Raw genomic sequence first — 58,256 nt, forward strand, 5'->3', positions numbered from 1 at the left:
CAAAATAAATGAAAATAAATCCAGTCATATAACTTTCACGTTGCGAAAACAATCCTGCCCACAGGTGACCATAAATGATATTCCAATTCCAAACAAAGATACAATCAGATATCTGGGCATGATTCTAGACAGAAGAATGACATGGAAACATAGGAAGAATGACATAGATAAATCCAAAGAACTGGAAACAAAACTAAAAAAGTTCTACTGGCTCATGGGCAGACGCTCCAACTTAAACATGCAGAGTGAAATAATGCTATATAAAGCCATATTAAAACCTGTTTGGACCTATGGGATCCAACTATGGGGAACAGCGAGTAATTCCAACATAGAAATTTTCCAACGATTCTAATTAAAAACTGTAAGATCCTTAATAGATGCACCTTGGTATGTTACCAACGAAACAATACATCGCGACCTTAAGATACCCACGGTTAAAAAAGAAATATCCATGTTCAGAAACAGATATAATATAGGAGTTAACAACCACCAAAACCCATTAGTTAACCAATTACTTGATACGACGGATCAAATCCGCAGATTAAAAAGACAATACCCTTTAGATTGAAGCATTAGATTCAACTAGAATAAAAAAAACTATAATCGAAGTTATAGTACCACGCCAAAATAATTTACTTATAATTCTCAAAGAGAATTGATTGTAAATAGTTTACCAAATATGAAAAAAAATGTCATGGTTTACTGCGCTTTACACAATTCATCACGACGTGAATTACTTTCAATCAGAATCTGTACCAACTTATCGTAATTGTTACGTACAAATTTAGAAACCCATATGATTTTATTTTAAATTGAACAAAAGCTTTTTGTACGTATCTCGGAAATTAAAGCCACGTGGCGATAGCACGTACAAGAAGAAGTTGCTTGGAATAATGACACGGGCAACATGTTCTAAGCTTGTTGAGATGAACGAGAAGGCCGAACTACCTCATCCTATTCCTGTCGTGCATCTGCGTTTTATTTTCGATGATTTATTATTTATTATCACTACGTTTTAACAAGTATACTAATAAACTTACGTAGTATCGTAAATAATTATGATTTATTTACAATGAATGGATTGTATAGATATTGATTTAACAGAAAACGATGGTTGTTTAACATGAACTAATCACAATGACGTACTATAATTCAGACAACTCAATAGTTAATCTCGTCACCACGGATCCAACCCTCTCTCTCTCTCTCTCTCTCTCTCACGCGGACCACACTATCTCGACAACGCAACTCGCACTTTCTGACTTCTCGATTCACACCCTCTGGCTTCTCTACTGACTCTGATTGTTAAATCGTCTTTCTGCCTTAGCGTTCCTTTTGTCTCTTTCTCTTAGCACCACCACGCACGTGTTCCGCAACCGTTCGTGGCCAGGATCACGTAGACTTTCTCTACGAAATTATTGAATTGAACTATTCAAACTATACATTTGTCGCGTAAAATTAAGGCTTAAGTTTTAAAGACAAGAAGGTTGAGCCGTAACACCACCACTATCTTTCTTTTCTATTGAACTTTATTATGAAACTTGAATATCACAACTTAATAAGCACAGTTTACGCGACTGATCTGAGAGATGTTGACTGATGAGAGTTTGTAGTTTCAGTCCAGAGGTGTTCTCGTATTATTACGCAGGAAAGCTCGGTGTGGGTGTGCCCTTTGAACTAACAACGCGGGTTCGTTGTTCACACTTTTCGTTAGGAAAAGTGAGAGTAACGATCCGCGATGCCAACTGGTTATAGCCCACGTTAATAAATGAAGATAGGAGGAGGAAGCCTCTTACCAACGTGGCTCGTAGGTGACATTGTTCATGGGGAAAATCAGCTTTCCCTTTAGGTAAATACTTTTATCGTTAGGCAAATACCTGCTTTTCCCCGTAATTTGTACGAACGTATAATAAACCTAAGGACTGTTCCAAGGATCATCCATAAACCGATAACACTTACAGGGTTAATAAACTAAAAGTTTAAGTTTATGGTCCTTGGGGTTATTGAGGGTACGCGGTGAGGACCTGCACACATCTGACCTCTGATGTGGATTGACGTCACACATTGATGGGCCTGTGACATCAATCCACATTAGAGGCCACACACCGCGGGCAAGATGGCAGCTAGATGTCTACAAATCCTTGGCGCGTACCCTCGATAGTCTTAAGGAACCACCATGGGTCTTGGCATTTTCATAGTTAAGGTCCTTCAGAATAAACAAGTATCTTTTGTTTCAGGTGTCCTTTACATTTATTGTTTGCTATGGGTTGACACGGGAAAGTTGGTTTTTCTCACGTATGATGCTTCCCACTAGCAACTTTCTATCGAGGGCGGCTGGGGCCCTTCTTGGTCCACCAACCTTCTTATTATCCAATTGGAAGCGGTGTCTACTGTTCTCACTTTCCTAACCAAAACTGTCATCAACAAATCCGATGGTCCCGTATGCTGGACACATCACTGGCTTTCCTCAGACACAGCATCGTCACTGAACTTCACTTATTCTCTATCTTTAGAATAGTCAACATCTTTTACCAAGTTTCTACCCTTAGAGTAGTCGCGTACTTAATACATACGCATCAGTGTATACTCAATTGTGATTATTGTATTTATAATAAAGATTGATAAAAAGAAAGCTAATAGTTGTGTTACGGCTCAACCTTGTTATTTTTATATAATCTGAGTTGTGACTGGTGATTTTATGTGACAGGCCCGACGGCGCCTCGACTCTCTCGCGACATTGTTTATGGTTTACCCGATATCTCTTAGTCCTTTTGTCTACGATACTATACTTGTATTTAACTTGTTGCGTCTAGAGTTAAATCAATGACAAATTGAAAGAGCGTCAAGCCACGAAACCATTCTATATGCAAATTAATGGTTTTGACCATTATTTTTGAAGAGATTTTCAATACTTTGGTCGAGTCTTGATTAGAACTGTCCAAGTTGTCCTGGAATTCATCACCACCTCGTGAATCCTGCACTGGCCTTACAGAATACCGAATATCTGTAGCTTCGTGAAGATCCAAATGAGGATTTGACCTTGTAACGGTAAATGAATGTTCGGTGTTAGCTTTTTATATCTTTCTTTTTAGATCACTAAACGAAGACCTTGACAAATTCAGATTCAACAATGTCTCGATTCAACAATCCAATTGTTTACTTTGAACCGTATTGTTAATTATATTATTTCAATAAAAATACAGATGAAGTAGTTCTTGATCTTTCGTACGTTTAGCTAGTGTTTTACCACTTACGTTATGAATCAAATAACGGAGTTGATGGGAAAATTTATGTCAGTCGCGGTTTAATTATTCATCTTGGTTTTTTCCATCTTCTTTGTAAATAACCTCTCTTGTAAGAAGATTAGGAGTGTGTATGCAAAATACACGACCGTATCAGCGAAAAAAGAAACGGTGCAGAGATTCAGTGATCGTCAAACAAAGAGACGGAATTTTCCCTAATGTGTTTTTAATTATTAACACTTGGTTACGTTATCGAAACGCTCCCAAAGGATTAGGAAATAAATTAGTACGTATAGTGCACACGATACGTCTGTATATCATTGTTTATCTTGATAAGTTTGAATGACAAATAGTATTCTAACGGAACAATTCCGACGTGATGACTAAATATAAGTCATAGGAAATTGTTATCGGAAATTTCAAGAATTAGTAGAACACTTCTGAAATGCGATGTTTCACTATTACGTGAATCATTTGGAAAGCATTAATTACGTTACTACCGGTGAAGCAGTTTAATTTTGTGGTGGAAACGAACGATTTGTCCAATTATTCTTCGATTAATACGAGGATACTGATAAGTCCTCAATATCATCGAATAACTTTGTTGTAGTGTTTGTGGAATGCTGAATGCATATACGAAGTTTACGTCGTATAAATAAAGCAAGAAGGCTGGAATTAAAAGAAACCTTTGATCTGAAATTTTTGTCTTATCTCATTTCGTAGAAATTTATCTTGGATAATTGTTAAATTTACTGCAGATAGCGTAGTATCAAGTTATGTTGTTGTTTATCTATGAGGACGACGCTAATTACATAGATATATGCGTGACTTTCTTTTTTCATGTACTTTGTTTTAATTTCGTAAGGTTAAGTAACAAGTAAAAACTATACATTTTTATCAGTTCGGCGAATTTCTGCAATATTTAAATTACAGCGTTTATTCTTAAAGGACATTTTAAACTAACCGCGCTAAAAAAATATGACACTTTTTAATAAGAAGAAAAGGAAGAAACCATCGCATTTTTAACGCGTCCATAGCAAAAGCGCGTAACAGTAAAACGGTAAAATCGTATCAATCGTGAAAAACCATCCAGCTCTGCTTCAATTACGTTCTTTTATATTATATAAAATCTTTTCGATAATACGACTCATTTTCGCTAAACAGTATTTTTCATTAGAAAATTATCGCGTTACGTTTAGTCATTAAGTAATTCTCCACGACGAACCGAAGTATAACTTCGAACTTCGTTTGACAGTTTTGAACCAAAAAACGGTTCTTTGTCCCTCCTGAATTCCTATAACGTTATCAAAAACGACCACGACCTCTGGAAGACCATATTTACACTTACAATTCGTGGCAACGTGGACAAGTCAAGTACCAGAGAGTATCGCTTTCGCATCAACGCTGCTAGTATTATTTTAGTAATTATTTCTTAATATCGCGTTAATATCAATGTTACTAGGGATAATCGACGTGCTAATTGAATACGAACAAATAGACAAGAAAAAATACTCTGCATCCTGGATACAGGTGGTGGACAGTTTTGAAATAGGGAAAATAGAGATGTTGAGAAGATGAAACACGATGGCGGGTCGATCGATGTGTCAGTGCGGGTGGAATTGAATCTTTTTTGTCTATCGCTCGTACGATTCGCTTCGACAACCTGTTTCGCCCCACCAGGGTCGAATTTACATACACGTCGCAGGTGACTTTTGCGTTTGTCTGATTTTAGCGCGAATTGTAGTTTCGCGGCAGGCATGTGCAGTGCGTGCAGCTGAAATTACGCTCAGTTTCTCCGTCTCTTCACGGTACACGTTGCAGTTGCTACAAGCGCCCAACCATCGCCTCTTTTTCGTTATCCTTTTTCCTCCTTTTCTTTTCTTACCTCTCTTTTTCTCCTTTTTATCCTCCGTTTTTTCTATTTTCGTAAGGAAAAAGAAACAGAGAAATCGTCGTTCGCCGCGACGATTTCGCGCGTGTGTGTAAGAGAGAAAGAGAGTTCTCCCCTTTGACAGCTGTTTCTCTAACTGATTGGCTCAAGACACAAAATCACAGAAGGCGGAGGAAAACAGGATATTTAATGAATCCGTCGGTGAAGTACAGCGGTAAGTTTGTAAAGGAGTTGTATTTGTGTTTTTTTTTTCTTTTTTGGTGGGAGGAGATATTTTTACTACTTTCTTTCTCTTTTGCCGTTTTATCAATGCCGGATTTTCAATCGCGTTTTAATCGAAAATTCTAATGTTTATGGGAATTAATACCGTTAACGTAAAAGTTCAATATTTGCCGATTAAACAATCTGAAATAAACGCAGCGCTACATACCTACGCGGCTGTCGTTGGTTCAGCGACTTTTCAAATTTCAAATTAACCGTGACAGGTAATTAAACGAATTCACGATCGCCGCCCTTGCCATTCATCAGATTGAAAAATTGCATGATTTTTCCAATTTTTTGCGCAAGAAATCTTTATTTAGCTCGAATCTTTTTTGCATATCGGGCGGAAAATCGACTGAGGACCGCGACGTAACTCGTGCCGCAAATTCACACGTCAGTGAAAAACTAGTAAAAGAATTTAATTTTGGAAGTATGAAAATGTGTGAACGGTGTCGTAAACGTCGTACAGAAAAGTTAGCGAGGAATTCACACATGAATAATGTTTTTCCTTCCGTTTATCACATTTGTCATGAACCAGACTGAAAAGCGAAGAAATCACGTATTGCGTGCGACACGAATTATTTCAAAAGTCACGTAAAACTGTAACTTTCTCGCTTTTGTTGGGTTTGATTTGAAACGTCTACCTGAATAAACACACAAAGCGTTGCTTTTACACCAAAGATCGTTACACGGATTGAAGTATGAGTAATAAATACCTTGTTATTGCTATCCCAAGATTGTAGTAATTATCGTAATTTTAAAAAAGTAGACTATATGGATTATATTTAAATTTCAAATGATCAATCAACCAATCGATTCAATGACATATTTACATTTATACGTATTAATTCTCAAACCTGTTTCGATTACCGCTCATCAATTAACTCGTGTGACTACTTTACGCAATCACTCGATCCTGGAATTTAATATCGATGCTATAATAAAATAAACAAAGAAACAATTGCATTGGAAAACACAATGGCATTGGAAAACCATAAACTTCATTCACTTTGTACGTATTATCGGAAATACTATTTCGTAGAGAGATCTCATACAAGTGCGATGATCTCAAGTGCTTTTACTCCAACACCTTTTCTCTTTCTTTTTCGGTATATTTCTTTCTTTTACCGATACTTTATTCAAATATTATATAAATAATATAAAAACTTAACAGAAAGTGTACGAACTCGTATCTGCCAATGTTATCCCAACGTTGCTCAAACTTCGTTTCATCGCAATATCTTACATTTAGTTTACACGTTTGCTGACATTTTTCATTAGATTGTTTAATCGTTTAGAGTTTAATGTAATCTTTTGCGGAAGCGTCACGGTCGTGTCGCTTCAAAATATAGTGTGCACTGCTCGAGAAAAGTTCCGCGGGAGGAATGCGGCACCGCCGATTGGATATTTCTGACAGACTCGACATGATCATAAAGATAAGCACACATATTGGCCAAAAGTGTTATATACGCAAATAAAACGATATAACAATGCGTGACGGTGAGCGATAGTGAACAATACCTCCCTTGTCTCTGTGTCGCACCGCGAAGCTTCTTTTCAGCAGCGCACTGTACATACCTGTGATTACAATATTCAAATATTATTATCTGATCGATTACCTGACAATAATAATTGCGATTACGAAACTGAAGCAGCACATATATGTATATACCGATAACTAGGTGATAACCATTTGCATATGATAAATGCCCCAGCAATAGAAGGATAGTAGGTTTATTAATATTTATTTTCATAGAACATGACGCTACTTCCCCTTGCGGTATTACGGAATTTTCCTTCATTATCGAATACACCTAACAGATTTACGGTTTCCCAATGCACTGTACGTAGCTATGTATGTTTGCTTCATGACAACCAGATGGAATACTCGAGCTGCATGTTTATAGCGTTTAATTACACGAAGTTAAAAAATGAAACTGAAAAAGGAATTGCTGGTTAATCGTTTACCAACAACGTTTATTTGACTCTGTCGACATGGGAATAAATATCTTATTGCGACTGCTACTTGGGAAATGCTTGTTCAAACGACCGGTTTTTCATTGTATATGTAACATGTTAGCAAATAATTTTCATAAACAAGCATAAGCGATAGACCGACACATGTACCCTGGACGAATTGTTGCGAAAATATTTTTCGAAATTTTGTGATAATTAATCTGCATCCTGTATTCCAGTTCGCAGCATACGTGTATCATAAAAATACGTGCCGATTTGTTTTCGAGACGAACACGACGAACGTGTTAAATCGATATTTTGATTTTTATACCACGTGTAGTCTCACTTTCACAGAATATGAAAAACGCGTTAGATTTGAAAATATTAACAAATATACATATTTAGATTGTCGGAGAATTTTTAATTCGAATTATATCAAATAAATTATCATTGTTTCGTAGACAGCGTGGAAAACAGAAATCCCTAACAATAATTCATAATATTTTAATACACGTGACGCGAGATTATTTTTATACCTTTAAATTTTTATATCTGCTTTCAGGGGCATGCCAGTCATAATTAAAATTGCTTATTCACGTAATTAATATGGTTCATTGTTCTTCCATTCAATGTCGTGAATCAAGATGTTAAATGTCATAACTATGTATATATTCCTTTAAATGAAAACATTTCTTCGTTCCTTTCTCGATTGATAAGCTCTACTTACTAACGCGTCACAATTTTCAAACGTGATATAGTACATAAAAATTGCTGCATCCAAGAGTATTTCCTAATATCCTAATTATGAAAAAGAATGTATACCAAAATACTGTACAAGTACTAATATAAATAATTATTAACGTGATACCAATATAAATACTAAAATACCGTACAACATGTTTTGATTTTACTAAACGAGTAATTGACCAAAGTAAAGTTTCGCACACGATTATCGTGCAAAAGCAGATATATAATAAACATACACTTGCAAGATAATAAAAATAAAAGTAAAATAAATTATAAAAGAATAAACGAATAAATAAGAAATATGAAAATAGAATCTATGTATGTGCGGATGTGTAATACATACGCAATACAATATACAAGAATTTGGAAAATTTCAAACACTATGTGTTTATACATTTTTTCTACAAATACATGGAATTAACGAGCTACCATCAGTGTAAACAAGTATTCTACTTGAATTACTGTTGTATTTACTAATTCTTCAGTTAGACTTCCTCGGCCATCACCTCACCATTAAATCTAGTCATTGTCAAACGTATTACAGTGTTATAGTGATCAATTTTACATTTTACTAAATGCTATCAGTTGCAAGTTGCTTGCATTTTCTTTTCTTATTTGAATAAATGTCACTTTTATATGATATGATTCTATCGTACTTTAATTGCGTTCGCAAATATTTTTTGTCAAACTTTTCACAATTGATACCGATCGCTTTAAATCGTAATTTATAATAAAGTGGCGAATGAAATATCTTTAATAAAAATCTGTCGCGCGTTGACGATAATTCGATTATTGCGATAATAAATATTACACAATCGTGTAACAACGATTCGTTTACACAAATCGTGTTTAACAACGACAAATACCGTGAAACTAAAGTAACTAAGTGCTGATTAAATATCATAAAATGTAACTAACGTCAAATTTATAAATTGTCGAACTCTATGTTTGTAAACGTTCATTTACAGGGAGAATATAATCCTAAGCAATCCTTTTTTTATCGTTCAATTACTAACTTCAATCATTGATAGTAATAATTTATTTTGTTAAACGTATTCCGTGAATGATGGTGTTTAAACGATTCTTCGATTTGCTTTCAATGTTTAGCTACAAATATTTGCGATGTACGTTACTTTGCTGCTTTACAACGTTAATATAATAATATACAAAACTTATTGTAAAAGATCAATAATCGTGTACTGTGTGTCTTGCTATAGGTGAAGACGTAAAGTCTGAGGAGTCTGGTCCCGTAGATTTCGAACGAGCAATAACTAATGCCGGTAAGCATATATCGATGTTTTTATTCCGCGCTCTCACTTAGAACAACGTCTTATGCTCCATCAATCGCTTTCGCGCGTTTAAAATTCAAAAAAAGAAACGCGTAAAAATTTGCAGACAACCTAATAGCTTATTTTGCTTTTATCTTTCAAAACTATTAAATCCTGAACGATGCATATACGCGTATACAATTACCGAAACAACTATACAAATTACAAAAAGGAAATAAACATTCCTAAGTAACGTTCCAAGAGCTTTGAGCTGTTCGTTTTCTTAAAGAATTTTTATTTTCTTTTCCTTTCGTAACATCTACGAAATAAACGAACAAAACGATGTTCCTCGATGTAAAGATGCTTCACATCGAAACGTGCATCTTTTCTAAGGATAAAGAAAAGCAAACGGTCAGAAATATCATATACAGGGTGGTTGGTAACTGGTGGTACAAGGGGAAAGGGGGTAATTTTACGCGAAAAAAGAAGTCGAAAATATAGAATAAAAATTTTTCGTTTGAGGCTTTGTTTACGAGAAAATCGACTTTGAATTTTCGCTCGGTACGCGTGCACCTTATCACGTCTCGTTATAACGGATGTACATTGTAGATCGTTGTCTCGACGGAAAAATTAAAAAAAAGAATTTTTATTCTATATTTTCGACTTCTTTTTTCGCGTAGAATCACCCCCTTTCCGCTTGTACCACCAGTTACCAACCACCCTGTATATATAGAGAGAGAGGGGAAAATAGAAATCCGACTTAGAATTGGATCCAATCGAATGAATGGCTTTCCTTGGAATCTCCTATCGATCGAATGACGTCTGGCACTCTTCCATGTACACGCAAAATTTTTCGACAGGCTATGGAAAATTCAACTACTTGTTGCTGTTGGCCGTGTTGCCCGCTAGTTTCTCCAGTATTTTCTCGTCATCGGCGATGTCGTACGTGTTACCATCGGCCGAGTGCGACTTGAGCCTCACCATGTTCGACAAGGGTCTACTCAACTCGATGACGTTCGCAGGTGGTATATTCATTTATTGGCGTAATCACGTAACCGCGACTGTAATTACAGGTTGAGCTTAAGACACAGAGAGTCAAAGCGCGCATTTGGTACGCTTCGAGTTTCTGGTTAGAACACACATGGTGTACGCTACGGACTCGTTAGGGAATGTATTTGTACGAGTACGGACATGGTAATTAAATGACACACTCTTGTACTTCATCGTGCATTGGTTACGTGGTTCGCGTGGGCAACGATCTCGAGTGACGATTTTCAAGCGACGAGAAATCGCGTTCGAGATCGGCGAGAGATCGTTCGACTCGTAATTTAAAATTGCTTCCGTCTTTATTTCTACTGTAACGTAATTTAGATTGTCGATTGTTTGCCAGGTAAGAGAGCAAGACTTTGAAAAGATCTCTTTATCGGATTTGAGATGTTGGGAATTTTTTTTAAGAAAAAGAGAGTGGATTATTTTATGACCTGTTTAAGATTATTGCAAATTAAAAGTCTAAACCGCACTGTTTACCGCATTGGTTACCGTATGATTAATTCGAATCAGAAACGAAGAGATACTTTACGAGTTTCTAATTTTTAATCTCTGTTATACATCCGAACATAATATTTTCCAGTAACGGAATTTTCCGTTTCAAATATGTACATGTTTTATTAGCGTTCGTACGCAGAGTGTACTCTTTTCTTTATTCCAATTATTTATTCCAAATTCCAATTATAAAAATTTGGTACGAAACTAACGACACGATTAAAGAACTCGAAAGATGTAAGTGCAAGAGAATTAGCAAAAGTGCATGGTGTTGGAAAAGCCACAACAGTCACAAACGTCGAAAAACAAAAACATGATCTAAAGCACGTCGATCTCTGTGATGCTGGCAACAGTAGAGAAACCGTAAATATACTGATGCAATGAAATCATTTCATTGCGATAAAAACGATAATAACGACGACTTTATGTAAATGGAAATAACAAACAAAAGTGATAAGGAAGAGATTCCTTCTCGTACCGAAGCATTCGTGACGGTCGAAAAAGGGCTTGAATGATTCGAAATGGAAAAAGAATGTAATTCTATGCAGTTTCTTGCGTTGAAACAATTCTATGACTTAGCAACTAAAAAGATATTGGATCCATAACTACTTAAAGAAACTATCAATTAATCTTAAACTGTATTTGAATAAATGAAATTTCATATCCAGGAAAGTGATTGTTCTATTATCCGGAAATTTCATTATCGAAGCAGTTTAGTAACTGCTAAGGAATTGATAAGGAAGACTGTACAATTTATACAAAAGGAATCGAACAGCATAAGACGCAGTATTCTGAGAAAATAAACTTTTTGACAGCTTATCGTTTCTTTATTGTATGAATTAATAACTTGTTGATAATGCCACGCACAACGTCACCTTTAATAAAACTCTAACGGACAAGCTTGATATCAGTATACTGCGAAGAATTTGATATTATGACAACAATAGGAACAGGTAAAAGAGATATGAGAATTTATGAAAACGGAAAGTCCCACGGAAAGATCAATGTTTATATCAAACATAACCAATATGATTTACAATGCATAATATCTGCATCTGTATTTCTGGGACAATTCCAGTAGCTTTTGTTTAGAACGATATCTTTCATTGGGAAACTTCATCCTTCGTTTCTGATTCATTTTCGAATAAGAAGATTATTCATTTTTATTGTATCACGATTTACATCAAAATTTATATCGAATTACATTAATTATTACTTTCGTCATAATAAGTAACTTTAGCATTTAATCAATCACGTACATACATTTTATTCCTATAGGGAATAATTTGTTAAACATATGCTTATGTATATTCTTTGAAAGTCAGTTTCGAAATTCTTTTCTTTTTTTTTTTTTTTTTTGCCTATCCGTTAAAATTACTGTGAATATAATGAATAAACATAATATGATTCATATCGATAAAGTGCGTGTCATAAAACCAACCGAGAAATCCAACTTCCCAACTATCGTTGAAAATTTGGCTGGTTTCAGGTATGATCAGCACCTCATTTTTCTGGGGATTTATGACCGATACGTTTGGTCGTAAGAAGATAATGTTTTACGGTTACATGGTCGCCGGAATCATGAGTTTGACGGCTTGTTTCTCGCATACTTCATGGCTTTTAATTTTGTTCAAGTTTCTCGATGGCGTAATGTAAGTTGATACAACGATCATTGCAATGAAAACATTAATACTTCGATCGCTACGATTCGTATCTATCTTTACGTTAACTAACTACGTTGAACTAAGACATAGCTTAAGACAGAATTACAAATCTACTGTATCATTGACGATGCGTATGGCAGCTAAAATTGATTCCTTCAAAAAATGTAAAATTTTGATAATAATCTTTGCACGCTTGCAGCATGTCCGGCCCGTATGCCGCTCTTATGTCTTATCTGGCAGAAGTGCACAACGATGCACAGCGATCTCGAACCTATATGTGGTTAGGGGTGTTTTTCTCGCTTGGAAATATTTCTCTACCATGTGAGTAGCCTTTAATCGCGCTCATATTTTTCTAATGTGTTTACATAGCTGTGGAAATTATCCCTTTTGACCATTGAAGCGATTCATTGAAGAAAAATTACGATACGTTCATATAGCGATGTTCTTCTGATCTCTGTATCAACTGATACTAAAAGGAAGAGCAATTAACGAATAGACAACACTGAATGTCTATAAGATAGAAGAAAATTCTATGTGTCGACTGGGATAAACTCTTTAATGTCTTTAATATAGATCTTCAATTTCATTTCTTATTTTACTTTACGTTCATCCGCATAAAACAGGGGAAATATTTGGTTTCAGGCATCGCCTGGTTAATCATACCGCAAAAATGGACCATTAACGTTTGGACCGGGGTCATAAAGATCAGTTCATGGCGTGTGTTTTTGGCGATTTGTTCGTTGCCAGAGTTTCTTGCCTGCTTAGCGATCTTCGCATTCCCCGAAAGCCCGCGTTTTCTTTTATTGAAAGGCAGGAGAGAAGAGGCTCTTGAAGTTTTCAGGAAGATATACTCGGTGAACACCGGCAAGGATCCAGACACATATCCAGTAAGCAATGTTCGATATTTCAGTGTTCTCCGCGAAAAATTGCAAATTGCCATTCGATACAATTCAATTACACTTGTTATATTTCCACTCATGCTCACTCCTTGCATAACATTAATGTGACCATTCATTCGTTCATTTTTAATACCAAGTCCAATTCGAAATGACCTTCATTTTCAGATAAAAGATATCAATGACGAGTATTCCGTTGAGTTGGCGAGTAACAGTAAGATAAAGGACAAGTTACGTTCCTGCTGGCAACAGATCAAACCACTCTTTCTATCGCCAAACATCTTCAAACTGATCGCAATCGGCATGATTCAACTGGGTGCCACGATAGGGTTAGTTAGATTAACTGAACTTTTCTTGAAACATATTTTCATTATCGCTGGCTCTTTGAATTCTTTATATCATGTCGAATATATTTCAAGAGTCAACGTTCATGAGTGACTTTAATCATAGTAAAAACGAAAAACGTTGACCAATGAGGAAATTTCAATTTATAGATCGAATTCGATTAGACTATGGATGCCACAATTATTCACAATGATGGAACAATTCAAGAATGACGATTCGAAATACGAATATTCGAGCTCGCAGCCGCGCTTTTGTTACATGTTAGGCCAACAAGGAGCCAATCATAGTTTCTCAACGAGTTTTGTAAACGAAACTCTAAATGCTGCCCACATATGCGTACCGGTATTACGTTACTTACATACAAATACAATAAATCATTCCTTGTTTACACACATTTCTTTGTTTTTTACATTGCGATGGTGTAAATTAAGATTGTACAATGTACATCGTTGCTTGTTACGCGTACTTACGAAGGATTTATTAATTCTCTCTTTTGGCTTTTGTTTGTATACGTTGAAGATTTCAATCATTTTTTACGCGTGCTTTATTTCAGGCGGAATTGAACTCAAAAGTATTCATTAATTCTATCGTAATTGCGGTTACCGGTGTAATAGGATATACTTTGGCAGGCACGCTCATTACTGTAGTAGGGAAAAAGAAACTTATAGGTGAGATATCTACGCTGGACATAAATTTTGTACAGGAACGTACAGGAAAATATTGATCTTCGTAATAATTTATAATTTCTATTTATTGCAGCAACTTGTTTCATTGTAGCAGCTACTTGTTGTGGCTCGCTTTACTGGGCTGAAGACACTAACAGTATTCTTGGTTTGTGTTCAGTTTTCGTAGCCATGTCGAGTATAGGTGGTGCCTGTGTCGTAAACGTAATCGTCGATAATTTCCCGACGTGTTTAAGGTACAAAGATATATAATTTTCTAGCAATTTGTTTATTCTACGTCTCAAGTATCTTATCGATTATTTAATACTTTTCTTCAGGACTATGGCAGTTAGTCTAACTATGATGGTAGGCAGAATTGGGGCGGTCATAGGCAATTTACTATTTCCAGTCCTGTTTGACATGTCCTGCTTGGGTCCCTTCATTATGATTGGCTCTGCCTCTCTAGGTAAAATCATCTAAATCCTTTGGTATATGAATAATAAAATAATGTCACGACATAATATTCTTATATGTACATTGCATACAAATTTAATTTTTTAGTATCAGCATTACTAGTGACCATCCTCCCACGAAAAAAATCGCAGAAGAATAAGCCAAAGCAAATTGTTTGACGAAAATGTGTATGGTTGAAATGTAATCAGCTAATAGTAGCTGAAAGAATCGCTTGTAAATACACACCCTGTGTCTGGTCGTTGGTCAATTGTAATTTTCGGTGCATGATTTTTCATCATGTAAATATGTAAATACAATACAATTACACTCATGTAGCATAAGGTATCCTCATCACTTTATACGTACGCGTGAAACCCGAACACTTCGCAAGACAAATACATGGCCTAAGTGACGTTTTTAATAAACATAATGATTGCATGGCGTAATATAATTTTAGAACACCCCTTATCCTCGATATTTAATAACCTCGCCCGTCAGTGGATCATTAGATAATACATTAACTCGCAATTAATGTCGTTAATTTGCAAAATAATTATCGAATATCGTAAAATTCAGAGGCGATGTAACGAAAAGAAGCAATATTGTTATGTAATAAATCTTCGTTATTACTATTTTAAAGATCGTAATAGCTCGTTTTCCTCTGAATTTACTTTCTTAATTCTTATTATCTTAGTATTAACAGTCATAAGTGTCCTACGCAATTGGAAAAACTACATCTTTAAAATCAGAGATTTACTAACAGTCAGTTCGATCTTCTAATCACGTAAATGATAGTTACAAAATTATTTTCATACAAAAAATGTTTTAACAAGTTCAAAATATAAAAAGTGGTGTGAATAGAATTTTGCTATATTACGTATTAATTACGTTAATATTACTCATTATTTGTTAAAAATGTATCTCAGGTACTAAATAAATTGTAGAATACTAAATAAATATTACCAATTATCCAGAATAAGAAAAAAGCTGACGCATAAATACGTTTGCTTGTGTTAAAATAAATCAAACGTTACCAAATGTCCATGAAAAGCTTTCAGATTCATCGTCTGTGACATCCCCCTAATGCTTCGAAATTTCCCTAGCGATCAAACAATAATCTGCACAAAAGAGGCCAAATCTTAAATATAAAATAAATATATAAAAAGAACAAATTATTTAAAGATGAAACGATGATTAAGGTTAAATTGCGTTTCGGAAGCTCATTATACGAGCTACCGGTTACCGGTAATTGTCGGTAAAATGTGGCAATCAAAAAGATCAAAAGAAAAAAAATAATAGATTATAGCAAATTATTGCATAAAATGCGAGCGTTAATTGAACGAAGTTAAGACTAACGTGCGTTTAAACGATGAATAAGTATAAAGGTACGTGTACTACGTACTGCGGAGTAATACTAAACACGTCTCATTGTTATGATCACAACACTAGAATGGCCATCACGCCGCAGTTTGCTCAGCAATACAAATATATATAGTACGTATGTACGATTTCAGAAAAGTTGTTTCTTTCTATTAAATAAACAAACATATATTCAGTGGTTATTATATTTAATTACCTTCACTGTGTTTCTGTGATTTCTCCAGAAATTAAAATTACCGAATTTACTAATGACGTATCTACAAACTATCAAAAAATATTTATAAAGAAATGATTTTCCACGCGCTCATAGACATTAAAATAGTGTATGCGCAAATTATTTCATCTCTTGCAATTTGTAATCAACTGCAAGCATCGGATTCGAAAACTTTCGGCTTCAACGCACTTCTTAAAATTCCCTAGAGCACTACTGAAAACTACGTGAGTTGCTGTTATTTGCAGGATGTAAATATGTTTAAACGAATTCTTTATACTACGAATGAATTATTGAGATTGCAATAAAAATGTTAATGGAACTAACGAAACATTTTCGTAAACTGATTAGTGAGTCGTTACTGAACGTTTTAAAGGGAATTTAACCTGCTGCAACGTACAGCGCTCTATTGAATAAAGTGACAGTGTCAGTAATGGAGAAAGTGAACGTGATGTGAAAGGCTTCGAAGTTCCTTTGCCGCTTCGTAGATTTTTAGGCCGATACAGAATCATGGAAGAAGTGTTTCAGAACGGGAATTATCAGAGGGAGTCAAACGCAAACATGACTACTATGGAGACACAAAAGGAGGTAAGAAACTCTTCGAATAGTTGACCATTTCAATTCGTCCGCCAAATCAATACGTCGTTCGAAGCTATAATTTTTAAACACGTTCTTACTTAAACGGGTTTCTAGGTATTATGATTATTGTAATATTTGTGCAAAGTTAAATTACTGTGAAATTATATTTGTTTAAGTTAAAGAAGCATTAGATAATTGCACAGAATACGTATGTATATTGCAAAAGAATCGAAGTGACGCGCAGTGATTCTCATGTTTTGTTATTGTTGTTCTAAATTTCTTATTTTTTTATTGACCTTATTTTATAGTTTTACTTTTAATAACTTATATCTATGTTTTTACTATTGTTTAATTTATGCTACATTTTTTTAATATGTCAAATTTTCTAGTACACCTTCGTTGTATAAATTAGCTTTAAGCTATTTTTATAAATTTGTATTACTTAAACGTATAATATGTATAAAATAAATGATACTAGATTGCTTAAAAGAAATTACTTGTATTATTACAGTAGAAAATACAGATTTCTTAATTTATTTGAAGAAGCATCAAAGTAGGTCATGAATTATCCGTTTGAGTACCACTATGCTAGTGTTGGCGGTATCTACATACGCGTTTATGAAAGATATTTAAACCTATGATGTCTTGAATTAGCATGCAACCAATTTAAATTCAGATATTATTGCAAGATATTTTATTGAGTAATTAATGATAATAATGCAAATTATAAAATTTTTTACTTTCAATTTTCGAACTTAATAAATATAAAATAGTTCATTTGTTTTCTTTGTATTAATTGAATATGATTTAATATTGATACTTAATATTAAAAATAAATTGTATTATTAATATTTGTTAATAATTATTTATGTAGGTTTTATTTATTTGTACTTGTCATTTTTCTTTAAATCTATGTTTATAAATTATATAATATAAAAAATAAAACAGTTGTATTTTTTATACCTTAAACTCATTATTTATATTCTATATTAGGATGTATTGCTTGATCACATGGAAATCTCTATAGTTGAAACTGAAAAGCGTGCAAATGGAGCACTGAATTTAAGAGAGTTTTATACAGTCTACCTCATTGAGACTAAGTAAGTGAACCTATTATTCTTTACCTAATGAAGTTAAAATAGGAATGTTTCAAGCTTGTGTACATTTAATTTTAAATTGTCTCTCTTTGCAAAAGTTACTTTAACATCTATGAAATATATACATATATATTAAATATTATCGTAGAATTACAGATCCAGGCTTTAAAGGTGCACTCACCAAAATAAGTTCTCTATGGCGTCGATACACAGAATTTGAACTACTCCGAGCTTATTTGGAAATTTCCTATCCATATATTGTACTGCCTCCATTACCAGAAAAAAAAGTTTTATATGCATGGCAAAAGGTTACCACTGATACATTTGATCCAGATTTTGTTGATAGACGAAGAGTTGGTCTTGAGGTATACTATTTATATTTATTCATTGCTTCTTCATTTGAAAATATGTATTTGATATTTATAATAAGTTTATTTCTAAGAATTTCCTATTGAGGGTAGCCTCGCATCCTATATTGTCTCGTGATGAGCATTTTATGGGATTTTTGCAACAAAAGGATGGTTGGAGGGAAAGCATTAAAGAAACAGGTACATTCTGTCAAAGAAGTATCTATCTTATTATCTATTTATATCATTATTTATTTATTCATTTATAATGAGTGTTGTAATTATTAATGTTTTATGATAGGTTATTTGCAATTAGTAGAATCAAAATTAAAGGCACTGAGCGTAGCAGTGCGATTAAGGAAACCAGACAAGCGATTTGAAACAATCAAAAACTATGGAATTGAACTTCAGGTATGTTCAGCATTGAGAAAAAGTAAACTTTTATAGTAGTACATATCCATTTAATATTTCAGAATAATTTATGTAATGTTCTTCGAGTACGTGCGCGACTTGTAGAAAAACAACACAGTTTGTACAAATTACATGCAAATTATGGTCGTGTGTTTAGTGAATGGAGTGCCATAGAAAGAGAAATGGGTGATGGGCTACAGGTATTCAATTTTGTATATATTATAAATATTTCTTAACATTTATATCTTTAGAAACATTAGAATTACCAATTTTCGCGAGAAATTTCTAAATGATAAAATTTAATTGAATTATGCTACAAGTATATATATTGCAAAGCGCACTGCATTACAGCGCCTGTTTTCTTAGAAATCGGGTCACTACTTGGATTCATTAGCAGCTACAATAGATACAACCCTCGAAGAAGAGGAACTAATAGCAGATCAGTTGAAAGAATGGTTGTTTGGTGCTTCTGCGTTACAAGCAGTTGTCAAACGAAGAGAAGCTTTACAGTTAACCAAAGATGAAGCTCATGATGCTCTAACCACAGCATTTGAACAAAAAGAAAAAATCATACAAGGTTTTAAATTATACTAAGTACTATTACCATTCAATTTACAAATATGGGAAGTTTTGGAGCTAATGCAATTTATTATTGTAGGTAAATCTGGTTTAATGTCAAGATTATTTGTATCTGTGGATACAGAAGAAGTTCGTGAATTAAAAATGCTACAATTAGAACAAAGGATTGCACAACATGAAGAAGCCGTCAAGCGGGTGGATGAAGATTTAAAGTAATATATTTTAATCAAATATTTTACACATACTTATAGCATATAAAAAGTATACTATGAAACTACGTATAATACATTTCTCTATATTTTATATGTAATGTTTTTAGGTCTTTCTCTATTAAAGCAATGATGGACATTGAAAGATTTCAACATCAAAAGGTGGTAGATTTAAAAGAAATTTTGGCAGCGTACTGCATTTTACAATTTAAACTTGCTAGAAAGGTAACATTTTTGCATATTATTATTTAACTAATTTACTACCTATCTTTGTACAGATGAATCGATGTTTCTATAAATAATTGCAGGGATTGCAAGCTTGGCAGCATATCAAGAGTTGTCTGGAAAGTATGCCATAAAAATCTTTTCTTATTAAAACTGACACAGAACAATAATTGTTCCACATCTTTCGTGCGATATACATTCCTATAATTGTAAGCTCACTCATACTGTACGCTTATTATTACATCAATGTACAAGATTGTTTTTATTATTTAATGTTAGACTAGATAATATTATATATACATATATATTATATATACACACAATTCATGTTGGATATATACATAGGTATGTGAAACATTATTTAATATTTATATGTATTTAGTATGTTCTTGTTGTACGTGTAAGATACAATTAAGCAATTATGTGAATGTTCAGGCAGTACTTCAGGGTTGTCATAAGTCAAGATCTGTGTGATTTATATATAATATAAATCACCAAGTAAAATCCCTAGAATGTTAGTTATGAAAGTTGGAAAAATCGTTGCTGTAACTTTTTATACACTGTCTTATATCTGCTCAATAGGCTTGAATTTCATTGACGTCGATTAAATCCCAGATTGTATCTCATTTATCGATACAATTGTTGCATTTATTTTTCGTAATACTTAGGAGCCTCAATCTCATTGACAAATGATAAAAATTTAATATTTGAAATACTATTTTCTACGTGTGAATAACTATGTTTTCTACATATATACCTGGTTCGGTATATTATAGTATAGTAGTTTAAATTGTATATTAATTTTTCTCTTCTTCTATTTTCCAGTTTTCATTAGAATTTATTTAGGTAATACATTTTGCAAAGTACTCTGCATCTAAAATCAATGGATGTCTATTATACCAATATTAAAGTTTTATAGTAATTCCTCTATTACAATAACAATTTTCTCAGTTTCTTGTCTTACTTGATAAAGAAAACAATCTTTTTCTTGATTTAGCTTCCTAAATTTTGTTTCAATTAGGTGTAATCAATATGTTTAAAGGTACATCACACAACATATGTACGTTATACGTATGTTTGCTCATTAATACTCCTTAAAATCAATAATATAATTTGAATAATATTAAATATGATAAATTATATATTTTCTTTCATTAAATATCTAATATATACAATATTTATAATGAATAATTAATGTTGTTTGTAATGAATAATTAGCTTGAACAAAATTTATTGTAATACTTTTGGCGACAATTAATTGTACAAGAAATTCCTAGTAATTTAAATAAAATATATGAGACAACATTATGATCTTTTATTGCTACGAAATATCTTGCTAATGGAAGTATTTATTGTTATCTCTATTATACGTTTTGAATGTTATAAAATCAAGTTGTTTCGAGATATAAAGAGAAAAATTGAAGGAAAGGTTGTGAATTAATTGGAAGACAAATAAGTTAATTGGACAGTTTATTACGTGTGCGCCGGTATAGAAATATTATACAAATTCGAAGACGATTCGAATAGATTACGAAAATGTTAGGTCTACGGTGTTCTCCCTTTCAAATCATGTACATTGCGAGAGGAGCGGTGATGGAACGATTCTATACAAACATCTAAACGAATCACCACTAAAACGAACCACTAATTAGCGACAACGAGGTTAGAGTCAGGAGAAAGGGGAGGGTTAGAGACGATATTTACAATACAATTCAGTGCGTTTCCGTGTTCACATGAAGTTTCGCACACTTTGGTATTAATCGAATGTACATATGTACCTGCGTTTACAATATGATTTGTTACAACATAAATCAGGGGGTAATGCGCTATCGTCAATGTTACTTGCATTTTTTATGTTTTTTTTTTTAATCCTTTATACATAACTCGGCTATTCTTGTAATCAATATTATGAATTAGCTGCGTCTGACGGTACATCATGATTTAAATTTATATGTAGTGGACACAACTATATTTACAGTGACAGTCGTTCACTTCTGTATTCACAACAATTCGGACGAAGGAACAGAGTTGGAAAGTACGATATAACCTGTTTTCTTATTTTGTAATAGATAATACAATAGATATTATTAAAAATAAACTTTGTCATATTTGGAAATTTTTAATTGTTGCAAATAGTGTCAACGACAAGTTGTACGAGTTGGAATAAAAATGATTGATAATCAGTAAATCATGTTGGTAAGTGTAGGTAAGTATAGATACATATTTCTTGCAACCGATAAAATACATTTTATTTGAATAAATGTTTGTCACCGATAGTCTTAGAAGTTTTTTCAAGTATGATTTAGGTAATTAAAAAGTTGTACACAATAAATAAGGTATTATGTAATAAATTTTAAAGTAACTTGCTTTTTTGATATACCGATTTGGTTAGATCGATCGACAAGTATTATTTTGTTTGTTACGTAAAATTTGTGATCGAGGAATTTGTAATGGTTCCTCTTAGTTTTACCGTTGCAGAAATTAATGTTTAACAATTATTCTGTTGCTTAAAATAATTTATGTCGTAAAAAATGTATTGCAATTCAAAAGAAGAAAGATTATATTGCGAAGAAAGCTATCAAATTTGTCCAACTCTGTTGATGACACTGCTTCGTCCTTTTCTTTTCGTTTTCGTCTTTCTATCGTGATAAAAGCATTCTTTGGTCGTTCGAACTGGCTGAAATGACATTCGGAAAAAAAGCTATCGCGGACAATTGAATCATCATTCCTCAATGAAATTACTGTACTTCGGCGCAGAACAGAGTTTCAGATACACCTTCGATCACTTTTAATCGATTCATTCAATTCCAAAGCATTAATATCTTTCGATGTTAATGCGAGACCTTGATCTAAGAAAATGTATTATACTTATTGCACCTCTTCACCCATGAACAATACACTGAAATTGCATAAAGAATAAACAAACGAATTAATCGCCTTTCTAATTTACTAAATAGTTAAATAATCCTATGTACCTAAACGATAATTAATAAATATACTTTTCATATTCATCATGAAATTCGTCGATCACAATTTTATCAATTCAATACAATTTCAGTGCATAAGGGCGAATTTCGTTCAAAGACATCGATACAATGGTAAAATCAACTCGACATACAATCAGTTTGATCGTCTTTTATTACAATCTCCTTTCGCATGCTTTAGAAATTACAATAATCATGATAAAATTTCTCCTTAATTCGCAATTATTCGATTACTCATTGTCAGCTTCGCGAAGAAATCGATTTTTTACACGGGTGTATTTCATTTGAAAATATTGGCGCAGTATTTTACATACTTTCTTCGCCTGTTCCGTTAAATATCATTACCGTTCCGTAACAAACGAGCAATTATTTCAGTCGACAAATCCGCTTGTCGATATCGTTCATGAATCATTATACATATCCTACCTGAGATTTCTCGCGAACGAATGCGTTCATTATGCATCGAATTTTTCTCGTTCACGACGCAAGTGTTTAATTACGAAATATCGAGCACGAAACTGCGATCTGATAAAATAATACATACTTAAGTCAAATAATGATTAATTTTATTTATTCGCTCGAAAAATTAATCAGAGTTCTTTAGATACGTATTTCTTTTTTTACAGATCGTACAGTAATTTTCGATGGTTTCTGTCGACACAACAATAGCAATTTAAATAACTGTTCTCTCGTTCCGCTATTTTAAGCTCGTGTTTCTGTAAATCATATCGTTCCTGTAATTTGCTTGTTTCGAAAACGACAATATTTCTTAACCCTTACGCGTGCAAATTCAAATTTGTCTTTTAATCGATCGACAATAATTTCTAAAAACAATTGATAATAATAATAATAATAATACTAATCAAACGCAACATTTTTGCCGAATTCTTCTAATTCAAAACTTTCCACGTAACGTGACAGTCGCGTGGTCGATCAATAATTTTAACGTTAGCCTTATCAAAGAATTCAGTTAATCTATGGCTAGGTTACCCTGGCAGGTCGTTAAACTGAATTTTTACACCAATTCATCTCACAAGAGAAGATTTTCTCTCGATTAAACAACCTTTCACACGCGTTCTTCTTCGATTATAAAATTAAGCGCGAAAGGGTCAGGTTTCCTTGCACAAAAAGCCACAATTTAATAACGCAAATTTTGTTTCGTTTCCAGCCATCCATAATCGTCCTATTTGTTCTCGCAGACTACGATTCTCTTCAAGCACTTATTGAAAGAAGACCACGAAGAAAGCGGACACTTTCGTTCTGGCCACACTGCACAACACTATGGACTTCCTGTATCGTGATGAAGAGAGTCACTGTCACTTTCGAGGTAAGTTACATAGCTATCCGTGCTATCAGGGTGTTGCCCCATGTCTGGGCCGCCGCTACTGGGATGGTGTGGACCGGGGGGTGGCAAAGAACCACCACCCCCGCCGCCTCCGCCATCGTTCATCGGTCCACCAAGCATCCCTGGCGGTGGTAATTGTGGTGGTCCGCTGTGAAGATCGTAACCATGCATCTGAAATAAATTATATTAATTGTCTATGGATATATCGCATCGTGCAACACGTTACTGCACATGTTCGCTTCGATATAGGAATATGCCATTCTATAACGCTATCGACGTTCTTAGACGACACGATCGATACCAGATACTTTTTCTTTATTTGAAATATGTCTACGATAATTACCTGCGACACCAGATGATGAAAAGAAGGAGTATTAGGATCCAACCTCTCCAAATCTGTGTGTAAGGCGAAGTCCGAAAGGGCTTTCCACGGTGGTTGATAAGCTTGAACTTCTAGCGGTGTCATCCCTATAGAACTCTCGTGTCTTACGGGACTGCTAGCCACCATAGGAATTCCGTGCATCCCACCGAAACCTAATTTACGGCCATCCTGAAATATAGAACACCTTCGTTCGTTAAATCGTGGCTTGAAATACGACAACGAATAGAAACGATACATCGTGGATCGGCGCGCTTTAAAGATTTATCTCTATCGAAAGCGATAATAGCGAAATGCGAAAACTCGAATGCCAACCTTTTCCTGCATCTGTTGTTTCATGGCGATCGTCTTCTTCTTATCCTTGCACCGTTTGTTCTGGAACCATACCCTTATCACGCGTGGACTCAGCCCCGTCATCTCCACCAATTGTTCCTTCATCAAGGCGTCCGGCCGCGGATTCGCGGCGTAGCAAGTTCTCAGTGTGTGAAGTTGCTTTTCGTTTAGAACAGTGCGAACTCTGGTTGGTTTGCCGTCAGAACCGCCGCCGCTTTTATGGCCGCCCGATCCTCGAGTACCACCCACGCCAGCTTTGTGCGACCCGCTTTCAGACCCGGAATCTACGAACAAATCAACGTCACGATTACTCACCTCGATTTTTCCAGCCTCTATTTTTCTACCACAGTTTCGCTTAGTTTTTTCTTTCTCTCTCGCTTTCGTCACTGTACCAAGCACAATTTTCGAAATTTTTATCGGATACGCAAATAACATAATATATATACCTACTTTCGTATCGTTTAGATAAATACATTTTTCTATCGTAAGCGTGGTGGTCGTTACGAATAAATCGAATCGCGTTCACGTATCGTTAGTAGATCGAATCGAGGCGTAAAAAATTTCTTCGATAGTCGAATAAAATACTAAGAGGTAGAAGCGCGATAACGAGAGAAATAATTCAAGAAGTCGAAGGAAAGGACGAAACGAATGGCGATTCCGTTGTTTGCTTCCACTGGCTATTGCACGAACCGATTCGCCGGTTGTTTGGAAAAAAGCCAACTCTCGGGGAAGAGTAGCTCGACTAAATCAGGAGAATGCAGAGTAGAATGTCCAGCTGCGACTATCGTCCTAACCGGTCCTGCAAAACGTTCTTCGCCAGCTAATGGGAGATCCGGATAGTGGTACAGCATGGCGGATGGAGAACGCTGAGACGAATGCCTGTTGACTATCCGAGAGGCCAGAGACAATATTGTCGATGAGCAAACTTTGGCGACGATTCCGTGATCGGTACTAGGTCCGACAAGAGAGATCGGAAAGGTCTTCGGCAACGTTTTCGCAAGATCGACTGCGATCGAGAAAAGTTTCGAGCGTCGACGCTGTTTGGATTACGGCAGTTTACATGAAACTGTGCTTCGATTTGGAGAAAATTTTATAAGAATCGTATGCGAATCGAGAGTGTCCGCTGCAGAACGATTTCGTCCAAATACTTTTGACATATCGAAAGAATTATCAAAAAGAAAGAGAGATATCGATTCGTATAATCGACGATCGACATTGTCTCTGTTGGAAGCTGTTAAAAAATAATTCACTGAGAACAAGGAAAAACCGAACTCTCGCAACTCGTACACGCACAGCCCGAGATCTCGTTCTACCCTTAAACTAATGTTCTATGCAGTGAAAATTCATCAACACCCCATATCCATGTACTACATGCTTTATCTCATTCATTATCATCGGACGAGCAAATAGAAATTGTCCGATATTTATGTCGAACCTCTTCGCAAACCGACGAAGAATATAAAAGGAAAAGAAGGATCTTTCGATTTTTCAGGCTCAGCTCCCTTGTTAGTCGCATCGATCAGTAAACGACTCCTTCGCAGCGACTTCACCAGAAAGAAAAAGAAAAAGAAAAAAACAGAAGAAGAAGAAGAAGAAGAAGCACGAACCTTTCGGACACTTTTTAGCCGACCAAACAGCGAAACCCATATGTAAACGGCTGGACGAGGGACGAACGTTGAATTTCATTAACTCCCAATTAACGAGCAATAAGTAACTCGTGCCGCGATAAGGATCCAGTTTCCTTGGCGGTGTCCTTCGAAAGGATTTGGTAGCCGCACGAAAGCGAATTTCGAATGTTTGCGGACGGTAAGACGAAAAGGCAACCGAGCAAACGAAATCCTGCGTCTATTTTTGCGTCCTAACCAAATAAGCTGTCACAAAGGCAGAACCGCGTTTCCGAAAGAATAAGTGAGAGAGAGAGAGAGAGAGAGAGAGAGAGAGAGAGAAAGTCGAAATGATTGGAGTAGTAGGTACTCGTGGACGAGAAAACGCTGGAAGAAATCGGCGGCAAGAATGAAACTGATTATAATTAACGACCACTTTGCGGCATTTATTATAGTTTGCTAATCGCGAACGGTTCAAAGGGTAATAGCGGTGTTCACGGCGTTGCTTGTTTAATGCGAGAATTTACTGTCCGAATATGCCACGAAGAAGGAGAAATTTCTTGCTCGCGTCGAGAAGAAGATTGGTCGGTTCTTGGTTAATTCTTAACTCGTCAGAAATATTTCGATAGATAACCAGAATATTTTACGTTATACTTTGTAGAAAACGTTTATGTTTATTAATTAATTCCAAGCTTCGATCATCGATGAAACGATAAAATCCAACTGAGAAAAATAGTAATCCCTGTTTCTTTCGAAGGCATAATGTCGTAACGATAGACGAGCAACGATATCCAACGGCGGTGTACGTGAATTCGTAGATGGTCCGTCCATTAAAACTAAGGAAAAAGGAAGCGACTCCCGGACAGAGGTTTGGGAAAAAAGTTGAATAAACGTCCATAAATAAAAAGAAGAAATGAAGGAGATCGTGCGTAGTTATGTGCCACGGTAGTTGGCAGAGAGGTGCTACATTTGACACCTCGGTTCCCCTGTAAAGAGTTGTCAAACCACTGCCGTCGCCGGTGCGTGGCCCGTGGGCTTCGTGCATCGGGAAAAGACGGTTTAGGCGCAACCATTTCCATAAGGAAGCCAAGTGACAAACATCATGGAAAATACGCGGCTCGCGCCGCTCCTCCATGAAATTGTTTACGCGAGAATTAGAAGTGAACGTTTCAGCTACGCCCTGTGTCCCGTACTACGCAATTTTCAATTATCACCGATTAACCAGCTTCGTACCACGTCGTTAGAATCCTCGTCCAAATATAATTTATCGTCGCTGCGTGTAAATAATGAATTAGTAATAGTAGACGCGGCCATGTATAAATAATAAGCCATCGCCACTTCTGACGTTTCTCTATGTGACTGTCGCAAATCTTCGGATTTTTCTCCATGGATTTCTTCACGAATTTGCTAACCGTTTAGAAACGACATCGAAAGAAGAACAATCTGTTAGATTCGGAGATACAACCCTTTTTCCAAACATCCGCTAGCCGTAACTAACAGTTTTGACAATTTTCACGCCGCCAGATACCTCCATCTAGCGATCCGTCTATCGCTAAATCAGCTAGTCGCGTTTCGATTCTGTTAGATCTCGTTAAACTATATTTGTGAATTCGTGGACGTTGCACGAAATAAACAGCGTCGATATAATTAAGTTACTATCTGTTCGCGAGCCTTATTAGATATTTTAATCCAACCAATCTCCAGACAGTGTGTGCTTATATATTAGGACTAGCTGGAGGAACGCTAATCCTGTGTAATCCGGCCGCGTAGGAGGGAAGTGGTCAAGCCTTTCGGGTCTTAAAGGCTTCAATTATCAACACCTAATTATGACCGGTGATCCTAATACAACAGCGTTGCATCGGAAGGGCCCTTTGAGCTTCCCCTCGAGCGAAGTCCCTTTTGCAAATTTGCTCTTTGTGCCCTGGTAGCCCGTGTCCAGACAATGTAATCCGCAAATAGGTTACGCTCATTTGTCGACGCGATAAAAGTCAAGGTACCGTTATCCCGTCAAATTGTCGTTTGCCGAACTTTGTCATCGGGTTAATCTTTTAGGTTGCTAATAATGGTAATACGAATGTGTTTAATGTATCGTTTATAATTGGTATTAACACTTTGCTGTCCGCATAAATTTACTCCCAAAGTTAACCATTCACTGGCCTTTTCTTTTGCTAAAAATTTCATCTTTCTAAAGTTTACGTAAAGGGTCGGTTTGCCGCGTGACATCAACGTGGTGTTACAAAATATCAAGACATCGATATTTGGCCTGCACTCGACAACGCGTTGGTGGCCATCGCAAGCTTGAAAGCGTTAACATCAGTGAAATTGTAGTTTACAGATTCCCAATCTTTCGCTCTTGTTACAAAGTTAGTAGCATCTTTAACATCATAGGATGATTATTCGCACAATCATACAAATATCAGGATACTGATATAATTTTGAAGATTACAGTACCGATTCCTCCTAATCGCGATCAAATATCGCTCGTTGTTCATGCTTGGTGCGAAAATAATTTCATCGTACGTGCATTCCTGTCGCGTAGATCGAAAATGACGAAAGAGGCAGAAGTTTCTTTACCTGATATCGAGCCATCGTTGGGGTGCAAATGATGATTATTATTCATAAGGGACGCGTTGTTGTTGTTCTCGTTTCCAGGAACACCACCAGGCCCCGAGCAGAGTTTCCCACCCTCGAGAACGTCGTGATCGTGTCGACAAAAGAGGCCATCCTGTCTCAAGGCAAATTCATCGCCAGGAACTAGCTGCCTCATGCAGGCTGAACATCGGAAGCACTTTATATGATAAATTTTGCTTCTTGCCCTCATTACGTAGTCGTCTTTGCTGAAGCACTCACTGCACTTGTCGCACTTTGTTCCGAACAATCTGAAACGAATTCACTGTGTTAACGATTCTTTCGCAATTTCATTTCCAATCGCGTTTTTCTCGTAGTTTCTCGGTATAGGCTTTGATGTTAGACACGCTTGGTTAAAATATTACCGAAACAATTTACAAAATCGACTACGAATTAACGGCAGGTGTGGAAAGCCCGCGACGTGTCAGTTGTAGGAGAAAGTAAGTTCCCCTAGGTAATTCTTTTTCTTTCGGCTGTTAGGTGTTAGTAATGAGGATTAGTAATAAGGAATACGTTATGATAGAGCGAATAATTATCAGTATCAAAGTAACGAAAAAACAGGTATACAAATTGGTGTTAAGAGATGGAGGATTTTAAAAACCGGATTAAACCTGATGTAACAATAGATCGCAGGATTTATCCTAACTCGCGCCAAACATCTGAAATCCCACTAATTCCGCTAAATATAAAAATTGAAATTATCACCTTTTTTTTTTTTTAGGTAAATTTACCGGCAAATTTATTTATTGTCTCCATTTGCATCGACTTCTACGTATAATTCCGCGAAATTTTACTCGGCTGCCGGATCGAGCAGTTAATTATCGGTTTTCAAGCTAATTGTGCTTGCCTGCAGCACTTCGTTCGGAGAAACCGAACGAACTAAATTGCATTCATTAGCGGTGCTTTCTAAATTGTCGAATTTTATTAATAAAAAGTTTCATGCGATAGATAATTCCATTCTGATGCTACGTGGTTGGTTAATTATCAGTTGTTCCAGTAATTATATCACCAAGTTTCGTTCATAATTTACTCGCCATTGATATCACAGCGGTAATTTTTGCGTAGAACGTAAAATCGTAGAAAATCGTTTTAGCGAAAAATTAATTGCGATTATTTCGTGAAAGATCGATAACGCGAACGCGTGCTCCGTCGATACTGTGTTACAACGTGGTTGTAACATCGAAACAGATTGAATCACGGCAAAACTTTTTTAACGTGTAATTTTAAGCTGTGTTACTTTCCATCCGTCGACAACCAAATTTACTCAAGGACGTCTGCGTCGAAGAACACCCAGAAGGAAACGTTTTACCCCACGGTTGTTTCGACTTTTCGTACGAGGCGACAGAAACAACAAACAGGCGTCATCGGTGTCGCTCAGCCCTGGCAAATCCGCGTCGACCGGATATGCCAGTCTTCTTCTTCGTTTCGGACGCTTTTCGACGTTCGATGGATCAATGCAAATAAACCGCCTGTCCCCGTGCCAGAAAAATATTTGCTACATGTTCGCGTCTTCGCGGGGGGAATTCGTGTCGATCAATGCTGCGAGTTTTAAAAACTTCTGTCTTTCTTCTCGCTATTCGTTTCGAATTGCATTGAAAACGGCATATCGTTTCATCCGATTTCCAACATCGTCGAATCGATTCGAACGCGCTCTCACTTCGAGTTACATCCCTCGCTCGCGTCTTCTTCCACTTTCCCGAGTTTCGAAACTTCGATACGTTTTAACTTTCTGCTGTAATAAATAAATCAAAGAGTTGCAAAAATATCGTTCAGCGAAACGAACTTTGAAAACAAAAATAGGGTGAACCGAGATTCGAACGATCGACAAGCGTCACGCGACGAGTGGAATAAGGACACATTTAGCTACTGTACGCTCTTACGTTGAAATCAGAAATTTCATTGCATAGATTTTTAGCGTAACTTGGAATCGAGAGTTTCGTGGTGAAACGAAATACTACGTTGAATCGCGTAAATTCGAGGCAACCACGTGTGAACCACGCTTTTTGTTACGGATGCATTTCCTCGCATGCAGACCGTAGTTTCTACTTCGTGTATGTTAGATAAAAATACTCCGAAGAAAAACGTCTTGTCAGTTCTTATTTTCCTCTTTTCTTTCTTTTTTTTTTCTTCTTCTTTTCGCTCGTCCTGTTGCATCGTTTTTTTCTATTTTTATTTCTCCCCGATCTCGGTGTTGGCGAACGCGCATCGGAAAGAGCGAATGGCCACGAGCGAGTGCAGTGCGAGAGAATGCCATCGGTTTCCGAGTTCCTCTATCTCATTTTAGTCGAAAATAACGCACTCTTAATCGTAAAAATTTTGTTCGACTGTCCAATTATGCGAAATTCTCCGAACAGCTTAGAGTTATAAAAAGAAATAACACTGGCGGTTAGAACGTTTATTGTATGGAAAAAACAGGTAATATTCGTCGGTGATTACGGAAAGATGAGCGGAAAATGAAAAGAACGAAATCGGCGTGTCAAAGATATAACCAACGACGTAGTCGAGGCAATGTCTTACCTGACATAATCGCGTTTACAATAAGTTTTCCCATCTCGTACGAAGCAAGTGCAGTGCTCGTCCAAAAATTGCTGACACTCCGCGCATTTTAAACAGGCGGCGTGCCATTCCAGATTTGGTGCAACTCGCAGGATCCATTGGTCGTGAATTCGACCGCCGCATCCCACGCAATGCGAACTTGTGCTCTCTGCAAAACAAATTACTTTCGTTACAAACACATAGCTTCCCTGTAGTATGCAATTAGGCAACTATCACGCGTGTATCGAAAGACGCACGGCGGCGTACGACTAAAATTTCATAATTGAGAAAACGATATTCCAAATGGTTGATTAATTTTTACAAATACTCGAGAGAACAAGTACGGGATGAATCCTCTTGCGCGTTTAAATGGAATTATTCTCGCCAAATAATTTAACGGTAATTAAATATTTACTCAACAGCGTATATAATTACGTAACGTTGTAAAATACTGAGAACGGTCTCATTTAACGTGGAATTAATTTTGCAGTAAAATTTCTCTCCGCTTGACCTTATTCCCATTTTCGATCATCGAATTAGATTTCATCGAATAAGGTACATAGGATTCTTTACCGAAGCTTCAAACGCACGAGCACCGACAGTCGCATCGTATTCCTCCAAGTAGTACGTTCGCTTCTTTGCGAAATATTAAATGTAATGGTAAAAGAATACGATCGATCTCGGGTAACAGCAATCGCGTTGTCCATCAATTATATCGATTATACGTCGATTGAACGCATAATTAATGCTCGTTTCGTTTGTTCACCAACTCGATAATAACAGGCTGTCTATCGGGTATGTAAGCATCAGCGACTAGATCGTTGCTAATAACGACATTAAGTCGTCAAAACACGAAGAAATTTCGAATAGTCAATCACAGGATAATCGGATCACACTGTCGATTAAGTGTAATAGCTACCGTTTATTCTTTCCGAGACTTATTAGCCACGTCTTGCTTACGAAGGAACAGGATTTCAGCGCGATTCGTACATTTTCCTTTATTTCACGAGAAAATAATACAGAATCCTATGGGAAAATTATCGCGATTAAAATAGGTTTCTCAAGGTGTCGAATCATCGGAGATTACTATCGATATTACTTCTAGCTGCGAAGCGTGTTTCTGTTTGAGTAGAAAAGTGCTTGGCATTGAATCGTTCGTATTACGTATTTACAAGCACAGCCCACGCGAATACGTTGAAATCTTGTCAATCGTAGAGATATAGAAACGATTCCGTAAACGAACTTGCATCGTTGAATAGACGCGCTTTCGAACGAAGCGTCCACGGACAACTGGCTTCCTCTACTTTCGTTGCATTGTCGCGGCACAGAAAACACGTAGGCTGGCGTCGCGTCGTTTCAGCTGCCAATGCAGACACTTGTGCGGCGAAAATTACAGTCATCATCTTTTGTTTCGGCGAGTGAGACGCGTGCAAAAAGCGGGCAAGTCGAGATTTCACCGAAAGGCTATTGATAAGTTTTAACGCGCAGACGGGAACAAAAGAATACGGAGAGAAGCCCATTGTTTGCCAGAGATCTGATTTACCCTCGCAAGTCGCTTGTACAACGGGTGGCACGATAAAAATAAATCCTTCGTGGGAAGGAGACTCGAGATCGTTAAACGTCGTTCATATCGTTTCTTTCGTTCTGAAATTATTGAAATCGTTCATACGTAATTGACATCGAAAATACGTCCTTCGCTAACTTTCTATTCCTGACGAAATTTTTACATCCACTTCTTCCTCGTCTACGAATATTCAGCAAAACGCGTCCTTCTACCTCCGAACATCGTAAAAGCTCTCTCTCTCTCTCTCTTTGTCTTTGTATAGATTTGGCTATGCGATTCGAACGAATCGAGTCGGATGGAAAAAGGATGCCAGTGACGATGATGGACAAGGAGGGAGGATGAAAAGGGGAAAAGGATGGGAAAGAGCGGGCCGGGCGTAAGTAGACGCGGTGCAACGGTGGCTGGTCCACTGGTGGCGCGCATCTATCTGAAGTTTGTGGCTATATGCCGGGGTGCGTTTGCGCGCTAGGAACGCGAACCGCGAAAGAAATCCTGGCAAGGGTGGGAATCACCGTAGAGGGGAATGGTGAACACAGAAGGACGAACAGGGGACGAAGCTGGGCGGTGCACTTTCAGCTCGGTAGCTCGAAACTCCGCCCAGATCTCCGTGGCTGAAACCATCGAGTCGGCGCGCAGCTTCTTTCCTTTCAACCGCGAAGCCTAACCTAAACGCGAAACGCGTTTCTTACTCTCATTGTGTTGCGTCGCGTCGCGTCGCGTCGCGTTGCGTCTCTTGCACTCAACGCGAGAGACGAGACGCGCGATTATCATGGAATCCAACTTCGATAATAAATTTCGATGCATCATTCCGCGTCAACGCTTTCCGCTCGCCCCGAAATCAGACGCCTGTCGCAATATCCTTCTTCCACGCGACGCACCACGCAGCGCTTTTTATTCGCTTATCTGTTTCTGCGTTCTTGAGACGCTCGCGTTTCATTTACGTTTCGATTAACGAACGACTTCCTATTTTCTGATTTTTTATCGTTGCACGTTTTGCCAAACCTGGGGTGGTTTTTCTGTGAGTAAGTAATTCTTCGATATATAGTATATAGTAATTGGACGATTTGATCGTAACGATGATCGTGATATCGTAATGAACGTATTTTGCGACGGGCTTTCACGATCGACGCTCGATATTTTATTCTGGAAATTATTAAATCGTTGGAGGATTGCGAACGAAAATGTTGTACGTTACGTGCGATGTGTAATACGAGTGGGGAAAAGGACAAGGAAAAGAAATTACTTTGTTGTAGATAGAGGAAACAAGGCTATGTAATCGACTAAAAATAACGGTATACACAAATTACAGTTACAGTCAAGTAAGAAATATCGAGCCAAGAGTTGCCAAACTATTAACGCGTCTGCGATACTGTACGACAGTCATAACTGTCTATATCACGGATCTTATAACGTCAACTAAATACATCTACAATGACAATGGAGAAGAATTAACGATTAATTAATGTAATACTAAATCCGTTTATATTCGTTCGTAGAAACAAAACGTTTCCATTTGACACACGATCCAGAAACTTTTGCACGGTACTGTGCACGATGATACACTGTTCTATATTTTATCTTGCAGTACGATGTCTGAATTATGCTAGAACATTTCAAAGAACTGTCAAAGGAGCCGTAAATATTACGAATGACAACGAATATTATGTAGAAGCGCATTTACGAGGAGTACGACTGAATAATAATCGTCGCGATAAATTAACTGCTAATTAATTCGTGCTTAGCTTATAGACGAACGTGAAAAATTATCACGCGCATAAACGATGATATACGTAGAATTTATTAGATACAATTACAGCTGCGTTTCATATCGATTTTAAAATGCAATCGTACGTATAATCGATATATACGGACTTAGAAAAAAGACTTAGTCCAGTAGGTTACTTGTATCGTGGCGATTATGAAATCTCTTCTTGAAACTTGGTACGACGGACTCGACAACTAGGATGCACGATATCGCCTTTGAATCGAAGAATAATAATATTCTAGTGTTCTAGAATATTATTAGATTCCTATACCGTTTTGTTTTCCATATTCTATCCATTATAGTTGTTCGATACGGTACGACTAGATGCAGCATAGACGATAGTACAGCGTACGTAGGATACAGAAATTTATTTATATTAGAAGATATCCGCAAACGTACAAGCGTAGGTATAGGTTCCTGTTTCACCGTTGTAAGTCAAATAACATTATTTTTATGAAAGAAGCGACAGCGTTGACAACAAGTTTATATGAATCTCCTCGCTTTTGTCAATACCGTGCCACATGAACTTAACCGTAGGCTGTAATTTACGTTATCGTTTGATAAGTGCAACTACAATGTGCTATCTATCATGCACCGGTGTACACGATAAAAAGCGTACTCGCGGTCTACGATATGACCTCTTTCTCCCAATAGCAGGTTGAAATAGTAACTGAAACCTATCGAATTGATAAACAGAGCCCTTAATGCTCGTACAAAGCTTCGGCAAACGCTGTTTCTTCTTTTTCTAAGCACTTTCTATAACTAGACGCTTATAACGTAACTTCACGCGTGTAACAGTTTGTTGGCGCGCGTGTGGCAGATGTTAAGTGGTCGATGAAAATGCAAAACTGTAATAGAAAAGCGTAAATAGGCGTGATTCTCGATATATTAGATATAGCTATCGTTTGCGAACTTACGCTCGAAATGCTATTTAAGTGGAGTCGCTTCGACGTTTTCCGCGTGTATCTCTGTATTTGAATATAAAGTAAAAAGAAAAAACAGAGTATAAAAGTAGAGCGATAGAAATACGTTTCTTTATATATATATATATATATGTATATGTACCGAAGCCGAAACTTGTTGCGAAAATCTGTTTCTGTCGGTTGTAACTTTGAGTCATTCGATATTTCCCGTTTCTATAAAAAGAAGCGAAAGGTCAGAAATCCCATCGAACTTCCTTGTTCAATAAAACAACATATCCGAACGTGGTTTTGAAGCGGAGGAAAAGGAAGAAGATGGAGCGGAGCAACAACGATCATCGTTAAAATCGTGTATACGATTAGAAAGAGGGAGAAAAAATATGGCGAGCGATGGCGATACCGCGAGTTTTACGACGAGAACGAGGCGTCTTACTTGGCTTCCGACTTCACGAAATTTTACTCCGAAACCGGTAAAAACACGGAGCCCCTGCGAACGTTTCCCAACCGGTTGGAAAATAAGAAGAACATCCGTACCGTACACGATAGCGCGGATAAACTTACAGATGAGCGTTCTCTCTTTTTGCTCTATCCACGCGCGTACAGCCAGATGTAAATGCGCGCGGTAAAGGGTTGAGATTTACGGCCACCCTGAAACGTTTCGACCGTGTGCGTGGATAAGGATTTAAGAGAGAGAAAAGGAGCAATCCGGCCGTGAAAATATATACGTAAATATACGGTACTACGCGAAACTCTTACGCCAGCTATGTCATTCCCGTTATTACGCCAACTAAATATGTACATATATTTTTTTTAAGCAACGTTCAGCGCGTTCTGTTAATTGGACAGGAATCTTTCAGACGTTACTTTCGTCCTACGTTCTACGTTGATTCGAAGATTTATCGCGCGTCTCTCGAACACGTCTTGCAATCTATTCCCATCAATTTTTAATTAACTTTAATCTCGGCACATCCCGAAATTCAAGCGAACGTATCTGGCAACAAATCGAAAAGGCGCATTAAGCCTCGTTAAGTTGGGAAAATCCAACGCAACACCGCCACGCGAAAGGTATAATTATCTTTGTGGTTCGCGAGTCACGATAATCACACCAAGTACAAAGTAATTTGACAAACGAGCTGACTTCCAGACTCGGCAAAAGTCGATCATTTCTACCGGATCTTGGCTTTACAACGGCGTATACACGCATGAGACTCGCGACCACCATGAAGATCCCGAGGAGGCTGCGGATAAGGTCAGGACGCGGAGTCTGAACAAGCAGGGGCGAGGGGAAGCGGGAAGAGGACAGGAGTCGCGGAGGTAGAGGCAAGGGCAAGTTCGGTCAGGATCAAAGAGATTCGAAAGAGAAGAGAGTGTCGGCGGCGTCCCATTAGCTCCCAGAGACGACAAGCAGCTCGTATCTTCGAGAACTGGCCGTGCACCGATACACCGATGCACCGAACGCTGCAACGACGTGTTTCTCTCTCTCTCTCTCTCTCTCTCTTTCTCTTCCTCTCTCCTTCTCTCCTGTCTCTTATAAATATGGAACGTTCGAATTTACGATACTTCTTGCGATGACGAATTTACTATAATGTCTGGTATTTACTCGTTACGTTAATGTTTCACGTGAGTGACAGATGCGGCGAATTTTCTTTTCACAGATTTTTTGTATTTTTCCTCGTCGATATGTAATTGTTTCGTTTGCAACGTGAATTCCGCTGCATGTCGATCAGCTTTATTAGAATTTGTAAATGGTACGATAAAGTCTGAGATAGACGTTTCATATACGTACACGTAAAAACCTGATAGGAAAAACGTCTAGTAACGAAAATAATAGAACGTCGTTTATGATTCTCAACTGCATGCAAAGCGACTTGGCCCCAAGTTTATTCGAAGATCGTAGAAACGCTCGTTACCGTAAAGTTAATAATCAATGAACGATTTGGCCATATCGAATATCGTTTTGCTTCATGTTTGTTCGTCGTTGATATCGCGAAGAATTCGAAATACGTAAAACGAAATCGGCTAATTACGCGCAATCGCATGGTGTCGTGGCGGATGATCGGAAAATCGATAATCGAAAGCGACGAAACGTCGTGTCATCCGAGGTTTAACGACAAAACACGCGGCACGTATTGCTCAATATACGCACTACCAGGGTTGTGGTAAGACTTTAAATTCAAATGAAACGATCTTTGCGATGTTTCAGCAAACTCAACCAGTAAGACGGAAACTTTTGGCGTGTTTTCCAAGTCTTATCGACCAACTCGTTAAGAAAGTAAATAAAGAGCTTGTCAATTAAGTGCTGCAAAGCGCAGCATCGAAACTCGTCTATAGGAAAACTAATATCGTATTTCGAACAAGTTTATAACGTATGCGATGATAACGAATGCTTAATCAAATCCAGCAGACCCGGGTCGAGTCTGCCCGTAAAATATTCTTTCCCTCAATTTCTTATTTAGATCTCGACTCGAGAGAAATCGAACTATGCTACAAATGTCATAACACGCATAATGCGTATCGGTTGCAAATCGTGGTGACATGTTTATAAGATATAATAATGTCTCTCTCTCTTCTCTCTCATTCCCTGATTTTCTAGTTATTTTAATACAGTCGCCTATACTCCCAGATAGGAAATTGTATTTTTACGTTTCTAAATTATTTTTAAATTATCCATATTCGAAAGTGTATCTTCCCTCGGCGTTACGAAACCACAATGTAGGTATTATAAATCAAAGCGGATTGATTGGCGGCAAAATGGGTTCTGCGAGACGAAAGAAAAATAATAACGATAAGCGGGATACGATGGAGAAGGAAAAAAGGACAGAGACGAGAGAAGCTGGGATTTTAGAGTAGCTTGCTACTGGTAGAATGTGGGTGGCGAATCATCGTCAGCTTTAAGGTCACGCACGGCTACCTCGTATATTTCTGTTTACCTCGTTCATCTTGCTATTACAATTATTTCAACGATAACATCCCCTCTGTTTAAAAGTAATTCTTGTTCCTTATTTTTTAGAAGTCATACGTATATCATGTAAAGATTTGAAAGTTCAAAGCGCAAATAGCCAAAGTCATCGACGAAATTGAATCGTTCTATTTAATTATTTATCAGCTTTCTTACGAGCTGATTCTCCTGCTCGTCTAATGGACACATTAACGTGTTAACCAAGTTTTATTGCCGACTAGCACCGCCGCTACAGCGATATTTCATTAGTGAAAGTCGATAAACCCTCGCTTTCTATCATCTATTTTAAGTTTTCGAGACATCTTCGCACCGATGATAAATCAACGCATCCGCGTGTCCACGGTTTCGTTATTTTAACTTTACAACGACGTTTTCGACGCACGTCCGAACCAGTCACGATCCAGACGCATTCTGTTTTATAGAATCTGTACTTCCGAGAACCGCGTACGCGTGTAGAACGATGGATAACCCCTTGACGGTAGGACGATGGGAGCCGCATAAAAAATCCTGAATTTAGAACAGGTAGATAAGACGGTGAAGAGGGGTACGAAAATAAGAAGGCACATAAATAGAATAAGAGGACCGGACACAAGAGTGACGCCAGCAAAGATAGAGGGGAAAAAGGAAAAAAGAAGAGGGCAAAGTATCTTAGGGGCAGCGTTTCGGTGTGAAAGAACAAAAGAAAAGGAATACGACTAGAAATATTTCGTTAGGTATATCTACTCGAAATCCGACCATCGAATGTCATAATGCACTCTATGCACGATACTTTCTTAATAAAGTTCGATATAATTTCTCGAGCGTAGGACGTTCTCACGTAATAACAAACATGTACGTACTTTTGTTTGGGAGAGAGGACGTTTGGAAATAATTAATCTTCGAAAAGAATGGAAATTGATTTTGTTATTTCCTAAACAAGCGCGGCAACGAAAGGAAACGCACGACAACGTACGAAGATTTTGATTTATTTCATACGTGCAACGCGACATATGTTTCGTTATTACAGCGATTTATCACAGTTTCAACTTGCACATTTCTTTCAAATTTATATGTAGAATTTGTCACAGAATATTGAATTTATTCCGACGGTATAACCTTTCAATCGTTAACGAACGTTCTACTTGCGAAAAATGTCGCGTAGTTGCTTATTCCGAGGGAACTTCTCGCGTATTTCTAAAGTATTTCGATCGGCGATTGTCTTTGAAAGAAGTGTCAGAGTAGACAAAATTTGTATTCTTTTGGATATACCTATTTTAAACTGGTAGAAAGTTTAGAATAAACTCGGTAAGAAACAGGAAACTTTGAATAATTCAGCTTATCTACTTAATCACGGACAAACGCATACATTTACGGTTGATTTAAACCGGTGAATAGTGCATTTGACACATGGCTCTCGCGTCGTCTTTTTCGCAATTCTATACATATACATTAATTCTAATTGGCTTGTTAGCTTTTGCAGGGAATCGTGTATTTTGGAAGTAACGTATCATTGATATATACGTTCCGAGCAACTACGTAATTTTATGGTAATCGACGTACGTTAAACGTCAAATTTCTCAAAATTCGTTATCGCGGTTCGACGATTGCCACGACCTTTCGAGGAATTCCTCTGGACGATTCTAGATTCGAACAAAAAGCGAAGAATTAAATTAACATTAACATAGGCAAGTTTTACAAGCCACGAGTTACAAATTACGAACCAGTCGACTGTTCTATTCGGTGTAAAATCGTAAGAACCATCCATGCGACGCAAGTAGATTATCACGCGAAAGGGCCTAGGTCATATTACAGAGGAAGAACAAGATACGTTTTTTTACTTTACAAGGTATTTTTTTTACGACACGTTTAAATCACGCGGAACATCGAAGACAGAGCTAACATCGACGATAACTAAATACACGTAGTATATCAATAGCGTAATAATCATAACTAAACTACGTATTTACATAAAACGGTCGGACAGCTTCCAGTACTGGAAATACGGATGCCCTTTTTTAAAGTCGAGTCGTCACTTTCAGTTTCACAATACGAACAGCCGGTATATTCTCTTATTCGAGATGTACCGACGTTGCTATTTAAATATCCGTGAGCGCGACACAGCTCTGAGCAGAGCACCGCATCGGTTCGAAAGCAGATCTATGATAATCAGTTTGGAGATTCCGTCCAAGTAACAAGAAGATCTCCGAGCGGGCGGACAAGGCATTCCTCGTCGAAAGTCGAAAAATCCGTGAAGGGTTGAGAGTGTCGGATGAGAAGTACATCGGGGCAAGATGGAAACGCGGAGAAAGGACGGGGAGGGGGGCCAGGAACAAGCAGATACGTTAGAGAGTAGCGGTTGCAGCTTTACAGAAGGACGAGGAAAAGAAAACGGCGCGGCGCCGTGGACTGTGTCGAGGATGTCTGGTTGGCAGTTCAGAGGCGCCGACCTGGTGTCCCACGGCGTTCGTTTGGTATTTCATTAACACCTCCGCTAATTATTTCCCTTTTTTTGTGCGGCCTGGCCGGTTTCGTAGCAGGATCGGGAATGCACCTTACAAGTCGCGAGTCCGGACTCCGGATACCTCCAGCCTCGACTCCGGATACCGTATATGCTCGTGATCGTGCTCGTGCGCGCGTAAAATGCGTTCGTCCAATATCATTTTTAAACCAACTATCCGGAGTAACGATAAGACCGGATTCTCAGACGCATTGCCTTTTCGATTATCTTGTACAGCTAGTTTCATCCACGATAATACCTTCTTTCGATTTACCGTTAAATATGCCGTTTTTCGATTCGAGCATCGCGAGACGCTCTTCCCATCGATCAACGTTTCATCGTATATTCTGGCAAACGTATTCCGATCGAATACTAACGAGAAATATTAACGGAAGGAAGGGTACGTTTCGATTTTGGTAATAAGAAGCGGTTAGAAGACAGAGCGGCTGTATCCAGCGACGCATAACGGACGAACAATTGAACGGTTAATCGAAGTGGTGTAAAATCATCCTGGACCTTGTCAGCGTTGAACTGCCTCGTTATACCTAGGTATCGCGATCGAACGCACGCGTCAACGTATTCCGCAAACCGCATTTCACAACGGAAAACTGGAAGATAAAATCGTTTTTAAAGAATTCGTAGTCTTCGCCACGAAAAATCTGGAGTCGCTTAACACGGGCGTGGAACTGTGATCGCGTGTTCCCGTGTCCGCGAGTCACCTTTACTCGAAACAATTCGCTGGAATAATAAGCTAGCCAGAGTCAGGATAACGATAACGTCCACGAAGGAACGTGGACGCGGCGTCGCGACGGAGCAACGAGCTGCTGCACGCAAACCAGGCGCCTGCCATATCCGACGAGGCCAATACGGCACACCGTAGCCGCCACTAAATTTAGGATGTATGCTTAAATGAACGAAAGGTCGTCCTTAGATATCCCCGGGACCGAAATTTATGTAGGTGTTGTTGGTGGCTTTTATCAGTCCGACTGGCATTCCTTTGCATCCACCCGGCGCCCCGGTGTCGGCCGAGAGCAGGTTCTAATTCGTGTGACTGTGACTCGGTTCCTCGAATCGGCTCCCATCCGGCCTGGCTGCTCGCTCGCTCGTTCGCTCGCTTGCTCGCGGAAAGACCGCACGAAAAACCCATATTTATACTTTGACGCGTCGACTTACCAAATTATTCCCTGTTATCTGAGTTCGAGGCTGTACTTCGATTTGTTCGAGAAACCGCGCGGATAATGTTTGCCTGGCCTGGCCTTACGCCATTGCGGCTGCGACTCTGCGATTTACGCGACGGACCCTCCCCGAGGGACGCGAGTTTTACCTCTCCGTGATCCTTCTGCAGCCACTAATGCGATTCGTCCGTTATCTTTCGCCACGGAAATTTCGTGGAATCGCGTGACGAGTGCTGTCGTCGATGGTTGCTGCGCTGGGATTTCGCTGCAAACGCGTGAATTTTTTACGTTGGTGCGTTCGGTGAATGGGACAAGACCGGGAAGCACGGCGAAGCGTAAAAGTTTGAAAAACTGCTGCGTAAATTTTTCGTACGCGAGAGTTAAATTCTGTTCCGGATAAACAATTTCCGAAAGTCGATCATTTATCGATATGTAGCGGCACATGAGCGGAGGATAATTTACATCATGTTGTTGTTTTGCCTCGTAGTATCAAGATCAAGATAAATTTGAATTTTCCGACATTCCCCCGACCAGTATAAATAAACGGACGCAACCGAAAAGAATTCAGTATATACACTGTCTAGCGAATATATTTGTAAGAGCGTCTCACGACATTACTTATTTATTTATATTTATTTAATTATTTCAAATATATTTGACGGGTTGCAACAGCAAATTCTCGTTACCTATTTACCAATCCTCTACGAATCCTCTAAAGATATTTGGTAATCCGTCTTCTTTTTTTAACAATCTCGTTTCCCCTATGTAGGAAATTGTTGCGCGTAATATACGTACCGGAAATAAATTACCGAGTGTTTCAGAACATCGAGTCGAACATTTCTGAACAAGTCAATTTGCAACGGAATACATTACGTTAAAGGCAAAATTCTCGAATTGTATTTCTCTCGTTTTATTCGCCGCTCGTCGCATAAAATAAGAACAAGGGAAATAAACACACCGGTACAAATTTTCTTGTCAATATTTATAAGCGCGACGTGGGTGGACCGACGCCGACGTGATTCCTACCCGTTCGAGAACCGATCCTAATCGTTTCATGTTCCGACTGCACTTTATCCCCTCCACTTCCTCCTATGCCGGCACTTTAACAGTGCATAATAGTACACCTGACTTGTTAGCCAACGGAACGAAGGAGCGGCAATTTTTCCAACTTTCATTTCCTTCGATCGCTCTTGCAACCATAGAAATATCTTAGAAAAATCGACTTTTATCTAGGAAAGGTCTTTTATGGTTCTTATTTTAAAAGTTCGAGTCGATGGAAATAAAAACTCAGGCACCAATCTTTCCGATCCTATGAAGTTTTGGCAAAAATTTCACGAAATCTTGCGATACGGTAACATAATCGATGCGATTGGTTGCGAAAACATCGACTTCAAGGATATCCTTCAAATTTTTACGAGTAGGATAGCTTGCAGCCGCTGATAGCCCACAAAAATTAATAAAAGAAACTGATAAAGTAATTTTTATTGAACACCGAAATTAAGGAGGTTCTTACGTTCTGTTCCTAAACGATCACGAGTCGCACGTATCTACAGATGTATCTTATTCCAATACGATACAGTAATCCCTCATAAAATTATGATATTTTAATGATCCGAGTTCCGAAGTATTTTATGGCGCATAAAATCAAGCAGGTAAAACCACGATGATTTTAAACGCGGCTTGGTTACGTACTTTTGCAGTAAGAAAATTACGACTATTCGAAAGGTTCTTTTGGTTATAATTCATCGAAGGTAACGAGACGCGAGGAAGAAAGTAGCAAAGATCAAAATACCAACGACTAGTTCAGTTTCCAACGTAATATAAATATTTTCCCGCCGCGTCTAAATCCGTCAGAAAATTACATTTAACGTTAAAAAATCAAATTGTTCGCTTCCGTGGATCAAATACTAGCCGTATGTAACCCGAATGCTCGCTCTATGTTTGCAAACCTACTACCAAACTAACGTACGCGCCTACTTACGTACGATATCTACGTACCACTTACCTACATATCCTTTCGTATATTCGTAAAGTTGCCGTTATGATTTGCATTCTGTGCCCGCTCGGAGCAACTTCGAGACTTGTTCCATCTCGTGAAAAAATGCAGCCTCGGAGAGAGCAGATGGTTTTCATGCAAACGTACAAACCGGCGAAGCGAAGCATTCGTCGCTCGATGAAGGAAGATAGCGAAAAGACGCGCGAAGAAATTTATTCAAAGGTCGGAGGGAGGAGGAACGAAAATTTGCCAAAGCCGGCATCTTGTTCGATCGGTCGAAAGCACCCAACAAATTACCGAGCTACATGCTCGGCAGCGATACCAAATGACATTCGTGACCGAATGTTGGCCGCGTCTCGTTCCGCGTGATTACACAGTAGTATCCACGAGCGTAAGGGTCGGCTTCCTAATTCTCCCTACGAAATTAGCTATCCTGACAAGGCGCAGACCTTGACGATGGCTCATCGACCGGTATCCCGACACGGTTTTACAGCTTATGGTCATCGGTGGGCCATTTGCCTGTTTTTGAGAGAACGATGTCCAGAAGGCCTGACGAGACTCCCGCCAGCCGCGACCTTCTTTGCGGCCATTGTAAACCGAGCTTTCCGGGCCCGAACGCCGGCGCCAGGCTCCGGGTTTACGACACGCAATCGATTTGGTCCTGTCATTAGTTGCTTTTAACGAGCACGGACCATCGTCCTTCCGTTTCATTTCCTTTCCTTTTCTCGTATACCGCACGTAGATACGAGGCTATGACTTACGCTTGCTTTTCTCCCCTTCGTTCGCAGATGACATGATGAAATTTCCAGTCAACAATTTCCAAGATTTTACTAAAAACCTGGGAAGAACGAGTGGCGAGATCTGCCACGTTTGCTTCTTCTTCTCGCTGAGAAAGATTATTCGACGTTGCGCCACGTGTTTCGAAAGGATCGAGCAAAAACGTACGAAGTATAAGTTGTACGCGAGACGAGACGTATCGAAACGAGAGAAGAAGTTGACGCGATCGTTCACAAACGATTATCGCTGACGATTAATTCGATAGAATTCAAAAGCTGAACATATGAGTACCGTTTACCCTTCTTAATGTTTCCTAATATTTCCAAATTATATGTATATTGACGGAAGTGTGTATATCCCGGGATTATTGGAATAACAGAACGATGAAATCGCTGGCTCGTTCACATAATCTTCGATATGAAAAAAAAACGACATTTCTCGATTTGTAATGTCTAATCGTTTTGTACACAGAGTTATCGATAATCGGAGACATCCTTCGCGTATTACGAATGCCGTGGAGAAATCGGTGCTTTCGGCAGATCAAAGACGCACCGCTTCCAAGGAAAAAGTATTTCCAGTATCGGACGCTCGATAACATCGCTGTTATCAGGTTGACGAATTGACTGACTGTCCGATAAGTGACAAGAATCTCATCCTCGACTTCGATCAGACGTCACGATTAATTCTCTGTTTATTCTTTTTCTCTTTTTTTTCGAAGAGACAAGTACGTACTTTGAGTAGAGTCAAAGTTTCGGCTGGTTTCTCATTTACGTCCAATCATCGCTCGATTTGACGTAATAGATTGAACTTTGGAAGTATCGTACGACGTACTATTTCCTCGATATACTGTTCCTAACGAATATTTGTGAATTCGATTTGTTAATTTACGAATGGGGGGGGGGGATTTTAATTAGGCGAATTTTCTGTTTTACGCGACAGGAAAATACAACACGAAACGAATATAATTATTGCCAAAGAACTGCTAGAGTCAACGACAGTACTAGCAAATTAAATGTTAAATCGAACGTGTATATAAAGATAATACGATACCCTTATATTTCGTTTTAGATTTGTCAGTAAAACGGTGCCAGTTTCTTTCTACTTCAAATCTTATCGTAAGTGTTCTTAATCAATCGTTCGGAGATTATTCTTAGATGATCGAAACAAATCAACTATTTTATACGTACACGCTGATGTATCTCATTAAAATGAACGTTACTCACAGATACGCGAGTATTTCTGAATTTTGAACGAATAAAAATATTCTTATTTTCTCGTTACACTCTGCTTGATTTCTTTATTCCCATCGATATTATACATTTTCCATTGACTAAGAATTACGTTATCGAGATAATAAAAGTTGATGTGTACACAGAGTGAAAAAAGATCTCTGTTTCGTTTCTCTGAGCAACTGATTTCTCGAATTAGCACGAAGGAAATCCGATTTTCACGAAAAATAATGGATTTCGAAATCGCACGACGAACACAGATTATCGCGTTGTTCGCCAGATTTCATCGCTCTGGCAGACAGTTTAATTCGATATAGACGCGATGACGTCGAAAAAAGACTCGATTATCCCGAAAGTTTATCATCGCGTCAATGAAGTAGAAAATTTGAACAGGTTCGATGTAAGCGTTTCTAACATCGAACGAAGGAGGAGTTAAAATAGCATAGCGTATAATAATATTTCTATTTCGTTTTGCTTTTATTTCGCGGTACTACTCCAACGTAACTCGTGACTTCGTTGTATTTAGATTTTGCAGAATTATTTAACAGAGAATTAGCGTTTTCCATTTCAAAATCTACCTTTCTTCTTTCTCGTTACGATCGACTCTTCTAACAGGAGGCATCGTGCCAAACGTTCGTTAGACATGTTCCAACGTATCACTAGGAGTCACGATCGCCGTCACACGCGTCTTTTATTTCCTTTTTACAACGACTTCTCACTCTTTTTAACAACATTTTTTTTATCGATAGTTTCGAGCAAAGGTGTAATTTGTTCTCACGGACTTTATGCGCAACGTGCGATAAAACGAAGGTACCTTCTGCCGTAAAACGAACGTCGACCTGATCGACGATTTTCAGAGCAAGAATTTCGAACAGGCTAAGAAACATTTTTATCCAGAGCGATTTTGTAGCTACACGCTTATTCGTCCGAGTTAACAAACTCGCAGGATGGGAACGACGAAACGAGTTACTTTGTACGGAGCGGGGCAGTGACTCTACGTGAAAAAATAAGGAAAAGGCTTGATACAACGTTTCGTTCGTTTGATGCTTGGTTTTTGAAAAAATCGACCTTGAAGATTTGACGAGTGTATTTCAATTTGCCTAGTTTCGGACTGAACAAGAGCAAATAATCGACGGGGATTTGAACCACGTTCGGAGATCAGCGAAAAACGTGAAACAGAATTTGTCCGCAAGACGTTTTGGAAATTTATCATACGCGCGTACAAGACCAACTCGCGATTAAACGCGTTTGAACTTTATTTCCTCGAGAACGAAGCCTTAAACGGACAAATTTTATTTCACGTTCTTTACCTTATTTCCTTTTATAACCTCCTGTGGATCGTTTACTCAGCTGTAGTATTTAACCGATTCGAAGTATACTTGACAAATTTCCAAACTCGATCTCCTCGGACACGAAGAATCAGGCGAAAAGCTTCTATTCTATATTTGCAATTTGTTTGTTGACGTATGATCACCCCCTTGTCCGCTTGTACTACGATTATCGCCCCACCCTGTATCGCAGATAGCTATATGTATACAGTATGGCTAACAAGTGTAAACGAAGCGTAGAGTAAAAGTATAAAAAGATACGAGAAGATAAAATAGAGAAAAGTGGGATAAAATATGTATCGAGAAAGAGAGTGACAAAGGGTGGCAAGTACGACTCGTCGATGCGTCGTTCGCTATTTAGAGAACGGCAGCGAGTCAGAGGGACGTCGGTCGTTCCGGTGAAACGAGGCGAAGGCATTGATTAACATTAAAAGCAAGGGCTCCTAGAGAGACACTGATAGATGTCTACGTACGCCGATAGAAAAAAGAGCCGGGCCTAATTCAATTGCAGGCCGCCGTTCCGCAAACACTCATGATAATTCAATCAAGCTCACCCCATCCAGCTATTCCTATTCCTCCCTTTGGACCGGCCCCATACGACCAAGGACCCTGGGCCAGAACGTTGCAGAGGGTGGAAACGGCTTATAATCTCCGTACGAGAACATCTGCACTCTAATCGGCTGATGATTTCCACCTAAACCTTCGTCTATCCTTTTCTAAGCACTGGCCGCGCTCCGTGACACGCACGGTGCCCTTCATCGGTAAATCATGCGGTCGTCTATGAACATTTCCATCGGAGTGTTCGTCGTTTCACGCGGATTTTATCGTTTCTATGATTTATACAATTATTTGTCAATTGCAATTGTTTTTTTAAATGATTCCTGAGAATTACTCGGAATGGTTTGTCCGACAACGAGCATCAGCCGGCAGTGGCCGCGATTTCTTTATTTAGAAGACGAGAACTTCTTCTTGCGTGGACAAATTTAAACGCAATGTCAATTTCGCGCATTCAATGTCGCCTGTTTATATTCACTCTCGTAAATATAACGTAGTCTTAAAAGTAGTCTTAGAGAATTATATTCAGAATTATATAGTTCCATCGTAAGACTGTCGCAGCGCTATGATATATCGTTCGAAGATTATACGACGAGAAACCTTTTCTGTCATTCCACGACTATTCGGTTAAGACGATACGCGTGCAGCCGCGCTTTCTTCGGATCGCAGCTTTACATTTCGACGAAATAGTTGGACGGCACGCGTAACAATACGGAAACGATTATTTTTTGTTTATCAGTTTATATTTATAGCAACGATTATGTGGTAATCGTTATTGTATCATGCAGTGGCCCCATGTGACTCTATTTCAATCTTTATAGATACGCTTGTTTACAGTATTGCTGTCCTTATCGTCGATATAAACTAGTTTAGTATTATAATTAGAAATCGTTATGTATTTGTACCGTTAATTATTCGTAATTAATTCAAAACTCGGTTTCTTCCAACCGTGCTATTCTACCATAACGTTTTTCGTTGCAGTTTTCTTTTCGAAAGTTCCAGTTTCTACACGTTGCGCGTATAATTGTACCGACAACATGAAATAATCTTAACTATAGCTAATTACATCAGCCTAGATATAAGCATAGCCGAATCACCTTTCTTGGAAAAAGCAAAAGAAACTGAAATATGTTTCGGCTGAGAAATATCCAAATTGTATATAGATACGAAATTTATTCGAAAAACGTCACATTTTACGTATATGACATTTGTTTCAAAGTTATAGGTTGGTATAAGATTATTTTAACAATGTCACGCGAAGGCTGTGTCATTGGTAATTTGTCGCAACGTCAGTTGATGTAAATTATACGAAAGACTGTTTCGAACAAAGGAAGCGATACAAAAGAACGACAGTTTTACGCTTCTTCCGTATAGTTACGTTTTTTCTTTTTTATATAAATAGACATTCCGAATATTTGCGACTCAATGAACGAAGATAATTAAATCTCGTTTTTGATTAGCGGAAAAAATTCTCTCTACGGTAAACAAAGATGAAACGATTAAAATAATTTTTCTTCCACTTTGACTTGTAAATCTGACGCTATTGAATATGTATTTTTCAAATTTTTATATTCATAACAATTACGTTGTTAACCTATCTAAACGATAAACAATAAATAATGATGGGAAACGAACTACGCGGGAAAGTGTACATAGTATATAATCATCGTGATATACGTACAATAATAACAAATAGGTACGTACTATTATATGTAATGTATCGTTATTGCCAATATATAGTTCGTTGATGCCAATTGATAGCACATAGTACATCGTTCACACGGAATATGCCGCGACAGTACATTATTTATGTTACGAGCTACGTAATATTACATCACATAGATTCGATATTGACCGATAGTATGTTATTTACAATGCAAAGTACATAGCGAATCTATGAAATACCTATTAGAATATAGCATGATGTTCGCATCTAATGCAAGATAATAGATATACTATTTATACTCTATGCTATATATAATAACAGATTATTGCGTAGTATGTGCTATTCAGTATTGATACTATACGCTGTACATATATCGATATGTTATTCACACCAGATAATGTACAACATGATACTTGTCATTCTAGATTCTAGAATATGCATTACTCGAGCCAGTCACTACGGTACGCATACCTTACCGAATTTTTTACTTCACCATCAATGTACGTTATAAAAATATAATTTCGCGTCATTCCTTCGTTTATCAATCTACGTATTATGTGTTTGGTATCGGATGGAAACGAGACAGAGAGAGATAAAGAGATAGAAAGAAAGAGAGAGAGAGAGAGAGAGAGAGAGAGCAAGAAAGGTAGAATAGAAAGACGGATATTTAAATATTTAAAGTCGACGTCAGGTAAAGCTATACGTGTCGGTGAATGGTAGAGAGATACAGAAAGGAAGAGAGAGAGAGAAAGAGAGAGATTGAGAGAGAAATCGCAGCATTAATGTCGTGGTCGTTTTCGATGCATGGAATGCTGATACCGCGTAACTTTCAGGGTCTAATCATGCAAATGTATTAACCGCTAATTAAAATTGACGCAAGTTGCGTTCTATTCGGTGACAATTGATCGTCGATTTCTTCCTCTTGGCGTTACGCTAGGCATCTATTCGATAGGACAATTTTCAGACTTCTTTACGAGCTTTGTTAACGAGACAGAGGCGATTTAACGAAAGAGACGATCGTACAAAAAGTAGTCGTATTAATCGTTGCTAGGTGAAAATGAATATCCTGGAAATCAAATATACTCTTCGTTATTGATGTGTGCTTTGTTTGTACAGTAGTGGAAGTTCACGGATTTGAGATTTGTATTTATTCAATAAATTTGTACGCTTGTAATATATTGTTTAAATATGTTTTAAAGTTAATATTCGTTCACGCTTGCCAAATGCCACGAATATCTTATAAACGTCGTTCGTTACTTTTTCGTAGTACCGCAGAATGCCGAAGAAACGAAAATTCCCAGCGATTACTTGCGATTATTACATTGCGTTTATTAGCGATGTTACTTGCAAGCGATAAAGAAAAGTAGAATAATACGAAATAAGTATTCGGTTACTTTATACATCCTAATAATAACCACTTTGCAATCATCACAACCGGTGTGTTCAACCGTCTTTTTCGACTATTCGCAGCGCACGAGAGGTTACGTCTAAATCAGACAGCCGCTTCTCCTTCGGCATTCCACGATACGCGTTTCAAGATTCCCAGCGTAGAAACTGGGAATTTTAACAGCCGCTGGTCTATAATTTTGGCGACCAGAAAATTGCTTTAAAGATTTATAACGGACGAAGCGCGATTAGAGCAGCTGGTTTCCAGCATTTTGAAAATCGCGTCTCTAGCGAAATCGGTCGAGGTGACAGACCGGATTCGCTTGAGTTTATTTCTGATTGCACCCGTGCGGACCGATTCGGCGGCCGGCTATTCGGCAGTTAAGTAGAAACAAATGAAGTGAATTCAAGGAATTCGAACTAACAATAAGACCGCGGTCTTTCGGGCTGCTCTAAATAGTTATTCGAAATCAAACGCTCCAACCGATCTCCTTTACCTCTACTTTAAAGCCACGTTTCTTCGCCCATCTTTTCCTCCGCATCGCACGCCAATCTCGCATTATCCGACGTTTCTTATCTTTCGCCGTTCAAACTGAAACTAAGGAGGGGAGATGTCCGAAAAACTGACCGCTGGAACGCGTCGACCGTTAAGAAAATCTGCGACACGCCTCGCTCATCGTTCACCGACGCGTGTGAGATACGCGTTTCACGTACTTGCGTCTCTCGCGTTGTCGAATTTATTTTTCTCCAAATGGAAAAAAGTCCCCGTAAAAGAAAATATTGTACGCCTTGGAGCGTCGATCTTGTTCGAAACGCGCGTTTATTCCACTTGGATAAATTGAAGTAGAAGTTGAACTTATTAGCGCCCATCGACTTATTCATAAACGATGCAACAGCGCTGCCATTACGCGAGATAAACGTCTGGATGTAACGTTCCGCCAGGGTAATTACGATCGATGTACGAGATCTATAATCCTTGGTGAAACACGGAAAATACATGTTAAACAAGCTGGCGTAACACGACGTAACGTCGAAACGGTAGTAAGTTATCGTGGAATCGTTGTTTGCTACTGAATATTCTGCGGCTATGAGATCGTGTTAGCGAATTATCTGATTGGAGGATGCACGTACGGGGTCGAGTTTTGTCGATGAACTCTTTCAGATCTTAAACCGAATCGTTTAAACGCGAATTTAATTTTCTTTTTTCTTTTTTTTTTTTTTTTCTCACCTTTCCTGTCATCGCTACGATTTTACGTCGCGTTACGGTAACGCGAGTCTTCCGTTTTTTAACGAGATATCTCTCGAAAGTTTATCGCGTTTGTATCGTTACCGGCCAATACAGGGAAACAACGCGTTCGCAAATGTTCTAAACTTTGTTCGAATTCTTCGAGAACGTAAGCGTTTCTAACAGCGCAAATCTTAAGGCCATAAGAAAACAACGAACCATTGTGAAAGTTTTAGATGCGAAGACCACGGTTGACACAGTGGCTGAATTTTTCAACGGCGAGTGTAGTATAATCGTTGGTATCTCGGAGAAGAAACCGCGTTAGAGTAGTAAAATCTCGAAGCAGGGCAAATCGTTGGATCGCTAAAACGTGCGCATAATAGAGGTTCCATTGTGAGCAAAATTAGCGATCGAAACTCTTTGTAACGTTCGTGCAAAAATATTCCGCCGAGCAACGAATCTGCCATTATTTTCAACCGTTATTCACATGCTGTCGCGTTAAGTTACAAATGGTGGAACGATAAAATTTCACAACCCCCGTTACCGTATCACTTTTCGTTATTAAAAATTACAACGCACGAAATTTCCACGGTTTCAATTTCGTACATGTCACAAAGCTGAAAATTTGCAAATACGAATTATTCAGCAGGATCCCCATTTTATTTCGCACGTTTCGCTAAATTGTTTTTGTCAAACACGTAAGGCTATTACGCGGACATGACAGCCACGCGAAATCGTAGAAAACACCGGGCCAAGCAAATTTGCGTCGGTGCATATTTTATACATAGCAACATGGGAAACCGGTAATCGGATTGAACGATGCCTGGCCTCGACTCGCATCAAAATTTCCGGAAAATATTCTAATTGATGGATCCCGGTTTCATTCGATATCGCGATATTATCTATACATGGATAAACGGATCGTCGCGTCGCTTCGCCTCGTACAACGACAATCACCGTCGATAAAACGCATTTTAATCGAAATAATTCTTCCAGGTTTTCGATCGCTTTCTATCCCGATCATTTCACCATGATTTCTCCTCGCCTCTTTTCGTAATCGTCCCAGATCAACGCAATATACAGTCTTCCTCGTAATATCTCACCCTCGTTTCAACGAATTGAAACGTTTGGAATTTGTAACGAGACCATCGCCTGTTCTTTCGTATTTGCGCAAACCTTTGTTTCTAGCATTTTTCGTGTTGAGGTTATTAGATGTATGAACAGAGGAACGCGTGGATAAATTGTAAAGTAGAAAAAATATTTTAATACAGAAGTGTAAGTACAAGTAGAGGAATATAATTTGAGCTGGTCCCGATCCGCACGCTAACAGTGTTACTCTATAACTGAAGGCCCTGAAGCGATCGTCGCCTGTCTACTGTCTATGGTCTGCCTCCGTCCCAGTCTATTGTTTATACGCTGTCGATGGCTTCGATGCTTGAGAAAACTAAAAGGACCAGATGTAGAGTTTTTCTAGAAATGGTGACCACTTCGACATTTCGGATAATTGCAAAGGGTATCGAATCCGTAGCTAGCAAGGCGACCACTGACGTTGCTATTTAAAGTTCAACCACCGACAAGTCCAGCCTCCTCTGTTTCCCTGCCGAATACTGAAACATTCCTCGCGTCGATACTGCTCCAAAATCGCTGACGATTTTTCCGTGAACGATCAGACTCGAGGGATGGTATCGCGAACGATCGACAACGTAGACGAGCCAACGTACCATCACGCTGTCGATTCCACGTTCGTAACTTACGAACGCGAACTATCCAAACGCAAAATCGATTTTCTAAACGTCTTTTCAATTTTCAAAAACACCGATACTCGTGAAACTAGGAAACACGTCGGAATCGACGTGCACGGGATAAAGTTAATCATCGAAGGAAATTCGTCGCAGCTTGAAGGCGAAGTTTCGAGCGACGCGCCACGCGACGGCCGGTTGCATTGTGTTTCGTTCGATTCAGCCGTACGCGAATTCGCGATCTTTTTTGACAATTTCTACGTACGCTATTAGCAAAGCGAATCGTCGCTATTTTGCCGGACGAATCGCAACGTTTCCACGACGATATACGCCATTGAACGGCGACAGGGAAATGTTATTTCGCGAAATAATTTAACAGTATCGCGTTGATAATTCGTTAAGCGCGATCAAAGGGCGTTAAGAATAATCGGAAGTGATACGAAGTTTGTTCTTTTTTCGAATGGAAAACTCGCAGCCAGAACGTAAGCAAGACAGGTAATAGGCTCGTATCGTGACGATTTAATTCTATCAAATTTGCTCGTCGTAAGCATTGGACACGAATAATTTATAAATTCTATTTTATTGGAATTTTACAAAAGTACAAGGAGAATGCAAAGGGAAAATCTTTGACCCGGTCTTCGTTACCAAATTCCCGTTATGCGACGCATTATTTTCACGTCATAATGCCCGGAAATTAATAACACGTACCGACTATTTGTTTACCGTTGTATTTTATCCGAAATCTTTGAAACGTCGAACATCGAGGGATTTACTATAAAAAGTTTCAGACCATGGTTGCAAACGTTTCTAATTACTAATAGCTGTTACTTCAACGATACGATTATTACTATGCATTTTAGTCGTTTCAACGAAGCTACGTATCTATGTAAATATTAGAGAAATCACTATCGTTTAGCGTTTGATGCACCTTGTTATCGTTCCAACGTGTCTTTGAATTTCATTGGTTGTGCTAAAATATCGTTTAGCCGCTTTATTTTTGCAGCGTGACTCGGTTATTTTGCTGTTACAGATTTTTAAAATAAGACGAATGTTAAAATATTAACGTAGATCGAGGAATAATTTCAGAACCCACGTTTCAACAAGCTATTCAAATCTACCTAGGTTTTTCTTTCTCTTTTTTTTTTTTTTCCTAATTAGTCGACCACGCGAAGACGAAGCGAAGCGAAATAAAAGCAGTAAAGAGCAAATAAAAGGTAAAAATATTCAAACAGTTTGTTGAGATAAAAAATTGCGCAACTTGTGTGTAAATGTATCTGTATAACAAATTTACAGTGATATCGTATCACGCATTGACCAACGATATTTAAATACATCGAACAGATGGGATTTTTAAAGCTATTTCATTTTTCTACCAATTGTAAATAAATCGCAAGAATCTATGGCGTAACCCGAGCAAATTATAAAAATACATTTGATGGTATACGTACTCTGAGAAGTGAGGTCACCGGGCTCGTCCTGTATGTTAACGGGTGAGATTTTCACTGACCTTGGAGGGCCCTGAAGGCTGAGAGGCCCGGGCCCTCCGGCAGCGGCCATCCTCTGCATCGCTGCACCCCCGATTTCCATCGCTCTTCCTGCCCTGCGCACCTCTCTCGACGATTTTCGAGCAATCTTGAGGCCTTCGTGCCAAGTACGACCGTCGGCCGTACTTACTTTTCTATACAGAATTTGACTAAAGTCTCGACCTCGACGTTCGAACCGACTCTCTCTTCCTTCCCGATCAAGTCCACCAAGAGAATCGTCGACTCACGAAATGAACCGGAAACCACTTCTTTTTTTTTTTTTTACAAAGTTACGACATTCGATTCGTTGGTTGAACGACACACGAATTCGTTCAAGAACGAATATTTCCAGTCTGCGCTCGAGTCCAAGGTATTCGGATGAATCGGCTGTGTTCTGACAAAATTTAGTTCAGTTTCTTTCGCTTCTGGCCCGCTTTCACCGATCCAGCAGCTTCGTCCGGTTGGCAATTGCACGTGTCAGTCGCGACAAATATTCGTAGTTTCATTCTCGAGAATTTCCACCGGCTATCGACAGTCCGCCGCAGAACAACCGTAGTAGCTCGTGGAATTCCTGAAATTTTACGTTACTCGCTGTGTCTCGCACTTTGGTTATCGCGCGAATTCCGTCACAGCCATGTTGGTCGTGGAATTTCGTTTTCACAGCCACTCGTCCACGGAACGAACGAATCGAATCGGGTTTGTACGATTTCAGCGAGAAGATTCGCATTCGCAGCGATAGCTCACCGGAACCCACGCCATTTTGCGATCTTCCGGGCGAACGACGTCCTTTGCATCTTACCCTGGTCGATATTTGCCCGCGATTCTCTCGAAAACGATTACTATTACCGAGAAGCACAGATGTTATCGGCACAAATTACTTTTCTCAATAAATTCTTTGGGCGTTTGCGGTATCGTCTGACGGGTATTGCGATCTTCGATCGTGCTCCTGTCACATAAACATTCTGTCATGTAAACGTTCTGTCTCTGCGTAACTTTCTTAACCAACCGTTAAGACGGAGATGTTGTTCCAATATCGCTACGTAGATCACCGGTCCAGACACCTCGAGACTCTTTACTCCGTCGATTTCCTGCCACGGTAAAGAATCGTTCTTCGTCGACCTACGGCTCGACCGAATCCGAAGTGCCGTTTAGTCGATCTCGTGGAGAAGTCTTCCGGAGCAGAACGTCGGTTGTGCTATCCCATTAAAGAGAATGACGAGCGTGGTCCGACAGAAAGTGCCGAATGCGCGGCATCCGTCAGAGACGAGAAACGTGGAAAGTGGCACGTGTGTGCAATTATTATTTCCTTATCACTCGCGGCCGACAATGACGGCGTTGATCGTGACGACGAGCAAAAAAAAAAAAGAAAAATACAAAGTATATACGCACGAGGGAAAGGGGATGGAAAGGAGAGAGGGAGAGGGCTCGAGGAAGAAAAAGGAAGAGAGAGAAAAAAGAGAGAAAGAGAGGACACGTTACACGACGCAACACCAACGAGACTGACGGCGCGGGGCCCTAGGAGGCACTGACTGCCGGTTAGGTTCCTATAGAACCCAACCTAACCAGCCGATGCCCCCACCTTCGAGGTCGACCTTTTCGACCCCACTCCGATTTCAGTCCCACCACTCGACCCGCTCATCCACGTCCTATCCGCTCGCGAGAATTCGAGCCTCGATTCCACGCCGACGTCGAGCTATTCGTTCTCCCGGTGGAGTCGACTCTGTCGCTTCCACGCCTCCTGGGGGCAGCTGTGGGACACTTGGCCGGCTCGAGCCGCCAACAAAATGGCCGACAGACCTAATCGATTCGTACCTACCCTCTCCTCTTCTTTTATCTCGCCTCTTTCTCCCATCCTCTCGCTCTTGGCTCTCCTACGTCGACCACCACCGCCACCGACACCGCCGCCACCACCGCCGCCGCCACCGTCACCGCCGCCGCGCCGTGCCGTGCCGTGCCGCGCCTGCCGGTCCTCCAGCTTCGCGACCGACCGATCTCTTCCCCGACTCGCTTCTTCTCCGCTTCTCTACGCGATACTCGTTCAAACGGCCACCAAAAGATGCTACGCCGCTGTTCGCGCAACATCGTTTACTTCGTCAGTTTCTGCCGCGTACGTCCAACTCGCGATTTTTTCTTCCACTTTACGATTTAGACTCGTTCTTTCCACGGGTCCGCGAGGCTCGTTATCACCGCCGAGTTTTCA

At 38.6% G+C, this 58,256-nt stretch overlaps 3 protein-coding genes across 8 annotated transcripts; 2 read left to right on the top strand and 1 right to left on the bottom strand.

The window, feature by feature from the left end:
• Positions 1-4,961: 4,961 nt before the first annotated feature.
• LOC138187522 (synaptic vesicle glycoprotein 2B) lies at positions 4,962-15,367 on the top strand. 3 transcript variants are annotated; one of them, XM_069128423.1, is made up of 12 exons: positions 4,962-5,347; positions 9,315-9,377; positions 10,226-10,387; positions 12,397-12,559; positions 12,771-12,892; positions 13,214-13,458; positions 13,636-13,796; positions 13,962-14,154; positions 14,366-14,480; positions 14,572-14,731; positions 14,813-14,940; positions 15,036-15,367. In XM_069128423.1, exons 1-12 carry the CDS (start codon positions 5,323-5,325, stop codon positions 15,104-15,106), a joined length of 1,608 nt encoding a protein of 535 aa, XP_068984524.1. In that variant the 5' UTR covers positions 4,962-5,322; the 3' UTR covers positions 15,107-15,367. The 3 variants fall into 3 exon arrangements, with proteins under 3 accessions (XP_068984524.1, XP_068984523.1, XP_068984525.1); XM_069128422.1 differs by lacking the exon at positions 4,962-5,347 and adding an exon at positions 8,577-9,221; XM_069128424.1 differs by lacking the exons at positions 4,962-5,347; positions 9,315-9,377; positions 10,226-10,387 and adding an exon at positions 10,413-10,559.
• Positions 15,368-16,851: 1,484 nt separating this feature from the next.
• Positions 16,852-21,268, top strand: LOC138187837 (sorting nexin-4). The gene is made up of 10 exons (XM_069129038.1): positions 16,852-17,106; positions 18,091-18,197; positions 18,343-18,559; positions 18,637-18,742; positions 18,843-18,952; positions 19,015-19,152; positions 19,319-19,529; positions 19,611-19,743; positions 19,851-19,965; positions 20,049-21,268. Exons 1-10 carry the CDS (start codon positions 17,029-17,031, stop codon positions 20,097-20,099), a joined length of 1,266 nt encoding a protein of 421 aa, XP_068985139.1. The 5' UTR covers positions 16,852-17,028; the 3' UTR covers positions 20,100-21,268.
• Positions 21,269-23,694: 2,426 nt separating this feature from the next.
• On the bottom strand, positions 23,695-57,588 carry tup (LIM1_Isl and LIM2_Isl domain-containing protein tup). 4 transcript variants are annotated; one of them, XM_069129035.1, is made up of 7 exons: positions 44,638-45,302; positions 42,782-42,897; positions 31,756-31,942; positions 29,185-29,489; positions 24,989-25,290; positions 24,638-24,844; positions 23,695-24,465 (listed from the first exon to the last, which is right to left on the bottom strand). In XM_069129035.1, the coding sequence occupies exons 1-7, from the start codon at positions 44,793-44,795 to the stop codon at positions 24,229-24,231; spliced, it is 1,512 nt and encodes a 503-aa protein (XP_068985136.1). In that variant the 5' UTR covers positions 44,796-45,302; the 3' UTR covers positions 23,695-24,228. The 4 variants fall into 4 exon arrangements, with proteins under 4 accessions (XP_068985136.1, XP_068985137.1, XP_068985138.1 ...); XM_069129036.1 differs by lacking the exons at positions 42,782-42,897; positions 44,638-45,302 and adding an exon at positions 55,982-57,588; XM_069129037.1 differs by lacking the exons at positions 42,782-42,897; positions 44,638-45,302 and adding an exon at positions 45,321-45,572.
• Between the last annotated feature and the right edge of the window lie 668 nt (positions 57,589-58,256).

This window comes from Bombus flavifrons, chromosome 15, assembly GCF_040668555.2.
Source record: "Bombus flavifrons isolate JBK064 chromosome 15, iyBomFlav1_principal, whole genome shotgun sequence".
NCBI lineage: Eukaryota > Metazoa > Arthropoda > Insecta > Hymenoptera > Apidae > Bombus > Bombus flavifrons.

Excerpts from the sequence above, each read along its gene's own strand:
- LOC138187522 (XM_069128422.1), top strand. The coding sequence starts at position 9,161 with ATGATGGTGTTTAAACGATTCTTCGATTTGCTTTCAATGTTTAGCTAC. Across the intron at positions 14,155-14,365 it reads CTGCCCACATATGCGTACCG|GCGGAATTGAACTCAAAAGT; the intron begins GTATTACGTTAC and ends GCTTTATTTCAG. Across the intron at positions 14,732-14,812 it reads AATTTCCCGACGTGTTTAAG|GACTATGGCAGTTAGTCTAA; the intron begins GTACAAAGATAT and ends ACTTTTCTTCAG.
- LOC138187837 (XM_069129038.1), top strand. The coding sequence starts at position 17,029 with ATGGAAGAAGTGTTTCAGAACGGGAATTATCAGAGGGAGTCAAACGCA. Across the intron at positions 18,743-18,842 it reads GGAAAGCATTAAAGAAACAG|GTTATTTGCAATTAGTAGAA; the intron begins GTACATTCTGTC and ends GTTTTATGATAG. Across the intron at positions 19,966-20,048 it reads AATTTAAACTTGCTAGAAAG|GGATTGCAAGCTTGGCAGCA; the intron begins GTAACATTTTTG and ends AAATAATTGCAG.
- tup (XM_069129034.1), bottom strand. The coding sequence starts at position 43,076 with ATGTGCCGCTACATATCGATAAATGATCGACTTTCGGAAATTGTTTAT. Across the intron at positions 31,943-42,781 it reads TGCAGAAGGATCACGGAGAG|AGAGCACAAGTTCGCATTGC; the intron begins GTAAAACTCGCG and ends TTTGTTTTGCAG. Across the intron at positions 25,291-29,184 it reads CAACGATGGCTCGATATCAG|ATTCCGGGTCTGAAAGCGGG; the intron begins GTAAAGAAACTT and ends ATTTGTTCGTAG.